Source organism: Pristiophorus japonicus, chromosome 22, assembly GCF_044704955.1.
Source record: "Pristiophorus japonicus isolate sPriJap1 chromosome 22, sPriJap1.hap1, whole genome shotgun sequence".
In the NCBI taxonomy this organism is placed as follows: Eukaryota; Metazoa; Chordata; class Chondrichthyes; family Pristiophoridae; genus Pristiophorus; species Pristiophorus japonicus.
The window spans coordinates 7,106,367-7,178,455 of NC_091998.1; the positions used below are offsets into that span (position 1 = coordinate 7,106,367).

Genomic DNA, 72,089 nt, shown 5'->3' on the forward strand with positions numbered 1-72,089 from the left:
TGAAAGACTTGCATTTATATAGCGCCTTTTGCTCAGTGGGTATCACTCTCTCGCCTCAGAGTCAGAAGGTTGTGGGTTCAAGTCCCACTCCAGGGACTTGAGCACAAAAATCCAGGCTGACACTCCAGTGCAGTGCTGAGGGAGTGCTGCACTGTCGGAGGGGCTGTCTCTCGGATGAGTCGTTAAACCGAGGCCCCGTCTGCCAATTTGCGCACAGCAAGCTCCCACAAACTACAATCAGATAATCTGTTTTAGTGATGTTGATTGAGGGATAGATATTGGCCACAGGACACCAGAGATAACTCCCCTGCTCTTCTTCGAAATAATGCCATGGGATCTTTTGCGTCCACCTGAGAGAGCAGAGAGGACCTCGGTTCAACGTCTCATCCGAAAGACAGCACCTCCGACAGTGCGGCACTCCCTCAGCACTGCACTGGAGTGTCAGACAACATTGAGCCTGGGTGCAGTCGAAACACATGCCTGGCTGGACCCATTGCTTAACTATTGGACGCCTTGCCAACCCGTAAAACGGATTCTTTTTCTCCTTCACACGCTTTGACGACAACCTGTGAGACGTTGCCAGTGAGCCTTTCTGTGTTTCACCTTTGTTGGATCATGTGGCACCCCATCCAACATTCACTCTCTCCATCACCAGTGCACCGAGGCGGAGGTGCGGCCAATGAGGGTACGGGGCCCAGAAGAGGCGAGGGCCCAGGGGCAGCACGGGCCCAGCCCACACTGCGATATGTGTGCGCACTGGGTCTGTGCAGCAGAGCTGGTCTCCAGTCGTCCTGGTTAACCCTTGCCACTGGACCAAGACCTCGCTCTGTCAAGCCCGTGTGGTGGCTGGTGTGCAATGGCCACCCCACGTTAAAAAAATCCACGCACAGGCATCTTCCACCCCTGGAGTTCAGGACCTGGAACATCGGGTCCTTCATTGAAACATCTGTGAACTCTTGTGGAAGCAAGTCATCCTCGCTCGAGGGACCGCCAATGATGATGATGATGATGATGATGTTTCACCTTCTCTCTCGCTTTTAGAGCTTGCTCACTGTGCAGCTTTATTTTACTGGCTCTGCACTGCCCGTCCCCATTTCTCAGGCTCTCGGTCTCCTGCTCCCTGTGTGTGTCACCTCATTCATTCATCGGCGGTCCCTCAACCGAGGATGACTTGCTTCCACAAGGGTTCACTGATGTTTCAATGAAGGACCTGATGTTCCAGGTCCCGAACTACATCCTGAAGGGTGGAAGATGCCTGTGCGTGGATTTGTTTTAACGTGGGGTGACCGTTGCACACCAGCCACCACACGGGCTTGACAGAGCGAGGTCTTGGTCCAGTGGCAAGGGTTAACCAGGACGACTGGAGACCAGCTCTGCTGCACGGGCCTAGTGCGCACACATATCGCACAGTGTGGGCATATATATATATAATATATGTATACATATTTTACATAGTTTTCAAGCTTTTACTGAGACTTTGCCTGGGCCGCAGTATAGCCTCTTCCATTATCAGCAATGTCTTTGCTGTAGAATGTGACATTACTGCTCCTCAGACATGCTGAGCTGATTTTACAAGGTCAGTGCACCCCAACGAGGCTCCACGTTGGGAACAGAGCTGCACAAAAGCAGCCGTCTGAAGTCTACTTTTAAAAAAGATTTTTCCCCATTTCTGTGTCTCATGAAATAGAAGTACCAGTCATAGAATCATGGAATATTGCAGCACAGAAACAAACCAACCACTCAACCTCGCACGTCTGTGCAGATCCTTCTCTCCATGAGTCTAATCCCCCCCACTCCTGCTCATTCTTCACACCCTTTTATTTTCCTCTTTTGCAAGAAACTATCTGCCTCAGTTACAATTTGTGGCAGAGACTTCCATATTCTAACTGTTAAGTGTGAAGAAAGAGTCAGACGGAGCACTGTGAGCTCAAAGTAAAGTGTGACAGTCTTTTATTGCAGGTCTCCAGAGTGCCTCTCCAACCTGTGAGGCCTCCTTAAATACCTGTGCTCCTAAGGGATTATGGGATCCCTTGGGAATCCAGGGGATGAGCCCTCTGGTGGCTGTACAGAGTAAATACAAGTTTACATATATAACACTAACCATCATCTGTGTAAAGGATTTTTTTTCTGAGCTCCCCTTTAATTCTTTTTGTGACTATCTTCATTTTTTGACCTCTTGTTACTATCTTGCTGACAAATGAAAACGATGGCCCTGAAATCCCGGCCTCCCTGGGTCCGTACAGACTTCTTACGGACCCGGGAAAGCATCGGAAATGTTGGTTTCCAGCACGCAATGCGCATGCGCTGAAAACCGGCTTTTCCGATCTGCCAAGTTTCTGGCTTGACAGATGGCTGCATCTCGGGAGCGAGGACATTTGCATGTGGAAATTTCCGATATTTACGCTTACAAATGTCTTCAAACATCTTGCAGCTGCATAGCCAACTTTTACAGGCGCAAGCGTTTTTTTAAAAAAAACACAAAAACATCTAAAAATAAAGTTATTAAAACATATATTATCATTAAAAACCCTCCCCACAAACGGTAAAAAACTTTTTTAAAAATCGGGAAATTATTTTTTTAAGGCATTAATAACTTTAATTTAAATGAACGTCGTGTAATTATTTTCTATTTTTTAATTAGTGTTTTGCGGGTTTGGGGCGGTGTTTTGGGTGTTTCGGGCTCTATCACAATCATAGTAATAGGAGTTTAGGACTCTGCGGTACTCCGTAGGACCCTGCGGAACTCCTATTACTATGATACCTTACCTGATTGGCTGCCCAGAGCCATGTGAGTCCAGTTCGAGGCCTGCGCACGTGCCGATGTGCACGTGCTGCGAATCGCAGTCGAAGGAGGCCACAGATTCGGAAGGTCCAACGTGGGCACCAGCTTAAAGTAGGTGCGTATTTTTTCTCTAAAATGCCCACGGGAGGATCAAACCGGAATTTCAGGGCCATGATCAATACTTACCCGATCATAACGTTTTATAATTTTGAACACCTCTATCATGTCACTCCTCCATCTTCTCAATTCCATTAAAAAAGCCCCAAGTTCTCAAGTCTCTCTTCATAACTATAATTCGTCCTCTCTCATAACATATTATCTTTCTAAAATGTTGGAAACCCTTTAATAAATAATGTTATATTCTTTACTTAGTGCTTTTTCTAATTTTAAAAAAAATGTTATAACCTAGAAATATTGCAAGAAGGGAAAAGTGCACTTGGACGACTATTGGAACATGCAGAAAGATGTCAAAAGATTTATCAGAGGAGCAAAGAGAGAACCAGCAAAACAACATCGCTGCCGAGGCAAAACATAACAAGAATTATTTCAGTGTTACAATCAGAGAAGCGATGAGGATATTACAAGATGCAAACGGACTTTAAACTGAGGAGTAGTTAATATAATAGTTAATGCTCTGAATGATTAATTCTTCACAGTACTCACAAGGGAACGTAGAAGAAACACGTCCTCCTCCCCCACCCCCCCTAAAAGAAGAGTACTGAAGCAAAACTCAGGACTTTGGTTTAAATAAAATGGAAGTTCTGGACAAGCTGAAAGGGCTGAAACAAATAAATCGACAGGATGAGATTGTGGTGTATGCAGATTATGGATGACTTCTCTGTGCAGTCACTGTATATTTGCACAAGATGGGGACTTGTTTACCTGATGTACTATCAATAAGGTTTACACTGTGTATGTACATGCTGGCACCACTAGAGGGTGCAACTGGTGGAGACCGGGGGTTTCCTGCCCTGGTGGCAGGGGCTGTATAAAAGGCTGCCCACCGTGCTTGTGCCTCACTCTGGAGTTACAAATAAAGGACCAAGGTCACTGCAGTTTGAGTACAACACACTGCCTCGTGGAGTTGATCAGAAGTACATTACAGACAGATGATATTTATCCCTGGGTGTTGAGAGAGACTGGGAAGAAATTTGAGACATTGACGATTATTAGGAAGTCGCTGGATAAAGGGCAGGTACAAAAAAACAACATGTTTTACATAGTTCCTTTAACACAGTAAAACGCTTCACCGACGTGAGATCAGATAAAATTTGACACCGAGGTATATAGGAGATAAGAACATAAGAAATAGGAGGAAGAGGAGGCCATATGGGCCCTCGAGCCTGCTCCGCCATTCAATAAGATCATGGCTGATCCGATCATGGACTCAGCTCCATGATACTAGGCCAGAAGACAAAAAGAGGTAGGTTTTAAGGAGCGTCTTAATGGAGGCAAGAGAGAGATAGAGATGTGGAGAGGTTTAGGGAGGAAATTTCAGGGCTTGGGGCCTAGGCAGCTGAAGCCATGGTCACACAAGCTCTGGAATGCACAAAAGGCCAGAATTGGAGGAATGCAGAGATTTTGGAGGGCTGTGGAAGGATACGGAGACAGGAAGGGTGAGGCCGTGGAGAGATTTGAATGGTCTTAAACAGAGTGCCTCGAAACAGAATGTTTAAGTTGAGAATTTGGAGAGAGTGGAAGTTTCTGCTAAGTACTGGGTGAGTACTAGCTGTAAAAAGTGAAATTTAGTTTAACAATTTGGACTAAACTTAGGACTTTATAAACTGTAGTTAATAGAAACTGCCTGTTGGTGGCAGTTAACTGTCAGCTAACTGTAAGTGTTTGCCTTGAATAGGTTCTAATTACTGTCAGCAGGGAGCCGAGTCAGTAACTTGTAACTTCCCTCGGGAGCCGGCGTCTCACAACGTGAGCCATCTCCGGGAAATCCCTTCTGTGCCTTTTCATTCTGCACACAGAGAATTCCTGTACGGGCTGCTCTTGCACACCCTCCATTTTTGTCATCCCCATCCGGACACGCCATGGCGCGCCATCTTGCTGTCCGGAGGAGGCGGGGGTCCCCAATGGAGTGCACTCGACGCGAGAGTCCTCCCTTTATCTATTGGGGACTTGGCCTGGAGGCTGTTGCACGGGGCAGTAAGGTTTTAAGTCAGTTCACGGACTCCCATGAAAACCACATGTGTCAAATGTGAAAAGTTGCAGCCCCTCTTGCATTATTTGAAGGGGCTGCTCCTCAATTTCTGGCTGCACTTCAGTCCCACACCTCCTGATCTTTGGGCACCCTGTGCGGAGGGGAGCGGGCAGGTCGGAAGAACCTACTCGTGGGACTGCTCCTGGGCCTGGCCAAGGTGGCCATTAACAGGCCCAGGCAGTCGAAGGGGTCGCTCGGCCCGACTGCCTGCCTTTCTTCCGCGGCCCGGATGTTCCTGGAGCTGGAGCAGCGGTGTCCACCGGCACACTCGAGTTCCTGCCGCGACTGGTGGGCACCGGAGGGACGGGAGTGCATCATCACAACCGGGAACACAGTTTAAGTTGGATTTATTAAGGCTCCTTTCAATTTGGTTTCAATGTACAGTCTTTACTTGTTGTGCCCCTTTAAAAATGTGGCACACGGTTAACTTTTTTAAATCGTCAATTAGCCTAAAATGAAACGGTCAGCACTTGACACTTGATGTAGCAGCAGCGGGTTGTGTTTCTGCTGCCTGTACAGAGGAGAGAGTCTCTCTCTCTCTCTCTGTGAGAGGAGCAGGAAGAGGTCTCGCTACTGCTTTTGCTTCTACGTTTAGAGGCCAGAGTCTCCCTGAGAGAGAGGAGGAAGAGGTCTCGCTACTGCTTTTGCTTCTACGTTTAGAGGTCAGAGTCTCCCTGAGAGAGAGGAGGAAGAGGTCTCGCTACTGCTACTGTTGTGTTGAGGTGCCGGGCAAGAGGAGAGCTCAAGAAACACCAGAAGGGGAGCAATTCAACCACTGCCTCCCTGAATTGCTCTCCGTTTTGGGAGAGGGGAGAAGGAACTACAACACAATAGAAACAACATCATCTGTGTGGAAGGAGGGAGAGCCAAAATCTACAACGACAGGAGGGTGCTTTGGTGCATTCCAACAAGAGAGCGTTACTTGTCGGTGGGGAGAGGAAAGACCATCGTGGTGTGTGTGTGTGTGTGTGTGTAACAGTGACAATGTATGGGGGAGTGAGCGTGGATTAAAACCAAAATGTCCCAATTCTCCGAGTGCTGTTGCTCCTGATTGCGGTGGGGCGGGAGGGGGGTGCATGAGGCTTATGCCGGGATCACAGATTGTTTTTAAGGTTTTTTTTTTAATCTGCTGATAAGTAGGAGATGTCTCTGTTCGCGCTGAGGATGAATATTATATTTAACACACTGGGCTGGATTTTAGGCGCTTCTGTTTTGGGGGCGAAAACGGAGGCGGGGCGGGAAAGTTCGCGGCCGGGAATAGTTTGCGCTTTGGGAAGGAAGTTTGGGCATCTGGGCTCTCGTGGTGTGAGGATGGGAAACTCCCGAACTAAAGTGCCAGGCCGTGTGCGCTCCGAGAGAGAGGGGGCGGGGGGCCTTAAAAATAACCCACACACAAACATTCCCACACTGCCCACGCCCCCACAACACAAATCGCTGAAAAATTAAAAGAACAAAGACTCGCGCTTACCTGCGGGGTGCTATACCTCCCTCCCTGCCGCCGGCGATGCCGGACTGCTCCGGTTTCTCGGGCGGGTGATCGCGGGCGCACTTCCGGGCGGACAGGTTGGGTTCGAGTCCGAACTCCCGCCGGTGTCGCGGCCAGAGGCGTTGCACCCCCGGCGCAGCTCTTCCCGCCGGTGGTGCTCCGCGCCGCGGCAAAACTCGAGCCGAGGATCGCGGCGGGACGCAGGAGACCACACCGCCGCCTTTCACACCGCTCCGGGGCGCGACCCGCGGCACAAAGCACCGGGAAATCCAGCCCACTGAATTTGGAAATAGTAAATGAGATCCCGAAAGCAATTGTTCGAAGGCATTCTATGTATATTTTCAAATCGGTAAAGTTGAAATACAAACACTTGGCCATAACCTTCTGTGTGCTATCTTAGTCGGGCATTAACCTGTTTTAAAAGGACCAGTGCCACAGCAAAATACTGCGGATGGCAGTTCACCGACCTGAAACGTTAATCCTGTTTCCCCCTCCACAAATGCTGCCTGACCTGCTGAGTATTTCCAGCACTTTCTGTCTTTGTATTAAAGGGGTTAACATTTGCTGATACACAGCGAAAGCATTTGTGCCTTCACTCCAGCGACTGGAAAACATGCCCCTTTTAAGACGTCAGCTGCACACCTTTCCACTTCACTCACCATCTTCTTGTGTTTCCTGCCTCCAGTTCTGATGAATTCCTACGTTAAGGAGTGGCGCAGCAAAGTCGATCTGCTCAGTTTGAGGTCTACCCTAACAATTTTCAGTTTGGAGCTGCGATATTGCACCGAACCTCCGGTGTGGATTTGTAGCCCCAGTCACTATTGAACAGCTGAGCACCGAATCAATGAATACCTTGGGGAACCGGTGTCGTCACAGGTCACGGGTTGCTTTAATAGCAGTCTGTTCAGCTGAGCAAAGAGCTGTGACCTTTCCATTTATATCTCCAGCTGGGGTATAATGAGTTTACACTGTTTGATGAATGGCGAGGCACAACTTGAAGGCTTGGAATAACGAAGGACTTTTGAGTTGGTATAATCAGAATTCATCAATTATCAGTGCCAGCTATTTTTGATCTGTCACAGCGACCTAACTTCTTTCCTGCTGCAAATTGGTCTTTTTCAATCATAGTACTCCAACGGAAATGTAGTCAGAATAAGAACATAAGGATTCGGAGCAGAAGCAGGCCATATGGCCCCCTGCTCCGCCGTTCAATTAGACCATGGGCTGGATTTATCCGGTGATGTCTGCCTCGGTTTTCACCCCGGACGGGAGGCAATGGCGGTGGTGAGCTGTTCCGGGCGGGCGGACAGCTTCCAGCGCCTCGCGGGGGTTTTCGGGGCCGGTAACGACGGGGCGTGGAGCATTTTCGCCCGGGAGAAGCGATCCTGTGTGCAACGCCCCCCCGCTGGTTGCGACACCGGCTCAATTTTTGACTCCCGCCCGACCCGTAGCGCCCCGCAGCGCCCCCTGCTGGGACCGCCTGGGAAAGCGGGCAGTCCGACCTGTAGCGGCTGCAGTGAGGTCAGTATTGTCGCCCGCGGGTAAGTGTGATTCTTTTTTGCTCCTTTTGCAGTTTATGATGTGGTGGCGTGGGCCACGTGGTGGGAATTTTTTTTGGTGAGGTTTTTATTCAGGTTTTTTTCTCCCCCCCAGGCCTCTCTCGGAGCGCTCCGAGGCCGACTGTTTAGCTCGGGATTTTCCCGTGCTCAGCCAGCCTAGCGCCCTGAGAGAGGTGTGTAACATCTCCCTTAGCGCTCTGCCCCACACTCGGGGCCCAGCTGCCCAATTTTGCGACTGAGGCGCAAACTGTTCCCGGCCGCAAACTTTACCGCCCCGCCGCCATTGCCGTCCCGAAATCAGCAACGCCGAAAATCCTGCCCGATCGGCGGATCTTCAACCTCACCTCCACCAATCCCCATATCCCTTGATTCCCCCTCGAGTCCAAAAATCTATCGATCTCAGCGTTGAATATATTCAGAGACTCAGCATCCACAGCCCTCTGGGGCAGAGAATTGTAAAAAACTACAACAGTTCTCAGCATTTCTCTAGGAAATACTCTCACCAATTTAAAATTTAATTAAAATGACTTAAAATAGATGTGGGAGATGGCACAGAAATTCAATGTGAAATAAATCGCAGAATATCCAGGAGCAACCTCATCTCCAAATACTATCGCACTGTAAGTAATAATAAGCCGCAACTATCATCACGTTGCTAATTGGTTGACTTGAAAATAGACTATTTCCCCAGGTTCTGGATTGACTCTGCTCAACGGTATAGAATGCATCTCAAGATGTTATTAGCATCAGAGTGTTCAATGATCCAGTAATACAAGTAGAATACTGACTAGCAAAATGTCACATATGCTTTTTATCCCACATTTGAAGACGGATCTACATAATACGCTCAGTGTTACCAATAGGTCCTATCAATAGTGTCAGCTGTGGCTCAGTGAGCAGCACTCTCGCTTCGAAAGGTTACAGTGGGTTCAAGTCCCACTCCAGGGACTGAAGCACACACATCCAGGCTGACACTCCCCGTGCAGTGCTGAGGGAGCGCCGCACTGTCGGAGGTGCCGTCTTTCAGATGAGACGTTAAACCGAGGCCCCGTCTGCTCTCTCGGGTGGACGTAAAAGATCCCGTGCCACTATTTCGAAGAAGAGCAGGGGAGTTATCCCCGGTGTCCTGGGGCCAATATTTATCCCTCAATCAACATCACAAAAACAGATTATCTGGGTCATTATCATATTGCTGTTTGTGGGAGCTTGCTTTGCACAAATTGGCTGCCGCGTTTCCCACATTACAACAGTGACCACACTCCAAAGGTACTTCATTGGCTGTAAAGCGCTTTGAGACCTTCGGTGGTTGTGAAAGGCGCTATATAAATCCAAGTATTTCTTCTTTTTATCAGAGTCAAATCATTGACATTAACACCATTTCTCTACTTTTAATGAATAGATTTTTCCAGTCTTTGTTTTTTTGCAATTGTAGGTAGTTAGGGTAAATGCAAATGGGAAATGTTCCCCAACTATGTCTGGGTTGGCTTTCTATGAAATTACTTTGCTCTGTGGCAGAGTAGTGGGGCCGAAATTCAGGGTGCGTTTAAGGCCTGTTACCACGGCGAAGTCGAGTGGCTGCCATGTTGCAGTACATTGGCCGCCCCGACCCAAATTCAGCTCGGGGACTTTTCGGCCTGTCCGCACTTCCACCCCGCTACTACCGACCACCGCAAGCACGCCATCAAAGCACGCACCGCCGATCTCCCGCAGCTCCATTGAAATCCACCTCAAATTTACTTTAAAAATCCACGAGCTGCTGGAAGGTGCCCCAGACAGCTTTCTCTGTCGGTGCAACTTGTCTGCTCTCCCTCTGCCCTGGCGGTGCGGCGTCCATTAAAGGCGAGGGCCGAATGCCGCGGCCGGCATCTTTTTTTTTTTGCCGGCCGAGTTCCATGTCCGCCGGATTACAGTTTTCGGCCGGGGCCTGGCACCCCCCCCCTTGGCCCGGCCGAAACCCTCCCTGGCGGCTCAGTGGACCGATGTTGCTGAACGCCAAAGGCCCGCCCCTTTAAGTGAAGCGGAGAGGCGCGGTGACGCGCACGCGTTGTGATGTCTCCGCCGCTGAGTGACAACGACGGAGAATCGACCCCGCCTCACCCTCCGCCCCTCACCCGGACTTTTGCCGCACTTCCGCCTCCGTTCTGACCGACTTCCGGTCCGACGCGGAAAAAGGTTTTAAAGTGGAGGAAAACGCTCGGGAGACTGCCACATCACACCCGGCGGTAAAAACAGGGGACAAATTGTGAGGTGCACCAGCTTTCTGGTGTGCCTGAATTTCGGCTCCAGTGTGTAGATAGCCAACACGTGGCTCGTTGCATTGTCATTAATTTTTGTCCCGCTCACGATTAAGGAGCTCTCCTCAATCTGATGGCGTTTGGAACCTTGTATCCTTCCTGAGGTACTGGTGGAGACGAAATGCACCAAGTGTCAAGAATAGTACGATGGAGAGAATGTGAACGGCACTGGGAAAAGCTCTGTCTCCTGTATCATCGACCCATTGTTTGCTGTGATATGTATCTGTTGGATATTGCTTGCTAAGGACAATCTTCAATGCGATTGCTTTTTCACCAAGCAAAGACCCAGCTAATGCTCTACAGTCTTCTCTTCACCGAGCCTTTGAGTAGCACAGAATACAAGCTCCACAACCATTTGAGACTGTGCTCGCCGACCTACATTGGCTCCCGGTCCGGCAACGCCTCCATTTTTAAATTCTCTTCCTGTTTTCAAATCCCTCCATGGCCTCGTCCCTCCCTATCTCTGTAACCTCCAACAGCCCCACAACCCTCTGAGATCTCTGCGCTCCTCCAATTCTGGCCTCTTGCGTATACCCGATTTTAATCGCTCAACCATTGGTGGCCGTGCCTTCAGCTGCCGAGGCCCCAAGCTCTGGAATTCTCTCCCTAAACCTCTCCGCCTCTCTCTCCTTTAAGACGCTCCTTAAAACCTACCTCTTTGACCAAGCATTTGGTCACCTGTCCTAATTTCTCCATACATGGCTCGGTGTCAAATGTTTTATCACGCTCCTGTGAAGCACTTTGGAACATTTTACTACACTAAAGGCCCGATATAAATTGGCTAAAATGTTTGCAAGAATTTTGTATTGTTTTTGTTTTGGTTTATATAGCCATTCCATTTATATAGAAGCAGGATTTGTTATCATATTGTTGCTATATCTTTTCACTTGCATGTATACGCAACTTACGGTTAATTCAGGGGTAATTGTTAAAGCTGGCAACACTAAACCATATACAGCAGAGATTAAGGTTCATGAGAGACTCTATCTTGTGAAAACAGCCTGGTCGGGAATTTGAGAGAAGATTTGCGGGAGTGGGGGTGTACCTTAAACTCCTGTCACCACTTTCCATATCTCTTCTTCTTGGGCAGTCCCTCGGAGTCGAGGATGACTTGCTTCGACATTAACGCGAGTTCTCAGGTGACTGATGAGTCCAATGGGGGACCTCCAGTCTCTGTCACAGGTGGGGCAGACGGTGGTTGGAGGGACGGGTGGGTGGGGGGCTTGGGTTGCCGTGCGCTCCTTCCGCTGTTTGCGCTTGGTCTCCATGTGCTCCCGGCAAAGAGGCTCGATGCTCCTCCTCCACTGTGAGCGGTCTTGGGCCAGGGACTCCCAGGTGTTGGTGGGGATGTTACATTTTTTTCAAGGAGGCTTTGAGGGTGTCCTTGTAACGTTTCCTCTGCCCACCTGGGGCTCATTTGCCGTATCGGAGCTCCGAGTAGAGCGCTTGCTTTGGGAGTCTTGTGTCGGGCATGCGGATTTTGTGGCCCGTCCAGCGGAGCTGATCGAGCGTGGTCAGTGCTTCGATGCTGGGGATGTTGGCCTGAGCGAGAACACTGACGTTGATGCGTCTATCCTGCCAATGGATTTGCAGGATCTTGCGGAGGCAGCGATGGTGGTGCTTCTCCAGTGTTTTGAGATGCCTGCTGTACATAGTCCATGTCTCTGAAGCATATAGGAGGGCGGGTATCACTACTACTCTGTAGACCATGAGCTTGGTGCCGGGTTTGAGGTCCTGGTCTTCAAACACTCTCTTCCTCAGGTGCCACTCAAAGAAGAGCAGGGAGTTTTCCAGGTGCCTTGGCCAACATCCATCCTGCAACCAACAACGCAACAAGCAGTATAACTAGGCCTTCATCTCATTACTGTAAGTGAGATTTTTAAAGTGGTGAAATGGATCTTGCATTTAATCTGAAACAATCACACCACTTCAGAACAATTTAATTGCATGTGAAGTGCATTGAATTGTTTTTGAGGCAGAAAATTACTTGCCTGCCTTCCAAGTCTTTGTTGAGCATGTAACAATCACTGATCCGTGATCTGCAGTTTATCCAAAGACCAAGAACTGAAGCTGAACTTTGGGCTAATTCACTGGGACAATCTGACCATTGCAAGCCACCTTTCTCGCCCTCCTCTGTGAAGCTCCAGTTTGAAGTGGTGCAAGCAGTAATAGAATTCGGTTGTGTATGATGACTGCAGGTCATCACAGCTTCTGACAAGTTTCTGACATTTAATAATTGGATTCTTTTATGACTCTTTTATAAAGCGCTGCTGGCAAAAGCAATTTGCTTTCCATCAATTTTATTCATAGTTTAAATAAAAGCAGAAGCTCTTTATCTAAAAGCATTCTGTCAGCTTTTATTATATTGGTTATGCCACTGTGGCCTTACACGGGCGTGCGATAATGAATAGTTGTCTCCGTTTTCAGTGATCCAGAAGTCGTCCTCCCATGTTTGGGTTAAAAGGGAAAAGGAGGCGTGTGTCCGCTGGTAGGCAAGTCCTTGCACGAGGCGTTATCTTATCGCAATCTTGTCCGAGGTGATAGACTAACAGCTCGGTCTTCAATTGATGATGACAGTGGCTGGAGGTAATTGCGCACAAATTGGAGGAGACATTGTAGTGGGGGCTGTGCAGCGTTTCCCACGCAAAATTGTGCAGAGGTAATGGAGTGCCAAGGGACAGGCAGGCAGTGCGTTATCCTTTCAATTCGGGGACGGCACTTCCTTCAGATTCAGCGTTCGTTTTCCTCAGAGCCCATCTCTGCATAAACCTCCAAATGTCCGTACATTCGCGCAAAAGACACGTCGTAAGTTGCGACCGTCACAGACTGAGACACGATGGGGTAAGTGTTAGTCTCGGGCGGTATCACGCCGTTGCCCGTTGCGCCGCCCCGCCTGACCGGCATTGGTGGAATTCAGTATCTGACGCGGTGTGTAACAGTCGGCTGAACCGATGGCGGTTTGCGCTGTCGCCCAAGACAGGTCTCCACCCTGCTGTCCTGCTACAACTGTACAGGGTATTGGTGAGGCCACACCTGGAGTACTGCGTACAGTTTTGGTCTCTGTATTTAAGGAGGGATATGCTTGCATTGGAGGCAGTTCAGAGAAGGTTCACTCGGTTGATTCCTGAGATGAGGGGGTTGTCTTGAAAGGTTGAGCAAGTTGGGCCTCTACTCATTGGAGTTCAGAAGAATGAAACATATAATATTCTGAGGGGGCTTGACAGGGTAGATGCAGAGAGGATGTTTCCCCTTGTGGGGGAATCTTGAACTAGGGGGGTAGTTTCAGAGTAAGGGGTTGCCCATTTAAGACAGAGATGAATTTCTTCTTTTAGAAGGTCGTGAATTTTTAGAATTCTCCACCCCAGAGAGCTGTGAAAGGGCAATAGTGTTTGTGGGAAGTCCTCAGGAGTGTATCAGTGTTTGCGGGGAGTCCCCGGGAGTGTGTCAGTGTTTGCGGGGAATCCCCAGCCGTGTATCAGTGTTTGTGGGGAATACCCGAGAGTGTATCAGTATTTGCGGGGAGTCCCCACATTTGTTTTTCTTGGCCTATATGATAAATGTCCAGTCTCTTCCCCCAACACCAATTGGCGAGAGATTGACGATCCGATGGGCTCAATCTTCTCATTCAGCTCTCTGCTCTTCCGTAGCTTGTGATGCATGAGGAATGAGCATAGAAAGAACTTGTCTCGTTTAGTGCCTTTAATGAGCTCAGACAGTTCCAGCACTTCACAGCCAATGAAGTATGTTTTTGAAGTGTAGTGACAACGTAGGAAAATGTGGCAGAAAACTTACCACAAATGACCAGATAATAAGAACATAAGAAATAGGAGCAGGAGTCGGTCATTCGGCCCCTCAAGCTTGACAGTCAATAAGATCACAGTTGATCTGATCTTGGACTCAGCTCCACTTCCCTGCCCGCTCCCCATAATCCTTCACTCCCTTATCGTTCAAAAATCTGTCCATCTCCACCTTAAATATATTCAGTGACCCAGCCTCCACAGCTCTCTGGGGCTGAGAATTCCATAGATTTACAACCCACTCTCGTGAAGTTGATTGAGGGATAAATATTGGCCAGGACACCGGGGATAACTCCCCCGCTCTTCTTCGCAATAGTGCCGTGGGATCTTACATGTCACCCTGAGAGGGCAGACGGGGCCTCGGTTTAACGTCTCACCCAAAAGACAGCACCTCCGACAGTGCGGCACTCCCTCAGCACTGCACTGGGAGTGTCGGCCCAGATTATGCGCTCAAGTGATGAACCCAGTTAGATCCAAGGGACAAACATCGCAATTCTTGAGTGTGAGCAAAACGCGAGGGAAATCTGGACCCAATAAAGCAAATGACACTCCGTTTTTTTTTTAAACAGTATAATTAAAGTGTATTACTAAAGAATTGAGAATTCGTCTTTTCACATGATTCCTTGAGGCTAATCATTAGTAAAATATATGTTCAGACATCCTGGTTCCAAACTTTCTCAAAATCTGTGGTGCCTGACAAAATACTTGTGTCATTCGGAGAATTTCTCACAAAAGTTCCTCCGGTCTTGTCTCGTCGAACTGGAAATAACTCTCTGTGGATCTGGGGAATCCCAGCTGTATTCATCTCATAGGCAGTCCCTCAAAATGAGGATGACTTGCTTCCATGCCAAAAAGGGATGAGTTCACAGGTGTTTCTATGAAGGACCTGAACTACATCCTGAAGGGTGGAAGATGCCTGTGGGTGGTTTTTTTTAACGTGGGGTGGCCGTTGCACACCAGCCACCACACAGGCTCGACAGAGCTAGGTCTTGGTCCAGTGGCAAGGGTTAACCAGGACGACTGGAGACCTGCTCTGCTGCACGGACCCAGTGCGCACACATATCGCACAGTGTGGGCTGGGCCCGTGCTGCCCCTGGGCCCCTGGCCCCGAACTCACACCTCCCCTGGGCCCCGATCACGTCCCGCCATAGTCACTCGCCACTCCTGCTGTACCTACCCACGCTCCAATCACCGATCGATAGCATTTAAGGGGAGGCTGGATAAACATATGAGGGAGAAGGGAATATGCTGATAGATTTAGATGAGGAAAGACGGGAGGAGGCTCGAGTGAAGCATAAACACCGGCATGGACTGGTTGGGCCGAATGGCCTGTTTCTGTGCCGTATGTCCTACGCAAATGCTGTCAAAGCTACTGTCTTGCAATTTAAATCTTTCTAAATCACTGATTGGACCTCAGTTAGAGAATTGTGTCCAATTCTGGGCACCACACTTTTGATTGGACAGCATGGCCTTGGAGAGGGTGCAGAGGGGATTCACTGGAATGGTAGCAGTGAAGAGGGGTTTCAGTTATCTGGCGAAGCTGGGCTGTTCTCCTTCGAGCAACGAAGGTTGAAGGGAAATTTGATCAAGGTGTTCAAAATTATACAGGATTTTGATATAGGTCGGGAGGACCTGTTTCCAGTGGCAGGAGGGTTGGTAACCAGAGGGACACAGATTTAAAATAATCGGCAGAAAGGCCAGGGTGAGATGAGAATTTGTTTTTACGCAGCGAGTTATGATGATCGGGAACGTACTGCCTGAAAGGGCGGTGGAAGCAGATTCAGTCGTAACTTTTAAAAGGGAATTGGATACATACTTGAAAAAGAAAAAATTGCAGATGAGACGTTAAACCAAGGCCCCGTCTGCTCTCTCAGGTGGCCGTAAAAGATCCCGTGGCACTATTTCGAAGAAGAGCAGGGGAGTTATCCTGGGGCCAATATTTATCCCTCAATCAACATAGCAAAGAAACAGATTTTCTGGTCATTGTCACATTTGTGGGAGCTTGCTGTGTGCATATTGGCTGCTACGTTTGCCACATTACAACAGTGACTACACTCCAAAAGTACTTCATTGGCTGTAAAGCGCTTTGAGACATCCGATGGTTGTGAAAAATGCTATATACATGTACGTCTGTCTATCTATCTAGTATGGTCTCCTAATCTGAGGAAGGACGTTCTTGCTATTGAGGGAGTGCAGACTGATTCCTGGGATGGCTGGACTGACATATGAGGAGAGACTGGATCAACTGGGCCTTTATACACTGGAGTTTAGAAGGATGAGAGGGGATCTCATAGAAATATATAAGACCGAGATGAGGAGAAACTTCTTCACTCAGAGTTGTTAACCTGTGGAATTCCCTGCCGCAGAGAGTTGTTGATGCCAGTCCATTGGATGTATTCAAGAGGGAGTTAGATATGGCCCTTACGGCTAAAGGGATCAAGGGGTATGGAGAGAAAGCAGGAAAGGGGTACTGAGGGAATGATCAGCCATGATCTTATTGAATGGTGGTGCAGGCTCGAAGGACCGAATGGCCTACTCCTGCACCTATTTTCTATGTTTCTATGTGTGGGAATTTTAAACCAAAGGATTTAAGTTGCCCTAATTTTTAGCCACAGCCACATCACCATTGCAGGAGTACATTACGTACAGAGTAACAGTCAAGTTGGGCAGGTAGAAGAATTTCATGTAATTCGGGAGCGCAGAAATTGCAAGATCAGTCTTGGGTGAGAATCTGACCTATTCTGACGGGATGAAAGGATTACCTCTCTGCTGGCTTTAAGAGTCTTAAGTGAAATGAATTTGAACAGTCATCTCTGCTCTGGAGAAATAATGTCAACACCTTAAATCTGCCCAGAATTCGGCAATAATTGGAATTAAATTGATGGTCTCAATCTAAAAGCCCGGCTGTAGGAAATGGAGGTGTCACACTGGTTTAATATTAAACGTTCCACTAAGATTTGGGGTTAAGATACATTCTTAAGATAGAATAGTTGGAGTTTCTTTCTGCATCTAACGCGTGCTGCTTTACTTAACCTTGGGATTGTTTACTGCAACAGTAAGAAGAAAGACTTGCATTTATATAGCGCCTTCCACGACCACCGGACGACTCTGCACTTTACAGCCAATGAAGTACTTTTGGAGTGTAGTCACTGTTGTAATGTGGGAAACGCAGCAGCCAATTTGTGCACAGCAAGCTCCCACAAACAGCAATGTGATAATGACCAGATAATCTGTTTTTGTGATGCTGGTCGAGGGATAACTATTGGCCCCAGGACACCGGGGAGAACTCGAAATAGTGCCGCGGGATCTTTTACGACCACCTGTGGGGCCTCAGTTTAACGTTTCATCCGAAAGACGGCACCTCCGACAGTGCGGCACTCCCTCGGCACTGCACTGGAGTGTCGGCCTGGATTTTTGTGCTCAGATCTCTGGAGTGGGACTTGAACCCACAACCCTCTAACTCACTGAGCCACAGCTGACACTCCAAGTGCGTGTGAAAAGAGAGCATGATAATAAACTTGTCCTGCAGTGACCCTGTAAATGGACACGAGAATTCAGCTCTCAGGGGACAGTGGTCAGTGACAGTGTTCCTGATTCAGGAATGTACCAGTGCCACTTGCCAAAGAATGTGACAACTTGATGGGGAGTTGGAGTGGCCAGCCAGAGAGAGGTGCACAACTAGTGCATCTTTCAAATCCCTCCATGGCCTCGCCCCTCCCTATCTCTGTAATCTCCTCCAGCCCCACAACCCCCCCGAGATGTCTGCGCTCCCCTAATTCTGCCCTCTTGATCATCGCTGATTATAATCGCTCAACCATCGGTGGCCGTGCCTTCTGTTGCCTGGGCCCCAAGCTCTGGAGCTCCCTCCCTAAACCTCTCCGCCTCTCTTACCTCTCTGTCCTCCTTCAAGACGCCCCTTAAAACCTACCTCTTTGACCAAGCTGTGCTAATTTCTACTTGTGTGGCTCGGTGTCAAATTTTTAGCGCGTAATACTCCTGTGAAGCGCCTTGAGACGTTTCACTACGTTAAAGGTGCTATCATCATCAGAGGCAGTCCCTCGGAATCGAGGAAGACTTGCTTCCACTCTTAAAATGAGTCCTCAGGTGACTGAACAGTCCAATACGAGAGCCACAGTCCCTGTCACAGGTGGGACAGATAGTTATTGAGGGAAGGGGTGGGTGGGACTGGTTTGCCGCACGCTCTTTCCGCTGCCTGCGCTGGATTTCTGCACGCTCTCGGCAATGTTGTTGTAGTGGTGTGGAGGGGAACTGAAGATTCATAGCTGGAGTTGATGGTTACAGACGGGAAAAGGAGAGAGTATAAACAATGTGGGGGAGGGGGGAGGAAAGCCGTGCATGGGATTGGTCACATGTGAGCACATTACGCTTGTCCAGCTTGCTTAAGCATCTGACTGTACAATGAAATTGGATTTTCCTCCCCAGTTGATCCTGAAGTGGTTACCAGCACTGCACAAATCAGGGAATTCTTTTGGCGTAGAACTGAGACAAAAATGTTCCTTCTTTCCTGGGGATAAGCTGTGTTTTCCCCATCAGAAATCCAAAAATTTTGACTTACAATAAGCAGAATCCCAGATATCCGTTGGCATGAGCATTGGGAGCGGCTCCTTGTGTTTTCAAGAGGGGTCTCTCTTCTCGTTTGCTGCAAGCTTCTATCCACAGACTATTCGACCATGGGGAAGATCACAACCAAAAGCTCTGCGCTGCCCTCACTTAACATCTGCACACAAGATCCAGGACAGTACCTAATGATTGGGGACCTTGAAACGTGGCTGATTTTCCCCTCTCTTGCTTGGGCATGTGAGAGCAGTAATACCACACCTACCCACCGACTCAATACAGTCGAGGGATTGATCCTGAAACATTCCGCACCTCAGTGCTGTACTGGGCACTGGACTCCTACTGTTAATGTAAGGTGTATGATTGGCGGTGGGAGCAGAAATACTCGCACCTTAGGTATAGGTGGAAAGGGGCCTTTGGTTCTCAGTTTCTCGTCAAATATCAGAGATATTCGCACACGTTCGACATTTCCTTCAATGGAGTTGCCTGAATCCAGGATGGGATCAGATAGTGTTCTGTAATTGTTGCTCAATTTCTCGAGGCACTTAGCTCCTGGATCAGACTCTTGAACCATTGCTCAGATCGTAACGTCAGAACTTAGTGTGGAGTAGATGGAGCCTTCTGCATCCAGAGTCGATGTGTAACTAGGAACAGGAGGAGGCCATTAGCCCCTCGAGCTTGTTCCGCCATTCAATGAGATCATGGCTGATCTGCGACCTAACTCCATATAGCTGCCTTTGGCCCATATCCCTTAATACCTTTGGTCCAATCTCCAATTTAAAATGTTAATAATTGATCCGGCTTCAATTGCCGTTTGTGGAAGAGTTCCAAACTGCTACCACCCTTTGTGTGTAGAAGTGTTTCCTAATTTCACTCCTGAAAGGTCTGGCTCTAATTTTTAAACTATGCCCCCTAGTCCCAGACTCCCCCAACCAGCAGGAATGGTTTCACCCTATCTTGCCTGAACCTGCCTCCTCCTTCCACTTCCCTCAGTTGTTGAGTCCGTGCTCTAAGGAATGTCCAGTTCCTTGAGAAAGACATGAATCCGTATTATTAATATCTGCAGTACCCTCGATCCCCTTTCCCTACCGAAGGTGTCCATTGACCCCGAATCAACGACCGTTTCTGGGAATCTGTTCCATCGTCTGGATCAGTTCCTATGGAGTGGAGGGTAGCCAATGTAACCCCACTTTTTAAAAAAGGAGGGAGAGAGAAAACAGGGAATTATAGACCGGTCAGCCTGACATCGGTAGTGGGTAAAATGATGGAATCAATTATTAAGGATGTCATAGCAGTGCATTTGGAAAGAGGTAATATGATAGGTCCAAGTCAGCATGGATTTGTGAAAGGGAAATCATGCTTGACAAATCTTCTGGAATTTTTTGAGGATGTTTCCAGTAGAGTGGACAAGGGAGAACCAGTTGATGTGGTATATTTGGACTTTCAGAAGGCTTTCGACAAGGTCCCACACAAGAGATTAATGTGCAAAGTTAAAGCACATGGGATTGGGGGTAGTGTGCTGATATGGATTGAGAACTGGTTGTCAGACAGGAAGCAAAGAGTAGGAGTAAATGGGGACTTTTCAGAATGGCAGGCAGTGACTAGTGGGGTACCGCAAGGTTCTGTGCTGGGGCCCCAGCTGTTTACACTGTACATTAATGATTTAGACGAGGGGATTAAATGTAGTATCTCCAAATTTGCGAATGACACTAAGTTGGGTGGCAGTGTGAGCTGCAAGGAGGATTCTATGAGGCTGCAGAGCGACTTGGATAGGTTAGGTGAGTGGGCAAATGCATGGCAGATGAAGTATAATGTGGATAAATGTGAGGTTATCCACTTTGGTGGTAAAAACAGAGAGACAGACTATTATCTGAATGGTGACAGATTAGGAAAAGGGGAGGTGCAAAGAGACCTGGGTGTCATGGTACATCAGTCATTGAAGGTTGGCATGCAGGTACAGCAGGCGGTTAAGAAAGCAAATGGCTTGTTGGCCTTCGTAGCGAGGGGATTTGAGTACAGGGGCAGGGAGGTGTTGCTACAATTGTACAGGGCCTTGGTGAGGCCACACCTGGAGTATTGTGTACAGTTTTGGTCTCCTAACCTGAGGAAGGACATTCTTGCTATTGAGGGAGTGCAGCGAAGGTTCACCAGACTGATTCCCGGGATGGCGGGACTGACCTATCAAGAAAGACTGGATCAACTGGGCTTGTATTCACTGGAGTTCAGAAGAATGAGAGGGGACCTCATAGAAACGTTTAAAAGTCTGACGGGGTTAGACAGGTTAGATGCAGGAAGAATGTTCCCAATGTTGGGGAAGTCCAGAACCAGGGGACACAGTCTAAGGATAAGGGGGAAGCCATTTAGGACCGAGATGAGGAGGAATTTCTTCACCCAGAGAGTGGTGAACCTGTGGAATTCTCTACCACAGAAAGTTGTTGAGGCCAATTCACTAAATATATTCAAAAAGGAATTAGATGAAGTCCTTACTACTAGGGGAATCAAGGGGTATGGTGAGAAAGCAGGAATGGGGTACTGAAGTTGCATGTTCAGCCATGAACTCATTGAATGGCGGTGCAGGCTAGAAGGGCCGAATGGCCTACTCCTGCACCTATTTTCTATGTTTCTATCGTCCTGTGAGGGGGCGGTGATGGAACACAAAGATTCTTTCTAACTTTGCTTGAAATTTCTCCTTGTGTCTCTGTTTCTTCCCCTCATTGTCCGATTAACTAGTTTGCTTACTTCATACTTATCAAGAATTTTGACAGCATCCAGGACAAAGCAGCCCACTTGATCGGCTCCCCATCCACCACCTTCAACACTCACTCCCTCCACCACCGGCGCACCATGGCTGCAGTGTGTACCATCTACAAGATGCACTGCAGAAACTCACCAAGGCTTCTTCGGCAGCACCTCCCAAACCCGCGACCTCTACCACCTAGAAGGACAAGGGCAGCAGGCGCATGGGAACACCACCACCTCCACGTTCCCCTCCCAGTCACACACCATCCTGACTTGGAAATATATCGGCCGTTCCTTCATCGTCGCTGGGTTACAATCCTGGAACTCCCTCCCTAACAGCACTGTGGGAGCACCTTCACCACACGGACTGCAGCGGTTCAAGAAGGCGGCTCACCACCACCTTCTCGAGGGCAATTAGGGATGGGCAATAAATGCCGGCCTTGCCAGCGACGCCCACATCCCAGGAACAAATAAAAAAAATATAATCTGTGCCGTTCATTCCCTGTTCTGTGTCTTTAATCCAGCAAAAATAAGTTTAGTCACTTGATGCTTTCTTAACATGAAGACTGTCCAAAATGGGAACATCAAACAGTGAAGTAAATATGTGTGGCTCTGAGTTTTATTGGTACATGATAGCAAAAAATGAGAGATGCGAGCTAAAATTCCATGAACGTGTATGTCTATAATCCGATGGTGCCTCGTGTACTCTGTGTTCTGCCGATATTAACTTTGTGTTTCATTGTTCTTCAGGCAACAGATAATGACATCGGAAGCTATGGAACTGTCAGTTATTTTTTCAGTGATGAATCTGACAGGTAGGAACTGGCTCTGGATGTTGGGCGTTTCAGAATCTGCGCGTGTGTGGTCTGTCGGTCAGTATTGCAAACCGTAAAATTGATAATGTCTCACAATCAATTGCAGACTCTGTGATGAGTTACCTCTCCGATTCAGTTCCCGTTTGTGCCACTAACACGTTTGCTAAACTAAGGAACAGTATGGACTTATCCTGGCTTCCTTCCTGTCTATCAGCATGGCCGGACCCAGTGTCATCATCATAGGCGGCCCTTCGCATCGAGGATGACTTGCTTCCACGCCGAAAAGGGATGAGTTCACAGGTGTTGCAATGATATTCCGGATCCCAAACTACATCCTGAAGGGTGGAAGATGCCTGTGCGTGGATTTTTTTAACGTGGGGTGGCCGTTGCACACCAGCCACCACACGGGCTCGACAGAGCGAGGTCTTGGTCCAGTGGCAAGGGTTAACCAGGACGACTGGAGACCAGCTCTGCTGCACGGACCCAGTGCGCTCACACATCGCACAGTGTGGACTGGGCCCGTACTGCCCCTGGGCCCTCGGCTCTTCTGGGCCCCGAACGCTCGCCGCTCCTGGGCCCCGATCACAACCCTCTACGAACTCTCGCCGCTCCTTCGCCCCGGCCTCGCCGCTCCTGCCCACACTGCAGTCAGCCGTCGCCCTCCTGCAGCAGCAAGCGCTGCTCCCTGCAGTGGTATGCCGTTGCACGCTGCTCCCTCCAATGGCCCCGGCCTGCTGATGGTCTTGAAGGCCGGGACTGTGCCGATTTCCGGGCCGGGCCGCTGCACGCCACTCCCTCTGATGGCGTAACTTACAACTTAACCTGTGTGGGGCTTGGTTGTTCGCCACCCCCACCTCCCGAGGGCAAGCCAGCATTTCCTCCTCGACATCTTCTGGGATTGAGATGGGCCAGCAGCCTACTCACTGCTCCCACTCTTGCCTCGGAGTCAGAGGTCAGAATTCCACATCCCACTCTGGCGTAACCTAGGCTGATGTTTCAGTCCAATTTTCAGCAGGCACTGCATCGCCGGAGGTTGTGGCCGCAAAATTCAGGGGGCGGTCACAGCCGTGAGGCAGGGGCTCCTGCACCGGGCGCGGGAGTCCCGCCCCGCGACCTTATTATTCAGGTTACCGCCCCCCCCCCCCGAGAGGAAGCTAAACTATCGCGCTGCACTTCCTCTTGGGGGCGGGGCGGAGAGACTCGGCAAAGCGCGAGGCGGGACTCGTGGCACTGCCGCGTAGACCGGGCCAAGCTGCGGACTCTGCTGGCGGTAACCGAGGGCCATTGCCGGACCACCAGGGTGCCACGGCAGCAACCCGCCACATAAGCGGAGCGCCGGGCTGCAATAAACCTCGCGATCTATTGTCAAGTCGGCCATTTTCTATTCCCCCCCCCCCCCCCCCCCACTTCACCGCCTCCCCTTTAATTGCCACCCCGCTGGCAGCCGACAGCCCGGCACTCGCCCCATGAAACTGTCACGGGCTTCGCCCACGGCGGCTTCAGGTGGCGCTTCCAAATATTCGTTCCGGGGGCAAAAACAGGTCGCTGTGCACGATGGCGATCGCCGGCTGAGCGAGGCGCGGAGTCCGTAGCGGCACCACGCCCGGGCGAGAAGTCGTTTGCACCACAAACGCGCCACATTTTTCCCCTTTATCTTTTGGATGCATTATTGGACCAATGAGCTGCCTCTTCAGGTGGCTGTCGACGGTCCCATGTGACTGTTTTTGGAGTACCTCCGCTGGGCGGGGCCACATTGTCCGCATGCCAGACACGAGACTCGCAAAGCAAGCGCGCTACTCGGAACTCCTTCACGGCAAACGAGCCAAAGGTGGGCAGCGGAAACTTTACAAGGACACCCTCAAAGCCTCCCTGATAAAGTGCAACATCCCCACCGACACCTGGGAGTCCCTGGCCAAAGACCGCCCAAAGTGGAGGAAGTGCATCCGGGAGGGCGCTGAGCACCTCGAGTCTCATCGCCGAGAGCGTGCAGAAACCAAGTGCAGGCAGCGGAAGGAGCGTGCGGCAAACCAGTCCCACCCTCCCTTTCCCTCAACCACTATCTGTCCCACCTGTGACAGGGACTGTGGCTCTCGTATTGGACTGTTCAGCCACCTAAGGACTCATTTTTGGAGTGGAAGCAAGTCTTCCTCGATTCCGAGGGGCTGCCTTGATGATGATGATGAGATGATGATGGTGACTGTCTTTGAAGAAGAACAGGGAATTCTCCCAATGCCCCGGCCAACAATCATTCCTGAAACAACACTGCCTAGATCGGTTATCTGTCACTGAGTTCCTGCTCCGAGCAGATTAGCTGTCAGGTTTGGCTACGTAAACAACAGTGACTACACTTCAAATGTAATTCACTGTCTGTGAAACGTCTTGGGAGGGGGAGGGTGGTGAGTGAAAGGCCCTATATAAATGCATGTCTTGCCTCTAATGAATGAAGAGCATTGATTAAAGCAATGTCTTGAGGGTGATTTTCTCTGACTCAGCCTCGTGTCCTATTTTCACTTTACACGGGCTCGCTCAGTACTGATGTTTTTGTGGGAAACTCCTGCTTAAACTCAGACACAAATCTGAAATGACTTAACAGCAGGCAGCACAAGAAACCACTACCTGCTACCTGCTCAAATGCAACCAAGTGCTCATTTCCTTCCACTTTGAGATAAGTGGACAATTTTACTTGAGAAGCGGAACAGACATGTGAACGTTTCTCTCTCGGTTTTCCTTGGAGATACAAAGATGGCTATTGACTTCAGCTGATGGAGTAGATTGGGCGATATCGATTCTGCTGTCCGTTACCTGTCTCTTCTGAGTTTCATTTCTACTGAAGTCGATCGGGAGAGATGTATAACGGACGGGCAGATCGATACTGCCCGTTAGACACCGTCGGCCAAATTACCCACGAAGAGTTTTAAAATCGTTCCAATTTCTCCCTCTCAGTGTCTCCTCAATCTGCCTGAAAAGCTTTGCTGTAAAAATATGTTCCTGCACAGTCTGTCTGTTGTTTCACTTGCGGCAAACACGGCCACCGATTTGCAGTTTTTGTAGAAAAACAGATGGGACTGTGCAAAACCGGTAGAAATACCACCACTCTCGCGTCTGCTGCAATCACATCATGCCTGGAGAAGCAGTTTGGGTGTTGTTTGACTGCTGTATGCTGTGGGAGGGGAAAAGGAGTGGGGCGGAATAAGTTCCAATGTGCAGCACAATACCTACCGATAGATTTCGCAAAATGATTAAAGACGACACTAGAAATGTGAGGTTATACATATCAGGAAAGAAATGAACAGGCTGGGTCTCTTTTTTTTTCTTGAAAAAAGTGATGACCTAATCGAGGTCTTTAAAATTATGAAAGGTTTTGATAGAGTAGATGCAGAGAGAGAACATAAGAATTAGGAGCAGGAGTAGGCCATTCGGCCCCTCATTCAGTGAGATCATGGTTGATCTTCGACCTCAAACCCACTTTCCTGCACTATCCCCAAATCGTTGATTCCCTTAATATCCAAAAATCTATCGATCTCTGTCTTGAATATACTGAAAGACTGAGCATCCACAGCCCTATGGGGCAGAGAATTCCAAAGATTCACCACCCTCTGAGTGAAGAAGTTTCTCCTCATCTCAGTCCTAAATGGCCAAGCCCTTATTCTGAGACTGTGACCCCTGGTTCTAGGATCGCCAGCCCGGGGGAAACATCCTCCCTGCATCTTGTGGGGAAGAACATAACTGGAGGCCATTAATGTAAGATAGTCACCAAGAAATCCAATGGTGAATTCAGAAGAAACTGCTTTATCCAGAGAGTGGTGAGAATGTGGAACTCGCTGCCACAGGAAATGGTTGAGGCGAATAGTATCGATGCATTTAAGGGGAGGCTGGACAAGTATATGAGGGAGAAGGAAATAGAGGGTTATGGTGATAGAGTTAGATGAGGAAAGACGGGAGGAGGCTCGAGTGGAGCATAAACGCCGGCATGGACTGGTTGGGCCGAATGTGCCGTCTATCCGATGTAATCCTGTGTAAATTAAAAAGGAACTTGATTTACTCAGCTTCCATAAACCAGGGTCATTAGCTGCAGTATATCAGAAACACGTCTTGTTAATTCAGTGACCTTGCTTTTCACATGGTAACTGGAACATTTGTAACAAAAGGTGAAGAATAATGTAGTTATAAATCTAACGCTTGGGCATTAGCCGCGGGATGTGTGACATTACCAACATCAGCCTCTGAAACCTATGTTTCATTCACCATCGGATTTTACACCTGGAGATAAATGCACAATGTTAACGAAAATAGAAAGACTTGCATTTATATAGCATCTTTCATAATTTCAGGATGTTGCAAAGAGCATTATATTTAATTCGAAGTGTGGTGAAACACGGCAGCCAATTTGCGCACAGCAAGCTCCCACAAACAGCAATGTGATAATGACCAGATAATCTGTTTTTGTTATGTTGATAGAGGGATAAATATTGGCCCCAGGGCACCGGGGATATCTCCCCTGCTCTTCAAAATAATGCCATGGGATCTTTTACGTTCATCTGAGAGAGCAGACGGGGCCTCGGTTTAACGTCTCATCCTCCGACAGTGCGGCACACCCTCAGTACTGCACTGGGGGTGTCAGCCTAGATTCACCCCTCTCCCACCCCACACCATGCCCCCTGCGCACACTCTGCCTCCAGAGATTGCACCGATGGTGTTGGGGCTGTTACTGATCGCTATCTAGTGACATCTGCTGGAGATCCTTCAGCATGGACGATGGGTGTGGATGGGACCAGGCTGTTCCATGCTTAAGTTGCCCGCTGCCACTGTCTAAGCTCACGTGTGACTGATGGGCACACGTGTGACTGATGGGCACACGTGTGAAGCCTTGAAGGCAACGACCATTCGCGGATGTCGAACCCGCCCAGGTGTTCATCACTTTCAGCGTAGACGGTGGAGGGAAAAAACTCAACGCAGGGAGAAATAAGATACAGATTTGGAGTTCCGATGAATGTTCAGTATTTTTCCAAATTAAAAAAAAAAGTTTACAGATAAAGGGGGCTTGAATAAGTACGTAAAAACTAAAAATACAAAAAGAGGAATTAGAATAGACTGTCCCCATTTAAATACTATCAAGTTGACTCACTCTGTGTTGCAAATTCTATAATGTGTGTTCATTTATACATTTCTAGCAAAAGTACTTCCAAGTTTCTTCAGTGCTTGGTATTAAATAGCTGCCAGTAATGTGATAAAATACATCAATTATTGTATAATGGGCAAATAATGAAAAAAACAATTCTATTCAGATCCACATTTGCCAGGCCACATTGCAAAATGTAAAGTTAATTTATTTTGTTGTATGAGGATATTGCACAGGCATCACATTTCATTACAGTGTTGCCCAAACATTTAAATATGTTTTGCAGTAAGCTAATGTCATCGATCATGTTTTCGTCTCGCATTTTACACGAGCTGTTGGATGCGGCAGTGGGAGAGCTCGTCAATTATTGGTATTTATTGGTGGGGCAACTGACTTGTTATTGATTGGACGCGAGTATTTTCGCTGCCCCACCAGAAGTTTTCCTGCCAAATTTCGGCACTCCGACAGCTAACTGTGGTACAGGAGAGGTGTCAGCCGGGGCTCAGTGGGCAGCACCCTCACCTCTGAGTCAGAAGGTCGTGGGTTCACAGTCCCACTCCAGAGACTTGTGCCCGTAATCCAGGCTGACACTCCCAGTGCAATGCTGAGGGAGTGCTGCACTGTCGGAAGTGCCGTCTTTCAGATGAGATGTCTGCTCTCTCAGGTGGATGTAAAAGATCCCACGGCACTATTTCGAAGAAGAGCAGGGGCAGTTATCCCCGGTGTCCTGGGGCCAATATTTATCCCTCAATCAACATAACAAAAAACAGATTATCTGGTCATTGTCAAATTGCTGTTTGTGGGAGCTTGCTGTGCGCAAATTGGCTGCCGTGTTTCTGACATTACAACAGCGGCTACACTTCAAAAGTACTTCAATGGCTGTAAAGCGTTTTGAGAAATCCTGAGGTCATGAAAGGTGCGAAAGAAATGAAATGTTTTTTTTTCTTCCAATGCAGTAATTGCAGAAATGAATCAATTTGTATGGGATTTTGCTGTACCACATCACTTGCCCCATGGTGAATGAAAATTTACACCAAGTAAATGCAGCACAGTGACCAGTTAAACTTTTTTTTAACCTTTATTGGTTTGAAATTGTGAAAGAAAGAGTTGCATTTATATAGCGCCTTTTATGACCACCGGACATTCCAAAGTGCTTTCCAACCAATGAAGTACTTTAGAAGTATAGTCAGTGTTGTAATGTGGGAAACATGGCAGCCAATTTGCGCACAGCAAGCTCCCACAAACAGCAATGTGGTAATGACCAGATAATCTGTAGTTGTTATGTTGGTTGAGGGATAAATATTGGCCCCAGCACACCGGGGATAATTCCCCTGCTCTTCCTCGAAATAGTGCCTTGAGATTTTTTACGTCCACCTGAGCGGGCAGACGGGGCCTCGGTTTAACGTCTTACCCAAAAGACGCACTTCCGATAGTGCGGCACTCCCTCAGCACTGCACTGGGAGTGTCAGCCTGGATTTTTGTGCTCAAGTCCCTTGAACCAACAGCCTTCTGACTCCGAGGCGAGAGTGCTGTCCACTGAGCCACGACTGACATTAGTTTAACAAATATGCCAAGATTGCTTAGCCAGCCAATATGTAATGTATATTATTGAAACTTACCCAAGTTAATTGTGTTTTCTCATTCGACTCCCCTTCCATGCTGTGTTGGTACAAACTCGATGATGAAATGCTAACTTGTTAATACTCTTGCATGGTGTTAATATTACCGGTGTTGCTGCAATATGTCAAAGATGTTTTAATCTTTTTCTTTGTCATTGCGATCTATTGTTTCCGTCATTACTCCCTTTGTTATCCTGCCACCGATCTTGCCTGTTACATTCCCTCCTGTTGCAATGACTATCCTTCCGTGTAAGAGTTGCGGTTTAGAAAAGGCTTTTAAATGGAGTACAATGGGAGCCTGGCAGTAAACACGAGGCAATAATTCAACCCCAGAGTCTCTGATGGCCCTAAACCGCTCGAGCTTTGCTTTTATGACTTCCTCCGAACCAGTCGACAGAATTATTGCCTTGTAATTGCTGCCAGCTATCTGTTTCGCTCTTGTTTGTTTCATCGTTAAGAGCAGCGTACAATAACTACAATTCAGATCTCGCAACAGCAAGAACCTGAAGGATTAACTTTAACAAATAAATAATGAAGGGTGATCGAGAGAGGACGTTTTTCATGAAGCATTCAGGGTTTATTTACTGGAGCTTAGCACAATACTCATAGGCCTTCTCACAGATGTTTTGTTCTGCATTATGTTCAACTCAATATTGGTTTTGTGCCAGTTAATATTTAAAGAACACAGCCCATTCATTTCCCACTTGACGGTCTTGAGAACTTTCCTCATTTTCCCTTTGTTGTCGGATTTTCCCATGTGTTGTAATTTGCATAATTTAAATATGCAAATTGCATTTTAATATCATTAATATGGTGCGATCTCATGAAAGATTAATCAGCTGTTAATCATTGGCTGCCTTTCGTGAACTATCGAAATGCAGTTTATAAACTTCCTTCATCGCCATAACCGCACACGATTATTAATTAGATCTGGATCCACATTACACCAGTGACTACACGCCAAAAGTACTTCATTGGCTGTAAAGCGCTTTGAGACGTCCGGTGATCATAAAGGCGCTATATAATTCCAAGTCTTTTTTAGAATATTAATTTTTTAACAATGGGAATCGCAAGAAAATGAATCGATTTTTTTCCTCCCTCCCCAATGGCATAGTCCAGAGGTTTACACGACATGGGTCCCAAGACCACGGGATTACACAGGATATACGGCACAGAAACAGGCCATTCGGCCCAACCAGTCCATGCCGGCGTTTATGCTCCACTCGAGCCTCCTCCCGTCTTTCCTCATCTAAATCTATCAGCATAACCCTCTATTCCCTTCTCCCCCATATGTTTGTCCAGCCTCCCCTTAAATACATCTTTGGGAACTTGGGAAATCTGTGCAAAAAGTCAGAGTGACTGGTTCTTTAAACTCGAGAGTCTTTGTATTAAATTATCATCATAGGCAGTCCCTCGACCGAGGAAGACTTGCTTCCACAAGAGTTCACAGATGTTTCAATGAAGGACCTGATGCTCCAGTCCTGAACTCCAATCAAAGGGGTGGAAGATGCCTGTGCGTGGATTTTATTAACGTGTGGTGACTGTTGCACACCAGCCACCACACGGGCTTGACAGAGCTCGGCCTTGGTCCAGTGGCAAGGGTTAACCAGGACGACTGGAGACCAGCTCTGCTGCATGGACCTAATGAGCACACATATGTGGAATTCTCTACCACAGTGAGGCCAGTTCGTTAGATATATTCAAAAGGGAGTTAGATGTGGCCTTCACGGCTAAAGGGATCAAGGGGTATGGAGAGAAAGCAGGAATGGGGAACTGAAGTTGCATGATCAGCCGTGATCATATTGAATGGTGGTGCAGGCTCGAAGGGCCGAATGGCCTGCTCCTGCACCTATTTTCTATGTTTCTATATCGCAGTGTGGGCTGGGCCCGTGCTGCCCCTGGGCCCTCGGCTCTTCTGGGCCCCGCACCCTCATTCGCCGCACCTCCGCCTCGATCACTCGCCGCACCTCCGCCACGATCACCCACCGAGTCTCAGCCACGATCCCACATCGCACCTCGGCCTCGATCACTCGCCGCACCTCCGCCTCGATCACTCGCTGCACCTCCGCCTCGATCACTCGCCGCACCTCGGCCTCGATCACTCGCCGCACCTCCGCCTCGATCACTCGCCGCACCTCCGCCTCGATCACTCGCCGCACCTCCGCCTCGATCACTCGCCGCACCTCGGCCTCGATCACTCGCCGCACCTCCGCCTCGATCACTCGCCGCACCTCCGCCTCGATCACTCGCCGCACCTCCGCCTCGATCACTCGCCGCACCTCCGCCTCGATCACTCGCCGCACCTCCGCCTCGATCACTCGCCGCACCTCCGCCTCGATCACTCGCCGCACTTCGGCCTCGATCACTCGCTGCACCTCCGCCTCGATCACTCGCTGCACCTCCGCCTCGATCACTCGCTGCACCTCCGCCACGATCACCCACCGAGTCTCAGCCACGATCCCACATCGCACCTCCGCCTCGATCACTCGCCGCACCTCCGCCTCGATCACTCGCTGCACCTCCGCCTCGATCACTCGCCACACCTCGGCCTCGATCACTTGCTGCACCTCCGCCTCGATCACTCGCCGCACCTCCGCCTCGATCACTCGCTGCACCTCCGCCTCGATCACTCGCTGCACCTCCGCCTCGATCACTCGCTGCACCTCGGCCACGACCCCGCTCCTCCGCTGTACCTGGGGCCCCGCCGATGCTCCTGCCCACACTCCAAGCGCCGAGCTGGGTCCTGATGACGTCACCCAGTCGCCCACCTCGAGGCCGCTGCACACCTGGAGCAGCTCGCGCTGGTTGTTGTAGTGGCACGCTCCAGTACTTATACTTCCCGACCTGCGGAGGCTGTTGGCATCTCTACAACCTCTTGGTTGCGTCTCCTGTTGGGTCTCGCCTCTCTAGTCCCACGTCTTGCACTCGTCCATCGCTGACTGGGAACACTGGTCAGTCATTTCCTGATGCTTCCCTCCTGGTCACCAGGACGTCCCTGAGAGCTTCGCAGTTAGCTCGCCCTGTAACCTATTCATTCCTTTCCAGCAGTTTTACCCGAGATTGTGAACCAGCACGATTGAGGCACAAGCTTCCTGGGGTTTCACGGTATTCCATGCGTTCCAAGCTGCGACACGGGATCCGCGCGCCATCTCGCGTATGGACAATAAAACTCTGTTCAACACGCCTTCCACTCATGTTAACAGGCAGAGCTGCAATAAGAGGCAATTTTAGTCCCAATCTAACCCTAGTTAATTCAGATAGTGGTTACATGTGCAAATTAGTCTTTATTTCAACTGTGTGTTTCTTCAGCAACCCAGGATAGATCCACAACAACAACTTGTATTTATATAGCGCCTTTGATGTGGTTAAACATCCCATGACCCTCCACAGGAGTGTTATAAGACAAAGATTTGACACTGAGCCGCAAAAGGAGAAATTAGGGCAAGTGACCAATAGTTTGGTCAAATAGGGAGGTTTTAAGGAGCGTCTTAAAAATGAAGAGAGAAGCGGGGAGGTTTAGGGAGGGAGTTCCAGAGCTTGGGGCCTGGGCAGCTGAAGGCACGGCCACCGATGGTGGAGCGATTATAATCAGGGATGCTCAAGAGGGCAGAATTAGAGGAGCACAGACATCCCCTTATCGAACTCTCAAAACATATCACAGAGAGAATCTGTGGAAATTCTTCATCACACATTTTTCCAGATGCAAATGCACAGACTTGGGATTTGAAATAAGGCATTGTGAATGCTTTGTGCGTTTGTATGAAACGACATTCTCCTCTATTTGAAGGCAGATGTTAAATGGCATAATATGCTATTTAACTGTTGTAAATGGCTGGCAAAATGACATAATATGCTATTTAATTTCAAGGACTTGTTTAAAATGGGCAAGGCTAAGTCTGTCTATAGATCTAAAGTTTATGTATATAAAGAAAGACTTGCATTTATATAGCACCTTTCACCACCATCGAACGTCTCAAAGCGCTTTACAGCCAATGAAGTGTAGTCACTGTTATAATGTGGGAAACGCAGCAGCCAAATTGCGCACAGCAAACTCCGACAAACAGCAATGTGATAATGACCAGATAATCTGATTTGGTGATGTTGATTGAGGGATAAATATTGGCCCCAGGACACCGGGGATAACTGCCCTGCTCTTCTTCAAAATAGTGCCATGGGATCTTTTACGTCCACTTGAGAGCAGACAGTTTAACGTCTCACCCGAAAGCCGGCACCTCCGACAGTGCGGCAGTCCCTCAGTACTGCCCCTCCGACAGTGCGGCAGTCCCTCAGTACCGCCCCTCCGACAGTGCGGCAGTCCCTCAGTACTGCCCCTCCGACAGTGCGGCGCTCCCTCAGTACTGCCCCTCCGACAGCGCAGTGTTCCCTTAGTACTGCCCCTCTGACAGTGCGGCGCTCCCTCAGTACTGCCCCTCTGACAGTGCGGCGCTCCCTCAGTACTGCCCCTCTGACAGTGCGGCGCTCCCTCAGTACTGCCCCTCTGACAGTGCGGCGCTCCCTCAGTACTGCTCCTCCGACAGTGCTGCGCTCCCTCAGTACTGCCCCTCCGACAGTGCGGCGCTCCCTCAGTACCGCCCCTCCGACAGTGCGGCAGTCCCTCAGTACTGCCCCTCCGACAGTGCGGCGCTCCCTCAGTACTGCCCCTCCGACAGCGCAGTGTTCCCTTAGTACTGCCCCTCTGACAGTGCGGCGCTCCCTCAGTACTGCCCCTCTGACAGTGCGGCGCTCCCTCAGTACTGCCCCTCTGACAGTGCGGCGCTCCCTCAGTACTGCCCCTCCGACAGTGCGGCGCTCCCTCAGTACTGCTCCTCCGACAGTGCGGCGCTCCCTCAGTACTGCCCCTCTGACAGTGCGCCACTCCCTCAGTACTGCCCCTCCGACAGTGCAGCACTCCCTCATCACTGCACTGGGAGTGTCAGCCTAGATTCATGTGCTTGAGTCTCTGGAGTGGGATTTGAACCCACAACCTTCTGATTCAGAGGCGAGAGTGCTGCCCACTGAGACACGGCTGGGACTGTGCGTAAAATACTATATATTTATTGGAAGGTCGGGTAATCTGCCTTGTTGCTGTTTTGCTCTCTCACCACATGGGCGTGTTCACACAGGTACAATGTCTCAAATCCGGCTGCCCGAAAATCGCAATTGTCCGAAAACTGGACATTTGTGAGAAAATCTCATTTGATAATCAATACAGTAAAATCCGGAATTATTGTCCAAAAACGGGCGGGGCCGACTGGTTATCGGCTTTGCCAGAATGTTTTACATGGTGATTGAGCAGCTGCAGCCTTGCAAGCCTTTTTCACACTCTGTTTACCAAATTAAACCCTTTACCTATTCGATTTCATTCTTTATGAAGACATTCCTTTTCAAATAAGCCGAAGATAGGCTACTGATTTTCTTGTCCGAAATCCGAAAATCGGCAAAGCCTCGGTCCCATCTGCCCTCCAGTCCCGCCACAGTGACACTTTGTACCTGTGTTACACATTGAACATAAGCAACAAATGCAAATGTGAAGTCAGGCTGTATTCCAGTTAGCTGCAGCCTCTTGTTCTGCAGGTATTTTATGGCTTAACACTTTCTTTGCCCCCTGGCAGGTTTGCGATTGACAAGGACACGGGCACGGTGACGTTAATCAGGAGACTAGACTTCGAGACAACTCGGCGGTACACTTTGACCCTGATAGCGAAGGACGGCGGGGGAGAGGAGACGACAGGGCGCGTGCGCATTAACGTGCTGGACGTCAATGACAACGTTCCCACCTTTCAGAAGGAAACCTACCTGGGAACACTTCGGGAGAACGAGGCTGCCCCGGTGCAAGTGGTCAGAGTGCGAGTAAGTCAGAGGGTTGGTGCCGGTGTGCTGGGGGGGGGGACAGGACAGGGGGCCACGTGGTGACGCGACACTGGTGGACCCACGCACCGCACCTTCCGATCCCGGGCTTCCTCACCACAAGCGAGGGAAATAAGACACGTGCTCATCGCGGTTGACCACCTCACTGGCACACGATCAGGAGACTCGTCAGTCGCTCCTCCTCCTCCTCCCGGTTCAGGAATGTGGCAGAACCACCCCACCCAACAAAAGAAGACAGACTTGCATTTATATAGGGCCTTTCACTCGACCTCAGGACGTCCCAAAGCGCTTTACAGCCAATGAAGTACTTTTGGAATGTAGTCACTGTTGTAATGTGGGAAACGCGGCAGCCAATTTGCGCACAGCAAGCTCCCACACACAGCAATGTGATAATGACCAGATAATCTGTTTTTTTTAATGTTAATTGAAGGATAAATAAAGGCCCCAGGACACCGGGGATAACTCCCCTGCTCGTCTTCGAAATAGTGCCATGGGATCTTTTACGTCCACCTGAGAGAGCAGACGGGGCCTCGGTTTAACGTCTTGTAGTGTCCTTACACTTCACTATAGAATCACACGAGGCATGTATTGCAGACAAGGTCACTATGTGACCTGTACCTTTATTCCCAGGACCAAGAAGTGATGACCCTGTGTGAGACCTCCCTTTATATACCTGGGTGACCAGGTGAGGAGTGTCTCCCACAAGTTCACCCCCTATGGTCAAGGTGTGCATTTCACGGTTGGTACAGTGTACAGTGTTGTTACATAAGGGTTACAGTTATGTGAAGGTTACAAACATGACATCACCTCCCCCCAATGTCTTTGGGTCAAAGATTGAGTCTTTCGGGCGGTCGACGCTCTCTCGTGGAACGCCGCAGTTGGGGTTCTGATGGTTGAGCCGTGGCATGCGTCTCTGTCGCCTGAGGTGATTCCGGCCTGTCCGGGCTGGCCGCAGGAACTGTGCATGCTGTCGAATGTCCTTGTTGCTTGTTCACTGGCAGTGGTGTGGGTAACATCTCGTGGTCTTCCTCAGGTTCCAAAGTGTCCATGCTGAACCTTTTCTTTACTTGATCCAGATGTTTGCGGCATATCTGCCCATTGTTGAGTCTGACCACTATGACCCTATTCCCCTCTTTGCCTATTACAGTGCCCTCAAGCCACTTGGGTCCCAAGGCGTGATTGATTGAGAACGAATACAGGGTCATCGGTTTCTATGTATCTACCCACTGAGTTGCGATCATGGCACTCGACTTGGGACTGGCGCTTGCCCTCAACAATGTCCGACATGGCTGGATGAATGAGGGACAGCCGCATTTTGAGCGTGCGTTTCATGAGTAATTCCGCGGGCGGGACTCCCGTGAGCGAATGCGGGCGGGACCTTTAGGCCAGCAGGAGGCGCGATAGGCGGTACTGAAGGGAGGGCCCTTGAATCCGGAGCATGCCCTGTTTTATGATTTGGACTGCACGTTCCGCCTGGCCATTGGAAGCCGGTTTGAATGGTGCTGTCCTGACATGTTTGATACCATTACCCGACATAAACTCCTGGAATTCATAGCTAGTGAAACACGGGCCATTGTCGCTAACCAGGATGTCCGGCAAGCCGTGGGTCGCAAATACCGTACGCAGACTCTCCACAGTGGTGGATGTTGTGCACGAATTCAATATGATGCACTCGATCCATTTCGAGTATGCATCAACAACAATCGGGAACATTTTTCCCATGAACAGGCCCGCGTAGTCTACATGAATACGTGACCATGGCCTGGTGGGCCAGGGCCACGGGCTGAGGGGGGCCACCCTAGGGGCATTTCCCAGCTGAGCACACGTCGTGCACCTGCGAACCCAGTGTTCCAGGTCTGAGTCAATTCCCGGCCACCATACATGTGACCGGGCAATGGCCTTCATTAGCATGATGTGGAGTTCCCTGATGAATGCTTCCCTTCCTTTCTGGGGCATGACTACCCAGCTGCCCCATAGCTGGCAGTTGGCTTGGATGGAGAGCTCGTCCATCCGTCTGTGAAACGGCCTGACCCAATTCCCAGTCATGACACATTTCTTTATCAGTGATAGGAGGGGATCTCTGTTGGTCCAGATTTTGATCTGGCTGACTGTGATGGGAGAGCCTGTGGTGTCGAAAGCCTCAACAGCCATGACCATCTCCACGCTTTGCTCCGACGCCCCCTTGGTGGTAGCCAGCGGGAGCCTGCTGAGCGCGTCAGCGCAATTTTCGATGTCTGGCCGGTGCCGTATGGTGTAGTCATACGTAGCCAGCGTGAGGACCCATCGCTGTATGCGAGCTGACGCATTGGCATTGACAGCCTTGCTGTCAGACAGCAGGGATGTTAACAGCTTGTGGTCCGTTTCTAACTCGAACCTTCTGCCGAAGAAGTATTGGTGCATCTTTTTCACCCCGTATACACATGCGAGCGCTTCCTTTTCAACTATCCCATATCCCTGCTCTGCCTGGGAGAGCGACCTGGAGGCATAAGCCACATGTTGGAGTCGGCCCTCATCATTACTCTGCTTCAACACACACCGTAGGATCACACGTTAAAACCAGTTTCTTACAAGGGTTGTACAAGGTCAACAGCTTATTGGAACAAAGCAGATTCCACGCCCGATTGAAAGCCCGTTCCTGACAGTCCCCCCCAAAACCATTCGCAACCCTTACGCAGGAGCACGTGTAGCGGCTCCAACAATGTGCTTAAGTTCGGCAGAAAGTTCCCGAAGTAGTTCAATAGTCCCAGGAAGGAACGCAACTCCGATGTGTTGCCGGGCCTGGGCGCACGACGGATCGCCTCTGTCTTGGATTCGGTAGGCTGGATCCCGTCTGCAGCAACCCTCCTGCCCAAAAACTCGACCTCTGGGGCCAAAAACACACACTTGGACTTCTTTAGTCGCAAGCCTACCCGGTCCAGTTGGCGTAGCACCTCCTCCAGGTTGTGGAGGTGTTCCTCGGTGTCACGACCAGTGATTAGGATGTCATCTTGGAATACGATGGTGCCCTGAACGGATTTAAGTAAGCTTTCCATGTTCCTCTGGAAGATGGCGGCCACTGACCGAATGCCAAACGGACACCTGTTGTAAACAAATAGCCCCTTGTGCGTAGTGATGGTGGTCAAAAGCTTGGATTCTTCAGCAGTTCCTGAATCATGTAGGCTGAGGTGAGGTCCAACTTGGTGAACAGCTTGCCACCTGCCAGTGTGGCAAAAAGGTCCTCCGCTCTCGGAAGCGGGTATTGGTCCTCTAGTGACTCTCGTTGATGGTGGCCTTGTAGTCGCCACAAATCCTGACCGAGCCATCTGCTTTAAGGACAGGAACGATGGGGCTAGCCCAGTCACTGAATTCGACAGGCGAAATTATGCCCTCTCTTAGCAGCCTGTCCAGTTCACACTCAATTTTCTCACGCATCACATACGGCACAGCTCTGGCTTTGTGGTGCACTGGTCTGGTGTCCGGGGTGATGCGTATCACTACTTTGGTGCCCTTGAAAGTCCCGACACCTGGTTGAAAAAGTGACTCGAATTTCTGTAGGACCTGTGAGCATGAACTTTGCTCCACAGATGAAATGGCGTGTACATCCCCCCCCATTTCCAGTTCATCTCGGCCAGCCAGCTCCTCCCCAAGAGCGCGGGACCATTCCCCGGGACAATCCAGAGCGGCAGCCGGTTCTCCGACCCGTTGTGTGTGGCCACCAAACTTGCACTGCCGAGCACTGGGATGATCTCTCTGGTGTACGTCCGTAACTGCGTGTCAATGCATTCCAGCTTAGGCCTGTTAGCTTTGTGTGGCCATAATTTTTCAAATTGTTGGGCACTCATGAGAGACTGGCTGGCTACTGTGTCCAGCTCCATGCGTACCGGGATGCCATTTAGAAGAACTTTCATCATCATGGGTGGCATTTTTGTATATGAGCTGTAGATGTCTGCCACATGAACCCTCTGGACTTTGGCGCCCATGGCATTAGCTCCAAGCGTCAATCTGCCTTGCAGACCCCTCGTCTGGTTCCTCTGCCTCATAAACTAGCCTTGCTACAGGCTTCCTGGTCAAATGTCCACTTAAATTGTAGTTCCCACAGACAAATTGCTGGAACCTGCAGGTTCTCGCAGCATGTCTGCCACCGCACCTCCAGCCTGACTTGAGGTTGTGGTGAACAAAAGGACTGTTATCAGGCATTGCTCTCTGATTCTCTCTTAGATTGCTCCTGAGCACTCTGTTAGTGAGTGTCAATGGTCCCATCCCAGGACGCATTGTCCCTTGTGATGGCGTGAATTACCGATCCCCCTGCCATTGTCTCCGTTGCTGGCCCACCCTAGAGTCTGTCGCTGCCTGGACGGTGTCGAATTACCCTTGTCTGGTGTCGAATTGCCCTTGCCTGCCTGCGGGGATCTGTGTCGCGTTTACGATGTTAACTCCCTGGTCCATCGCCACGTTTGAACCAGGGCTGCGTGCGTAAATTATTTTGGTCTCCTCTTCCCCTGCAATGAAGCTCTGAGCTATCAAGGCTGCCCTTTCCAAAGTCAAGTCCTTGGTCTCAATGAGCTTCCTGAAAATCCTGACATGACCAATGCCCTCAATGAAGAAATCCCTTACCATCTCCCCCCTGCAGGCATCAGTGAACCTACACAAGCTGGCCAAACGCCGAAGGTCCGCAACGAAGTCCGATATGCTTTGTCTCTCCCGACGCCGGTGTGTGTAGAACTGGTGCCGGGCCATGTGTATACTGCTCGCTGGTTTGAGGTGCTCACCGATCAGTGTGCTGAGCTCCTCAAAGGACTTGTCCACCAGCTTCTCAGGTGCGAGCAGGTCTTTCATCAGCGCATACGTCTTTGAGCCACAGCTGGTCAGTAGATGCGCCCTCCGCTTGTCAGCCACTGCCGCTCCCAGCCAGTCCTTCGTGACAAAATTCTGCTGGAGCCTCTCAACGAAATTGTCCCAGTCCTCACCTACACAGTACCGTTCCTCTGTGCTACTGGTGGCCATCCTCGCGGGTCGTTGATTCCCATTTCTCATGGCCAAATGTAGTGTCCTTACACTTCACTATAGTAACTCCCCTGCTCGTTTTCGAAATAGTGCCATGGGATCTTTTACGTCCACCTGAGAGAGCAGACGGGGCCTCGGTTTAACGTCTTGTAGTGTCCTTACACTTCACTATAGAATCACACGAGGCATGTATTGCAGACAAGGTCACTATGTGACCTGTACCTTTATTCCCAGGACCAAGAAGTGATGACCCTGTGTGGGACCTCCCTTTATATACCTGGGTGACCAGGTGAGGAGTGTCTCCCACAAGTTCACCCCTTGTGGTCAAGGTGTGCATTTCACAGTTGGTACAGTGTACAGTGTTGTTACATAAGGGTTACAGTTATGTGAAGGTTACAAACATGACACGTCTCATCTGAAAGACGGTATCTCTGACAGTGCAGCGCTCCCTCAGCACTGCACTGGGAGTGTCGGTCCGGATTTTTGTGCTCAAGTCTCTGAAGTGGGACTTGAACCCACATCCTTCTGACCCAGAGGTGAGAGTCATCATCATCATAGGCAGTCCCTCGGAATCGAGGAAGACTTGCTTCCACTCTAAAAGTGAGTTCTCAGGTGACTGTACAGTCCAATACGGGAATTACAGTCTCTGTCACAGGTGGGACAGACAGTGGTTGAGGGAAAGGGTGGGTGGGACTGGTTTGCCGCACGCTCCTTCCGCTGCCTGCGCTTGGTTTCTGCACGCTCTCGGCGACGAGACTCGAGGTGCTCAGTGCCCTCCCGGATGCACTGCCTCCACTTAGGGCGGACTTTGGCCAGGGACTCCCAGGTATCGGTGGGAATGTTGTACTTTATCAGGGAGGCTTTGAGGGTGACCTTGTAACTTTTCCTCTGCCCACCGGGGGCTCACCTGCCGTGTAGGAGTTCCCAGTGAGCCATGGCTGACAAAGAAAACCCAGACAAAATACAACAAAGCTAGAGAAAGCAAGCAAAAGCTGATCGTTAGCAGTGCGACACCTCATTGTTTCAGACGTTGTACGCACAGACTTTGTCTTGCATCTTAATTTGGGAGCCATTATCCACAAAAGGTGCACCGATACTTTCTGCTGTGGACAGAGTTCACCATGATCGGCTGAAATAGTATCTGGATTCAAACACCATGGGAACAGATTCTGACGGTGCGATAGAGATAGCGAGTCGCCAGCCCCTTTATCGCCTCTCCCCAAGTTTCCTCACGTTACGGTTACTGAGTTCGGTGGCAGGTTGACCAATCCTTGAGCTGCCTCACACCCCTCTTCGCTAAAGCCCATTTCACCCTGTCCCTTCCATAGCCTTTACTCTTGATTTCACTACATTAACTCACCATTCCACAGGTTTGTACTCAACAACAACAACCTGTATTTATATAGCGCCTTTAATGTAGTGAAACGTCCCAAGGGCGCCTCACAGGAGCAATTTTGAGAAAGAAATTTGGCACCGAGCCACATAAGAAGAAATTACGGCAAGTGACCAAAAGCTGGGTCAAAGAGGTCGGTTTTAAGGAGCGTCCTGAAGGAGGAAAGAGAGGTAGTGAGGCGGAGAGGTTTAGGGAGGGAGCTTGGGGCCCAGGCAACAGAAGGCACGGCCACCGATGGTGGAGCGATTATAATCAGGGATACCCAAGAGGGCAGAATTAGAGGGGGGGTTGTGGGGCTGGAGGAGATTACAGAGATAGGGAGGGGTGAGGGCCATGGAGGGATTTGAAAATAAGGATGAGAATTTTGAAATCGAGGCGTTGCGTAACCGGAAGCCAATGTACGTCACCGATGGGTGAGCGGGACTTGGGGTGAGTTAGGACATGGAGCACCTCTAGTTTACTTAGGGTAGAATGTGGGAGGCCAGCCAGGAGTGCATTGGAATCGTCAAGCCTCGAGGTAACAAAGATATGGATGAAGAGTTTCAGCGGTGGATGACTCGGGTGTTTCCGGATTCGTGATGTCAGAAAGACGATCGAAAGTCCGGACAAATACCAAAACCGGCTCGGCCTCGGTCACGAGGTTGCCGGATTTGGGAGGTCAAACCTGTATTCCATTCCCCCTAAAACTTATTTTTACACTTATCTAAGAGATAAAATCAGAGAACGGTTACAGCACAGAAGGAGGCCATTCGGCCCGTTGAGCCCGTGCCGGCTCTCTGCAGGAGCACCTCAGCCAGTCCCACTCCCCCGCCCTTTCCCCGTAGCCCCGCAAATTTTTGGTTTCCTTCAGGGACTTATCCAATTCCCTTTTGAAAGCCAGGATTGAGTCTGCCTCCACCACCCTCTCAGGCAGCACATTCCAGATCCTAACCACTCGCTGCGTAAAAAAGTTTCTCCTCATGTCGCTTTTGGTTCTTCTGCCAATCGCCTTAAATCCGTGCCCTCTGGTTCTCGACCCTTCCACCAATGGGGACAGTTTCTCTCTCTCTACTCCGGCCAGACCCCTCATGATTTTGAACACCTCGATCAAATCTCCTCTCGACCTTCTCTGCTCCAATGCCAGCTTAGAGAGGATGTTGCCAGTACTAGCGGTTTGAGACGTTAAGTTTCACATTCCTGTTGCCCGCTGTTTTAATATAAGGTCTTGAATCGGTTAATGCCTCAGTTAAAGTAGCGGACAGGGAAATCTTCAAATCTGTTTCAGTATCTGTCTTCTGAAGTCAGTAATAATCAATTCAAGGTCTCTCTTGAGAAGGACTGTTCCGTGAAAAGAAAAGAAAGACTTGCATTTATATAGTGCCTTTCACAAACAGCAGGCGTCTCAAAGCGCTTTACAGCCAATGAAGCACTTTTGGAGTGCAGTCACTGTGGGAAACACGGCAGCCAATTTGTGCACAGCAAGCCCCCACAAACAACAATGCGATAATGAGCAGGTAATCTGTGTTTTTTTGTTATGTTGATTGAGGGATAAATATTGTCCAGGACACCAGGGATCACTCCCCTGCTCTTCTTTGAAATAGTACCACAGGCTGTAAGCTTGACTGCTAATCTCTCGTAAAATTATTGACGTTTTGATTTTTTTTAAATCAGCAGCATTTTAAAGATGTTTAATCATCTACGAGGGAGTAGTGGTTTTTAAAACATCTCCAATAAGGTATTCTCCCAGCACAATATAATTGTAGCCATTGTGCCTTGATGCTGTCTAATTGTATCATCCTTGTCCCTTAAGAAAAATGTTAATGATTTTCAAATACATCTCGTTCACTGCGAGCGATTACGTTCATCAGCTTGCCCCGTTGGTAGCTGGGTTTGATTGACCGAGTCGCCTTGGTTTCAGTTCCCAATACTGTTCCCCTGCACGAGTTAATGCCCAGTTCCCCTGCACGAGTTAATGCCCAGTGATGGCATTACACTCTGCGCGCGATATATTGTTTCTGTCAACCGCTAACAAAGACTTGATTTGGAATTAATTCCAGACGGGAATACAGCAGAAACTAGTGAATGTGAGGGAATAGCAAGTGGTAAACATCACTGCTCCGCACTGCCCTCTGTCTGTGCAGCGGGCGAGCGAGATGTGGTTTAAAATAACATTCTGGTTGGGTCGGTTTGGTGATGACACAGCTGTGACAAGGAGCGTGGGACTTAAAGAAAGAAAGACTTGCATTTATATAGCGCCCTTCGCTACATCCCAAAGCTCATTACAGCCAATGAAGTACTTGGGGAGTGTAGTCGCTGTTGTAATGTGGGAAACGCAGCAGACAGTTTGCGCACAGCAAGCTCCCACAAACAGCAATGTGATAACGACCAGATAATCCGTTGTTTTGTTATGTTGACTGAGGGATAAATACTGGCCCCAGGACACCGGGGATAACTCCCCTGCTCCTCTTCGAAATAGTGGCCGTGGGATCTTTTACGTCCACCTGAGAGAGCAGACGGGGCCTCGGTTTAACGTCTCGTCCGAAAAACGGCACCTCCGACAGTACGGCTCTCCCTCAGCACCGCACTGGGAGTGTCAGCCTGGATTTATGTGCTGAAGTCCCTGGAGTGGGACTTGAACCCACAACCTTCTGACTCCGAGGCGAGGGTGCTGACCCCCCCGCCCTGAGTTTGGCTCATAGCTGCAAGTTTGTGAAGTTCCTGGTCTCGGCCGTGTTGCTGTGTTCCTGGTCTCGGTTGAGAGGGGAGGTTGGAGAGGGGAACCATTCCAGGTTATTGTTGGCCCTGTCTGAGCAAGGGCTTCAAGAGTGGCACTGATGGAGGTCAACAACAACAACTTACATTTATATAGTGCCGTTAACGTAGTAAAAGTCTGAAGGCGCTTCGCAGTGTTATCAAAAACAAAATTTGACACCAGCCGCATAAGGAGAAATTACGGCAGATTGGTCAAAGAGGGCGGGTTTTAAGGAGCGTCTTGAAGGAGGAACGAGAGGCGGAGAGGTTTAGGGAGGGAGTTCCAGAGCTTGGGGCTCAGGCAGCTGAAGGCACGGCCACCGATGGTTGAGCGATGAAAATGGGGATGTTCAAGAGGCCAGAAATGACAGAGTGCAGAGATCTCGGGGGTTTGTGGGGCTGGAGGAGGTTACAAGGATAGGTAGGGGCGAGGCCATGGAGGGATTTGAAATCAAGGATGAGGGGTTTAAAATCGAGGCGTTGCTTAACCGGGAGCCAATGTCAGGAAGCAAATTACCTGCTACCATATGCACCAGAGGAGCCTCTCACTCCTCCTTCAAGACGCACTTCAAAACCTTCCTCTTTGACCAAACTTTTGGTCACCTGCCTTAATGTCTCCTCCTTTGGCTCAGTGTCTATTTTTTTAATATCTGATAGTTGCTCCTGTGAAGCGCCCTGGGACGTTTCACTACGTTAAAGGCGCTATATAAATGCAAGTTGTTGCCTGGTGCGAGTCAGCCACCAGGAAAAGCATGAGAGAGAGAGAGAGTCAGAGACACAATTTTCTGTTCCTGCCATTGGCAAAGGGCGTGGCATTTAACCCGTGTCAGCATAGGCAAGATTGAGGTATAAGGGCAAACCTGCACCCTTCCCACCGCAGGGTACAGCGTATAGAAACTCCCGCTCCGAGATTTCATCCAAACGGTGCAGGTTTCTCTTGGTTTCATGATCGTTTATCTCCGGATGGATATGTGCCCGCATTTAAATATCAAAATTCCGTGGGTGCTTTATGCTTGACTGTTCAATTATACAAAAATTACTATTTTTATTCAAATTGTGAACTCTCGCTAATCATAGAAATTACAAAGTGACTATTTGTACGAATGCTTTCTGTTCCTTCTCCGCCTGCGTCCTCTGGACTCTGCCCCCCACCCCGGAACCGGACGTGGGGGCGCGCATTTGACCACGCTGTTTCTCCAGGTGGCGGGGTGGGGGGGGGGGTGGCGAGGGGAGAGAGAGCCGGGGTTGGGGGGGGGGGTGGAAAAGAGAGGCACATGGCGGGGTGGGGGGGGGGGGGCGGAGAGGGGGAACTCAGGGAAGGCGGATCACGTTCTTCCAACCCCCTTTACACCCAATTTCCGATTTCACGGAAAGTTCGCTGCACGTGCTACAAGGGACATCGTTGGAGCGGATGATAGCCAGATGAAGTCGTGACATTCACTTCATAACCCAATAAACTTGTTCACAATCTACACACAATGCCCCATCTATGGCGCTGGGGTAAGGGACTTCGGCTGGAACTTGGGAGGCTTTTTCTGGGTTGTTGGAGAGCTGTCCTCTCTGGCTTCAGAAGTCAGAATGGATCGAATTACAATTTGCAAGGTCAGTCAGAACTTGTTCTGGGCGGTTCCAGTTGCACATTCCAGAGAAACTTCAGGGTGTGGCTTATCCTCCAAGGGGACCAATCGGCAATAGGTCATGTGACAATGGAGAGCCAATCAGAGACATGGCGGCCATTTTATTCGTACAACTAATTGTGTCCTAGAAATTGACAGCACGGAAGGAGGCCATTTCGGCCTATTGTGTCCGTGCCGGTCGACAAAGAGCTATCCAGCCTAATCCCACTCTCCAGCTCTTGGTCCGTAGCCCTGTAGGTTACAGCACTTGAAGCGCACATCCAAATACTTTTTAAATGCTATGAGGGTTATCTGCCTCTACCACCCTTTCAGCCAGTGAGTTCCAGACCCCCACCACCCTCTGGGTGAAAATATTTCTCCTCAAATCCCCTCCAAACCTCCTACCACTTGCTTTAATCATGTCTCATGATTTTCGAGCTCTGGGGTTGTGAAATATTAACTGTTGTATGGTCAATCAGAATGTTATACCCTTGATATCACAATGATGAATTTCTAATGAGATTTGCCCAGCCTACATCGGTGCAGTAAATATCACGGTAACTAGCTGATCTTCTGCTGTGTTGCTCATCGATGAAAATAGAATTTAAAAATCAGATCTGTCTTTTTCTGGATCTCTCGTCTTGACTTCCATTCCTCTTTCTTTTTCTGTGTGAGGGTGTATTGTGAGGGTTTGTGTGTGTGGGTGTATGTGTGTGTACCTCTCACTTTCCCTCGTCTTTGTGTCTGTTTGTCACTAAATCTCTCTTTCTCTGTTAGTGTTAGATGCAGGAAGAATGTTCCCCAATGTTGGGGAAGTCCAGAACCAGGGGTCACAGTCTAAGGATAAGGGGGTCAGCCATTTAGGACCGAGATGAGGAGAAACTTCTTCACCCAGAGAGTGGTGAACCTGTGGAATTCTCTACCACAGAAAGTTGTTGAGGCCAATTCACTAAATATATTCAAAAAGGAGTTAGATGAAGTCCTTACTACTCGGGGGATCAAGGGGTATGGCGAGAAAGCAGGAATGGGGTACTGAAGTTGCATGTTCAGCCATGAACTCATTGAATGGCGGTGCACGCTCGAAGGGCCGAATGGCCTACTCCTGCACCTATTTTCTATGTTTCTATGTTTCTGTGTTTCTATGTAGCTCCAGCTTGTCTGTGTCCTGTGCCTCAACCCAGTCTATTCCTGTCCCTCTTTCACAGAACTTTAAATTAAGGCGGTGAAGATCCAAATAAAAGCCCCAGATTCCTTCTGCTGATAAAAGACACACAAAAAACTAACAACAATATCTGACGGAGTATGTGAACAGGTGTTATGTTCAGGAACAGAAGTGATGGAATGATAGCGCAAGATGAGATTAAATGATAGATGAAAGAGCTATTTATTGTGTCTGAAATAAAAGCAAAACTCCACGGAGGCTGGAATCTGAAATAAAAACAGAGAATGCTGGAAATCTCAGCGGGTCGGGCAGCATCTGCGGAGAGAGAAAACAGAGTTAATGTTTCGGGTCGATGATCCTTCGTCACAACAGGAAAAGTTTGAGATGTAACAGATTGTTAAGGAAGTGCAGGGGGCAGAGAAAGGGGGAGGGGAGGGAAGGACAAAAGGAGCACTATCGTAGACCCTCCCTTTTGTTCTTTCCTTGCTGCATCTCGTACTCTTTCCAGTTCTGACGAAGGGTCACTGACCCGAAACACTAACCCTGTTAGTCTCTCCACAGAATGCTGCCTGACCCGCTGAAATTTCAAAGCATTTTCTGTTTTTATTTATTGGCCCTGAAATTCCGGTTTTGACCATCCCGCGGGCATTTCAGACAAAAAGTACGACGCACCTACCTTAAGCCGGAGCCCACGTTGGACTTTCCCATGCTGAGGCCTCTCCTGACTGCCGGTCGCAGCACGTGCACATCGACGCGTGCGCAGGCCTCGAGCTGGAGTCACACGGCTCTGGGCAGCCAATCGGGTAAAGTATCATAGTAATAGGAGTTCCCCAGGGTCCTAAACTCCTATTACTGTGATTGTGATAGAGCCCGAAACACCCAAAACTCAGCCCCAAAGACTCAAAACACTAATAATAAAAAAAAAAGAAAATAATTACACTACATTCATTTAAATTAAAATAAGGCGCAAGATCTTTGAGGACATTTGCAAGCGTAGATATCAGAAATTTCCACTTAAAAGTGTCCTTGCTCCCGATCTGGCTACGATCTGACAAGCCAGAAACTTGACAGATCAGAAATGTTGGTTTTCAGCGCATGCGCATTACAGCTGCAAACCGATATTTCCAATGCCTTCCCGGGTCCGTAGGAACTCCGTACGTACTCGGGAAGGCTGGAATTTCAGGGCCATTGTTTCTGAACTAGACGAAGTCCGCACAATACAACGCCGAAATGCTTCCACTGAATTATCTGCCGAGCCTCTGTAGCGGTGCCGATGCCTTTTATTCGGCAAGGTGCAGGTGAAGGAGGACGCTTGGTGTGGCAGGGGGCAGAAGACTTGGGTGGGAAGGGTAGCGGACCACTCGAGCAGAGGAAGAATTTGCTTTGTTCATTTTGTGGGGGTTTTTTTTGCTTGGTTGCTTTTGAGTGAAAGGTGTTATTTTTGATTTAACCCAATCCTCAGGCATGGATTTCTGGCACAGGTCCAGGACTCTGTCAATCACGCTTGGAACAATCAACTCAAACCTGTGCCCCGCGGCAATGGAGGAGATTGCTGGAAAGCAGCACTAGAATTTATGTGATTATTCGGATCATTGTAACAAGAGCTGGCTGTTCAGCCCCTTGAGCCTCTTCCAGCATTCAGCCTGATTCTCATCTAATTCTGCTCTCCTAAGCATCCCTGATTATAATCGCTCCACCATCGGTGGCCGTGCCTTCTGTTGCCTGGGCCCCAAGCTCTGGAACGCCCTCCCTAAACCTCTCCACCTCTCTTTCCTCCTTCAAGATGCTCCTTAAAACCTACCTCTTTGACCAAGCTTTTGGTCACCTGCCCTAATTTCTATTTATGTGGCTCGATGTCAATCTCATAACACTCCTGTGAAGCACCTTGGGACGTTTCACTATGTTAAAGGCGCTATATAAATGCAAGTTGTTGTTGTTTATGGTTCTTCTGTATCTCGACTCCATCCCACCCGCCTTTGCCCCGGATCCCTCAATACCCTTGCCGAACAAAAAACTATCGATCCCAGTCTTAAAACTTTCAGATATCCCCCCCCCCCCACCGGAGCATCCACAGCTTTTATGAGGGAGAGAGTTCCACATTTTCCACTCCCGTTTGCGTGAAAAAAGTGATTCCTGATTTCACTCCTGAATAAGCCCGGGTCACGAGACTCCCAAAGCAAGTGCTCTACTCGGAACCCATTCACGGCAAACGAGCCCAAGGTGGGCAAAGGAAACGTTACAAGGACACCCTCAAAGCCTCCCTGAGAGAGTGCAACATCCCCACCGACACCTGGGAGTCCCTGGCCAAAGACCGCCCTAAGTGGAGGAAGTGCATCCGGGAGGGCGCTGAGCACCTCGAGTCTCATCGCCGAGAGCATGCAGAAACCAAGTGCGGAAGGAGCGTGCAGCAAACCAGACTCCCCACCCACCCTTTCCTTCAACCACTGTCTGTCCCACCTGTGACAGGGACTGTGGCTCTCGTATTGGACTGTTCAGCCACCTAAGGACTCATTTTAAGAGTGGAAGCAAGTCTTCCTCGATTCCGAGGGACTGCCTATGATGATGATGAACTTAAAGACTGTGTCCCCCCTCCCCAATCGCCCCGGTCTTGGATTCACTGATGAACGGCTGTGGTGTGAAAAGGCAACTTGTCACTTCTCTCCACCAAGGCCAGTCTGACTTGCCGAGCGTTTCCAACTTTTTCTGTTTCTCTTTCAGTTTTTTGCATGACTGGATTTTTAAGCTGTTTGCGGACACCTTGGTGAAAGGAGGCTCGGTGCAGTGTTTGTTGGTGACTGTCCCTCCATGGGCATCGACACAAAGACTGGGGAGATATTTAATTACAAGCCTCCACCTTTATCTGTGATTCCTCTCAGATAAAGCGAGACTGACTGATCCTTAATTACTTGTTTTCTTTGTTTAAAAAAAAGCTATTTACTGCACTGTCAGATTCCCCACATTCACTGTCATCTCGGTCATTGTGCCTGATTAAGACGCGATTGTGATGTTAATGAAATGGACAGTGTATTGGATTGTGGGCAGTTTAATTTATTGGCGGTAAGGGGGAAGCAGGTGGAACCATTATGTGCTGATTCAAAAGTACTTTTAACTCGACGATGTGACCTGTGAAACCGATGGGGTGTCCAGGAGAGGGAATTCCAGCTGGAAAGAGGCAATGCTTCTTCGCAACAGCGTTTGGCCAACCCTTGTCTTCCCTCGCCAAACACACAACCCAAACTCTTAAATACTGGCGGAGAGCATTGTGTGTTGGAACGCTATCCAAAAACGCTCAACGCAAGCTCGAGGAACAGCAGCACCTCATCTTTCGTTTAGGCACTTTACAGCCTTCTGGACTCAACATCCAGTTCAACAGTTTCAGACCGGAACCGCTGCCAATCAAATCTGTGCTGCCCCCTGTCCCAACTCGCACCAAGTCTCGCTCACCCATCACTCCCTGTGCTCGCTGACCTACATTGACTCCCGGTTAAGCAACGCCTCGATTTTAAAATTTTCAGCCTTGTTTTCAAATCCCTCCATGACCTCATCTCTTCCTATCTCTGTAACCTCCTCCAGCTTACAAACCTTTGCGATCTCTGCGTTCCGCCAACTCTGGCCTCTTGCACATCCCCCACTTCCTTCCCCCCGCCATTGGTGGCCGTGCCTTCTGTTGCCTGGGCCCCAAGCTCTGAAACTCCCTGCCTAAACCTCTCCGCCTCTCTACCTCTCCTTAAAGACGCTCCTTAAAACCTACCTCTTTGACCAAGCTTTTAGTCACCTGCCTGTCCCCCCAGAGGATTTGCAGGATCTTGCGGAGGCATCGTTGGTAATATATCTCCAGCGACTTGGTGTCTCCACTAATTTCTCCATATTTTATTTTAGAAATCTCCTGTGAAGCGCCTTGGGACTTTTACTACATTAAAGGGACTATGTAAATACAAGTTGTGGTTGTCCCAAATAGGCATTCTTCATGTGTGAGCCTTGATGGTGTCTTCCTCGATTTCGAGGGACTGCCTAAGACCAGGCCCTCAAATCTACCACCAAGTTCATGGTCTACAGGGCTGTAGTAATACCCGCCCTCCTGTATGGATCTGAGACATGGATGATGTACAGAAGACACCAAGATGCTGGAGATATATTACCAACGATGCCTCGGCAAGATCCTGCAAATCCTCTGGGAGGACAGGCGCACCAATATCAGTGTCCTTGCCCAGGCTAACATCCCCAGCATTGAAGCACTGACCACACTCGATCAGCTTTGCTGGGCAGGCCACACAGTTTGCATGCCAGACACGAGGCTCCCTCAGCAACTGCTCTATGCGGAGCTCCTTAGAAACATAGAAAATAGGTGCAGGAGTAAGCCATTCGGCCCTTCGAGCCTGTGCCACCTTTCAATACGATCATGGCTGATCATTCACCTCCGTACCCCTTTCCTGCTTTTTCTCCATACCCCTTGATCCCTTTAGCCGTAAGGGCCATATCTAACTCCCTCTTGAATATATCCAATGAACTGGCATCAACAACTCTCTGCGGCAGGGAATTCCACAGGTTAACAACTCTCTGAGTGAAGAAGTTTCTCCTCATCTCAGTCCTAAATGGCCTACCCCTTATCCTTAGACTGTGTCCCCTGGTTCTGGACTTCCCCAACATCGGGAACATTCTTCCCGCATCTAACCCGTCCCGTCCCGTCAGAATCTTATACGTTTCAATGAGATCCCCTCTCATCCTTCTAAACTCCAGTGTATAAAGGCCTAGTTGATCCAGTCTCTCCTCATATGTCAGTCCAGCCATCCCGGGAATCAGTCTGGTGAACCTTCGCTGCACTCCCTCAATAGCACGAACGTCCTTCCTCAGATTAGGACGTCCTTCCTCAGATTCCTTCATGGCAAACGAGCCAAAGGTGGGCAGTGGAAACGTTACAAGGACACCCTCAAAGCCTCCCTGGTAGAGTGCAACATCACCACTGACACCTGGGAGTCCCTGGCCAAAGACTCCTTAAGTGGAGAAAGTGCATCCAGCTCTTCGAATCTCAACGCCGCGAGCGTGAAGAGGTCAGGCGCAGGCAGCGGAAGGAGCGTGCGGCAAACCAGTCCCACCCAACTCTTCCCTCGGCGACTATCTGTCCCACCTGTGACAGGGTCTGTGGCTCTCGTGTTGGACTGTTCAGCCACCAAACGACTCACTTTAGGAGTGGAAGCAAGTCTTCCTCGATTCCGAGGGACTGCCTTATGATGATGATGGATTCTATCGTTGGGTTGGAGAAAACGTGGCAGTGTCAGCTGATGAGAATTTTTTTACACAGCGAGTTGTTCTCAACTGTCTGAAAGGGTGATGAAAGTAATGTAATAATTACTTTCAAAAGAGAATTAGATAAATACTAGAATTGAAAAAATATTACAGGGCTGTGGGAAAAAGGCTGGGGGAGTGGGATTAATTGGATTGCTCTTTCAAAGAGCCGGCACAGGCACGATGGGCCGAATGACCTCCTATTGTTGTATGAAGAATATGGAATAAAACTTTCCTAACCTGGCAGAAATGGAACTTTCCTGGACAATCGTCCGTATAGCGAAGAAAAGGCATGTAATTGTCAAAGGCCTTATGGAAAGGTGGAAAGATTCAGTCCCTAAAATGTCAATAAAAATCACAGCATCGCGTATTTGTAAAAGCCGAATTTAACGTCTCCAGGCACCTTAAATCAGTGACACTGATAACTGTGTGGGTAGCATATAACTACAATATGTTAAAAGTCTTGCATAAATATATTGCTACAATATATTAAGGCTTCTTCGGCAGCACCTCCCAAACCCGCGACCTCTACCACCTAGAAGGACAAGGGCAGCAGGCGCATGGGAACACCACCACCTCCACGTTCCCCTCCCAGTCACACACCATCCTGACTTGGAAATATATCGGCCGTTCCTTCATCGTCGCTGGGTCACAATCCTGGAACTCCCTCCCTAACAGCACTGTGGGAGCACCTTCACCACACGGACTGCAGCGGTTCAAGAAGGCGGCTCACCACCACCTTCTCAAGGGGCAATTAGGGATGGGCAATAAATGCCGGTCTTGCCAGCGACGCCCACATCCCAGGAATGAATTTTAAAAAGATAAAGTATACACCAACCATTTGAATTATATTTGCTTCATGTAACACATCCCCTTCACGCTTTGTTGGTAACACCCCATTGTGATAAAGCAGAATATAGAAACATAGAAACATAGAAAATAGGTGCAGGAGCAGGCCATTCAGCCCTTCTAGCCTGCACCGCCATTCAATGAGTTCATGGCTGAACATGAAACTTCAGTACCCCCTTCCTGCTTTCTCGCCATAACCCTTGATCCCCCGAGTAGTAAGGACTTCATCTAACTCCCTTTTGAATATATTTAGTGAATTGGCCTCAACTACTTTCTGTGGTAGAGAATTCCACAGGTTCACCACTCTCTGGGTGAAGAAGTTTCTCCTCATCTCGGTCCTAAATGGCTTACCCCTTATCCTCAGACTGTGACCCCTGGTTCTGGACTTCCCCAACATTGGGAACATTCTTTCTGCATCTAACCTGTCTAAACCCGTCAGAATTTTAAACGTTTCTATGAGGTCCCCTCTCATTCTTCTGAACTCCAGTGAATACAAGCCCAATTGATCCAATCTTTCTTGATAGGTCAGTCCCGCCATCCCGGGAATCAGTCTGGTGAACCTTCGCTGCACTCCCTCAATAGCAAGAATGTCCTTCCTCAACTTAGGAGACCAAAACTGTACACAATACTCCAGGTGTGGCCTCACCAAGGCCCTGTACAACTGTAGCAACACCTCCCTGCCCCTGTATTCAAATCCCCTCGCTATGAAGGCCAACATGCCATTTGCTTTCTTAACCGCCTGCTGTACCTGCATGCCAACCTTCAATGACTGATGTACCATGACACCCAGGTCTCGTTGCACCTTCCCTTTTCCTAATCTGTCACCATTCAGATAATAGTCTGTCTCTCTGTTTTTACCACCAAAGTGGATAACCTCACATTTATCCACATTATACTTCATCTGCCATGCATTTGCCCACTCACCTAACCTATCCAAGTCACTCTGCAGCCTAATAGCATCCTCCTCGCAGCTCACACTGCCACCCAACTTAGTATCATCCGCAAATTTGGAGATACTGCATTTAATCCCCTCGTCTAAATCATTAATGTACAATGTAAACAGCTGGGGCCCCAGCACAGAACCTTGCGGCACTCCACTAGTCACTGCCTGCCATTCTGAAAAGTACCCGTTTACTCCTACTCTTTGCTTCCTGTCTGACAACCAGTTCTCAATCCACGTCAGCACACTACCCCCAATCCCATGTGCTTTAACTTTGCACATTAATCTCTTGTGTGGGACCTTGTCGAAAGCCTTCTGAAAGTCCAAATATACCACATCAACTGGTTCTCCTTTGTCCACTTTACTGGAAACATCCTCAAAAAATTCCAGAAGATTTGTCAAGCATGATTTCCCTTTCACAAATCCATGCTGACTTGGACCTATCATGTCACCATTTTCCAGATGCACTGCTATGACATCCTTAATAATTGATTCCATCATTTTACCCACTACTGAGGTCAGGCTGACCGGTCTATAATTCCCTGTTTTCTCTCTCCCTCCTTTTTTAAAAAGTGGGGTTACATTGGCTACCCTCCACTCCATAGGAACTGATCCAGAGTCAATGGAATGTTGGAAAATGACTGTCAATGCATCCGCTATTTCCAAGGCCACCTCCTTAAGTACTCTAGGATGCAGGCCATCAGGCCCTGGGGATTTATCTGCCTTCAATCCCATCAATTTCCCCAACACAATTTCCCGACTAATAAAGATTTCCCTCAGTTCCTCTTCCTTACTAGACCCTCTGACCCCTTTTATATCCGGAAGGTTGTTTGTATCCTCCTTAGTGAATACCGAACCAAAGTACTTGTTCAATTGATCCGCCATTTCTTTGTTCCCCGTTATGACTTCCCCTGATTCTGACTGCAGGGGACCTACGTTTGTCTTCACCAACCTTTTTCTCTTTACATACCTATAGAAACTTTTGCAATCCGCCTTAATGTTCCCTGCAAGCTTCTTCTCGTACTCCATTTTCCCTGTCCTAATCAAACCCTTTGTCCTCCTCTGCTGAGTTCTAAATTTCTCCCAGTCCCCAGGTTCGCTGCTATTTCTGGCCAATTTGTATGCCACTTCCTTGGCTTTAATACTATCCCTGATTTCCCTAGATAGCCACGGTTGAGCCACCTTCCCCTTTTTATTTTTACGCCAGACAGGAATGTACAATTGTTGTACTTCATCCATGCGGTCTCTAAATGTCTGCCATTGCCCATCCACAGTCAACCCCCTAAGTATCATTCGCCAATCTATCCTAGCCAATTCTCGCCTCATACCTTCAAAGTTACCCTTCTTTAAGTTCTGGACCATGGTCTCTGAATTTACTGTTTCATTCTCCATCCTAATGCAGAATTCCACCATATTATGGTCACTCTTCCCCAAGGGGCCTCGCACAATGAGATTGCTAATTAATCCTCTCTCATTACACAACACCCAGTCTAAGATGGCCTCCCCCCTAGTTGGTTCCTCAACATATTGGTCTAGAAAACCATCCCTTATGCACTCCAGGAAATCCTCCTCCACCGTATTGCTTCCAGTTTGGCTAGCCCAATCTATGTGCATATACTGTGACTCACCATGGGCATTGCCACAGGAGATCTACTTGTACATGGGGGGCAGAGTTAGAAGCAGAGTTTTGAAACCTCGTTTGCCCAGGTTAGGGTCCGGCTGTAACTAGCTGATTTCCCATGGCATTGTTCCGAGGAAGTGCATAAAATTCTATTTTGTGCACAAGTATAATTGATCTCTGAGGTGGAACTGTGTTTTAAGAGGGCTTGACCCTTTAAGGTTACAGAGTCTAATTGCTGTAAATACCCCTCGGGTTATCTACAGATTATTTTCTGTAGCAGAGTAAAAGTTGCAGGACGGCAGGTGCTTATAAATTTTAGGCTCAAAGGTCAAAACTTTCTCGGCAAAATTAATTAACTTGTAATTGAGCGAAGCTTGAAATAACCCTCATCTGTCTGTTATCATTTCGGCACTTTGACGAGTGATGGGTGCTGCGAATACCTTCTGGAGCTAAATGCACAGGGAGCGCAGTTAGTTGTAAGTTTAGGGCAGAAAGTTTTGGTTGAAAGACAAATCCTGCACAGTTTTTCTGCCCTCTATTACAATCTACTTTAGGAACATCACGAGACTGGAAAAGATCTTTATAATTGGTCTGGCTAGGCTCAGGTTCAATAAGTGTTACAATCTACAAACATGAGTTGTCATACAACAATGGCATTTTGCAGGGTTGGAATGAGTTAGTCGCTGAAAGCTATTTCCAGTCATGGCTGAGGATTATAGCTCCTCATTGACAGTATGCAGTCACTTCAATGTCGATTCTGTACCATGATTGGGGAAGGCAGATGTTGGGTACAGGGAAGGGGTGATGTTTGGACCAGGGATGGGGAGATGTTTGGTACAGGGATGGGAAGATGTTTGGACAAGGGATGGAGAGATGTTTGGACCAGGGATAGGGAGATGTTTGGTACAGGGATGGGAAGATGTTTGGACGAGGGATGGGGAGATGTTTGGACCAGGGATAGGGAGATGTTTGGACCAGGGATTGAACGATGTTTGGTACAGGGATGGGGTGATGTTTGGACTAGGGATGGGGTGATGTTTGGTACAGGGATGGGGAGATGTTTGGACCAGGGATGGGGAGATGTTTGGACCAGGGATGGGGAGATGTTTGGACCAGGGATGGGGAGATGTTTGGACCAGGGATGGGGAGATGTTTGGACCAGGGATGGGGAGATGTTTGGACCAGGGATGGGGAGATGTTTGGTACAGGGATGGGGTGATGTTTGGACCAGGGATGGGGTGATGTTTGGACCAGGGATGGGGTGATGTTTGGACCAGGGATGGGGAGATGTTTGGACCAGGGATGGGGAGATGTTTGGACCAGGGATGGGGAGATGTTTGGACCAGGGATGGGGAGATGTTTGGACCAGGGATGGGATGATGTTTGGTACAGGAATGGGGTGATGTTTGGACCAGGGATAGGGAGATGTTTGGACCAGGGATGGGGTGATGTTTGGTACAGGAATGGGGTGATGTTTGGACCAGGGATGGGGAGATGTTTGGACCAGGAATGGGGAGATGTTTGGACCAGGGATGGGGAGATGTTTAGACTAGGGATGGGGAGATGTTTGGACCAGGGATGGGGAGATGTTTGGACCAGGGATGGGGAGATGTTTGGACCAGGGATGGGGAGATGTTTGTACCAGGGATGGTGAGATGTTTGGACCAGGGATGGGGTGATGTTTGGACCAGGGATGGGGAGATGTTTGGACCAGGGATGGGGAGATGTTTGGACCAGGGATGGGGAGATGTTTGATGTTGAGGAGGGGATTGTATTTGCTTCAGCAGTACAGTCTCCCCACAGTCTTGAACTCCTATTCCTTGAGTTCTGCGCTGTAATTAGGAAGGCAAATCGAATGTTGGCCTTTATTGCAAGGGGGGTGGAGTATAAAAGTAGGGAAGTCTTGCACCAACTGCAGTACTGCATACAGTTTTGGTCTCCTTATTTAAGGAGGGATATACTTGCATTGGAGGCTGTTCAGAGAAGATTCTCTAGGTTGATTGTTGAGATGAAGGGGTTGTCTTATGAAGAAAGGTTGAGTAGGTTGGGCCTATACTCTTGGAGTTTAGAAGAATGAGAGGTGATCTTATTGAAACGTATAAGATTCTGAGGGAGCTCGACAAGGTTGATGCAGAGAGGATGTTTCCCGTGGGGGAATCTAGAACTCAGGACAAAGTTTCAGAATAAGGGATTGCCCATTTATAACTGAGATGAGCAGGAATTTCTTCTCTCAGAGGGTAATGAATCTTTGGAATTCTCTACCCCAGAGCTGTGGAGGCTGGGTCATTGAACATATTTAAGGTGGAGATAGACAGATTTCTGAATGATAAGGGAGTCGAGGGTTATGGGGAGCAGGCGGGGAAGTGGAGCTGAGCCCAAGATCAGGTCAGCCATGATCTTATTGAATGGCAGAGCAGGCTCGAGGGGCCAAATGACCGACTCCTGCTCATATTTCTTATCTTCCTATGTTCTGTCGAGGATAAGATTGCATGGAGGAAGATTCCCGCTGTGAGTAATTTATTATTAAATCATAGACATGTTAATTATACACTAACAAGACATCCAAAAGGGTGCAGGGGTGATCTAGGTGACAAACACCAGGACCGTTGGAGGCACAGCTGTAAATCCCAGGAGAACAATCGGCACCTCACAGGGTCAGTGGGATGTGAGCACTGCATCTGGATTGTGGTGACCTTACTCCACCTTGGAAAGCAAGTACTTCAGGTTGAGGGAATTTAGCAACTCAGTCTTGAAAAACCTTGATAATCCCTGAGTTAGGGATCAGATGAATTAGAAGGTCGTGGGTTCAAGTGCTACTCCAGAGACTTGAGCACAAAAATCTGGGCTGACACTCCCAGTGCAGTGCTGAGGGAGCGCCGCACTGTCGGAGGTGCCGACTTTTGGATGAGACGTTAAACCCAGGCCCCTCTGAGGTGGACTCCTGAATCTGCTTCCTCAGGTGGACATAAAAGATTCCACGACCACTATCTCGAGAAAGAGCAGGTAAGTTCTACCCCGGTGTCCTGGGGCCAATATTTATCCTTCAAATCAAAATTTTAAAAAACAGATTATCTGGGTCATTATCACGTTGCTGTGTGTGGGAGCTTGCTGTGCACAAATTGGCTGCCGCGTTTCCCACATTACAACAGTGACTACACTTCAAAAGTACTTCATCGGCTGTAAAGCGAATTGAGACGTCCCCGGTCATGAAAGGCGCTATAGAAATGCAAGTCTTTCTCTGTCAATGCCCACTCAAACCTGACGAATGGCCATCGTTCACCAAACAAGCTATACCTTTTTGCCGTCTCCCATTGGCTCTATCAGTTGCTGTACCCCTCTCCCATTGGCTCTCTCAGTTGCTGTACCCCTCTCCCATTGGCTCTCTCAGTTGCTGTATCCCTCTCCCATTGGCTCTCTCAGTTGCTGTATCCCTCTCCCATTGGCTCTCTCAGTTGCTGTATCCCTCTCCCATTGGCTCTCTCAGTTGCTGTACCCCTCTCCCATTGGCTCTCTCAGTTGCTGTACCCCTCACCCCGCAAACTGCCCCCGTCAGTACCTCGGGCTTACCCCCCAGCCGCCCTCAGCAACCTTTCCTTGAACCTTATGTACCTTGCCTGCCCCCACTGCATTTCACCCCGCTGACTGCTCATTTTCCTTCTCCGTATTGTAAAGGGCTCAGGGATGTCTTTCTGCAGGTGAGGAGCACGACGGAAATTTCGGATCCAAAAAGAAAAAGCTGGGAAACGCTTCGCGGGTTAGGCCAGATCTGTGGTGAGAGAAACAGAGTTAACATTTCAGGTCGGCAACCCTTCGTCAAGACATTGGATGCTACTCAGTGTCTGCAGAACTAATGCAGCAATGCTTTCACTTCCATCTTGCATCATCAGCCACTGACATTCTATTTTCTTTTAAGACCATAAGAATTAGGAGCAGGAGTCGGCCATTCGGCCCCTCGAGCCTGCTCCGCCATTCAATAAGATCATGGTTGATCTTCGACCTCAACTCCGCTTGCCTGCACTATCCCCGCATCCCTTGATACCCTTAATATCCAAAAATCTATCGATCCTTGTCTTGAATATACTCAACGACTCAGCCTCCACAGCCCTCTGGGATACAGAATTCCAAAGATTCACCCCTCTCTGAGTGAAGAAGCTTCTCCTCATCTCAGTCCTAAATCACCGACCCCTTATTCTGAGACTGTGACCCCTGGTTCTAGACTCCCCAGCCCGGGGGAAACATCCTCCCTGCATCTACCCTGTCAAGCCCTGTCTGAATTGTGTATGTTTCAATGAGATCACCTCTAATTTTCTTTCCTTTACTGCAGGCGATTGACGATGACTCTCCCCCGAATAACCGGATCACGTACAGCATTTACAACACGTCCATCCTGGCCAACTACTTCGCGATCGGGGTGTCAGAGGGCTACGGGGGTAAGACGCTGTTTCGCCTTCGGTTCCGGGGGAACTAGGGGGGTTGTAAAGATGTTAGCTGGCTCACCCTCCCACTTTCAGACTGCCTGTAGCTCTGCTGGGTAATGCCAATACCCAAGAACACAAATATCGCACCACTTCATTGAAAGCAACTCCCTCGGAATAAGAACTTGCATTTATATAGCGCCTTTCTCAACCTCAGGACGTCCCAAAGCGCTTTACAGCCAATAAAGGACTTTTGGAGTGTAGTCACTGTTATAATGTAAGAACTCACTTTTAGAGTGGAAGCAAGTCTTCCTCGATTTCGAGGGACAGCCGATGATGATGAATGTGGGAAACGCGGCAGCCAATTTGCGCACAGCAAGCTCCTACAAACAGCGATGTGATAATGACCCAGATAATCTGTTTTTTGAGGGATAAATATTGGCCAGGACACCGGGGATAACTCCCCTGCTCTTCTTCGACATAGTGCCGCGGGATCTTTTACATCCAGCTGAGAGAGCAGACGGGGGCCTCGGTTTAACATCTCATCCGAAAGACGGCACCTCCGACAGTGCGGCACTCACTCAGCACTGCACGGGGAGTGTCGGCCTGGATTTATGTGCTCAAGTCCCTGGAGTAGGACTTGAACCCACAACCTTCTGACTCAGAGGCGAGGGTGCTGCCCACTGAGCCACGGCTGACACCTCTAATCTTACTCCCAACAGAAATTCAGCCAAGCTGTATTTTCTGGGCCTCTGAGTCTGTCTGCGCCCAGGGCCTGCGATCCTTGCTGCTGTCTGCAGCTGGTGAAGGGAGTACCAGATGTCTGCCTCCAGCTGCCCGCCTCTCATGGAAAATGGCCCAAAGAAAATAAAATATTCACTTTGAACAGTTTTCTCAAGTATTATCATAAATACGGTCACAGTGAAACAGAAGGGTCGTTATTCTTGACTTTCTGCTGCAGTATAATTCGACATACTGGTTAAACATAGCTCCCTGTTGTGTTATTTAAGCCACAAATGGTGAGCTAACAGTGTAAGGCATGGCTCGCAGTGCGGGAGCTCTGCCTGTTCAAATTCTCACCGTGCCGTAAAATATTTAAGGTGAAGTTCCGTGATCAGGGTTAGTCTAATCCCTCACCCACTCCAGGAACTTGAGCACAAAAATCTAGGCTGACACTCCCAGTGCAGTGCTGAGGGAGTGCCGCACTGTCGGAGGTGCCGCCTTTCAGATGAGACGTTAAACCAAGGCCCCGTCTGCCCTCTCAGGTGGATGTAAAAGATCCCATGGCCACTATTTTGAAGAAGAGCCGGGGAGTTATCCCCGGTGTCCTGGGGCCAATATTTATCCCTCAACCAACATAACAAAAAACAGATTATCTGGGTCATTATCACATTGCTGTTTGTGGGAGCTTGCTGTGCGCAAATTGGCTGCTGCGTTTCCCACATTACAATAGTGACTACACTCCAAAAGTACTTCATTGGCTGTAAAGCGCTTTGAGACATCCGGTGGTTGTGAAAGGCGCTATAGAAATGCAAGTCTGTCTTCTGCGCTTACTCCAAATGCGAGAATCACAGGCTCCGGAGTAAGTCGCTTCTTTGCAATCCTTCTGCAATTTCTTCCTCTACTTTTTATCTCCCTCAGGATCCTTACACCAAGTGCGATCGGTGATTGAGAGGGAGGGAACAAGGGTGTCTGAGTGACCCGCTCCTAATTCTCTGCCAATCTGCTCTGAAACCAGCCTCAAGGGGTTGTGCAATCTGGGACCCAACGTGACTCTTCCTTGTATGGAGATTTCAAAATTCCTATCCTTGTTTTCAAATCCCTCCATGGCCCTCGCACTCCCTATCTCTGTAATCTCCCCCAGTCCCACAACTCCCCGAGATGTCTGCGCTCCTCTAATTCTGCCCTCCTGAGCATCCCTGATTATAATCGCTTCACCATCGGTGGCCGTGCCTTCTGTTGCCTGGGCCCCAAGCTCTGGAACTCCCTCCCTAAACCTCTCTGCCTCTCTACCTCTCTTTCCTCCTTCAAGATGCTTCTCAAATTCCAACTTCTTTAACCAAGTCCTGCCCTAATTTCTACTTCTGCGGCTTGGTGTCAAATTTTTTGTTTCATAATACTCCTGTGAAGCGCCCTGGGACGTTTCACTATGTTAAAGGCGCTATATAAATGCAATTTGTTATTGGAGAGGCATTGCTGTTTTGATTGGAAGCTTTGTGTCAAGAGAACTACGTGCACAGATCTCGATACGCCAAAAAACGTGGGCTTTTAAAAGAGGTGCTTACTTCTTTAAGGGACCCAAAATTAAAATAAGCTCGGCGAGTACTTTCAAAGTCCGCAGTGCAGGAAATAGATCCACCAACATTCAACAGATTCAAAAATAAAAACACACAATGCTGGAAATACTCAGCGGGTCAGGCAGCATCTGTGGGGAGAGAAACAGAGTTAACGTTTCAGGTCGATGACCCTGCGTCAGAACTGGAAACGGTTAGAGGTGTGACAGGTTTTAAGCAAGTGTCGGGGGCAGGGAAAGGGGGAGAGGTGGAAAGGACAGAAGGGAAGGTCTGTGATGGGGCGGAGGGCAGGAGAGATTAGAGAGACAAAAGGGATGATGGTGCTGGGCGAAAGGAGATGGTAATGGGACAAGTTAGGAAACAAAAGATGAGTCTAGAGAGGGTGTAAATGGAACCGGCAGAATCAGCAACCACTGCTGTGTGAAAAGAGAGAAAAGATGATTCTTCATGTATTCCCTGTACCTCATACATGTAAATGCTTTTGCAAGAGGTGGCTAGTTTAAAAAAATCTTAAATCTCGTCATTTCTTTTTCTACAAACTTCAAGCTCTTAAAGATTGAATTCCAGCAGTCAACTAGCCGTTGCATCCTTCCTCCTGACAGCAACCCGTGCAAAGCACAGGGAGAGACAAAAGCAGAGACAATCCATCTGCTGTATGCTAGGTTCACGTTTCCTGTCCGGCAAGCTTCCTGAGTTGCACATCTTCTATCGCGCAAAATTCTTGCCATTGACCGACTCAAACTTTGCCTTCGTAAATCAGCTGCAAATCACAACTGCTTGTCGTTATCAAAGAGCGCCTGCTTCGACTTGATGCTCTTAATGGTCACCGAGCGACAATAGTGGGCAAATATTTAATGTGCTCTTGTGATGGCCCTCTGTCAGTGATTCCAACACACCTTTTAATGAATTAAAAATATCCCCAAAGTATTTGTTCATGTCGCTGCGGATATACTTAGTCGTGAAGAAGACTATTGATTTTCACAGTCGTGTGAAGAGATTACATTTCTGGGAATGGTAAATTAAAATTGGAAAAGCTAACCTATTATTGCGTTCGATTCCGTGGCTGGTGATGTATATGAAGTATTGACCAGCAATAATCTTCCTCGCTGTCTTTCTCTCTTCCAGTTGTTATCGTCACAAGGCCCATTGACTTTGAGCAGGTTCCGGGAGGGTTTATCTACATGACCATCATGGCAAAGGATGCTGGGTCGCCTCCTCTGTACAGCACAGTCCCCGTTACTGTTGAAGTTTTTGTAAGTACACATTATTAATCTGTGTCGTCGACTCTTCTGTAATCTGTCGCAACCCAGGTTCATTCAGGGTCAGTGTTCAAAGTTAACAGCGACCCCCTTATCTATAGTGAGACATCCTTGGGATCTCAGTCAACTCATGGAGAAAACTTATGTTATTAAAGAAAAGAAAGACTTGCATTTATATAGCACCTTTCACGACCTCAAGATGCCCCAAAGCGCTTTACAGAAAATCAAGTCCTTCTGAAGCGTAGTCGCTGTTGTAATGTGGGAAACGCCACAGCCAGCCAATTTGCGCACAGCAAGCTCCCACACACAGCAATGGGATAATCACCAGACAATCTGCTGATGTTGGTTGAGGGATAAATATTGGAAGAACTCCCTTGCTCTTCCTCAAAGTAGTGCCGTGGGACCTCGGTTTAACGTCTCATCCGAAATAATTAATGAAACAAGGCAGGGACCATTGTTGGATATCAAAGACGGCAGCGCTTTATCACACAGCAAATCGACACAAAATATACGGTGATGAATGACCGGTTAATCTATCCTTGCTGGCGTTGGGCGAGGTTAGAGTGTTGACCCGGAGATGGTGCAAACTCTCTGCTCTTCAAATAGTACCGTGGGATCTTGTAACATTCCCCCGTCGAATCAGCAGACTAGGTTTGAAAATCTCAGTTAGAGGCTGGCACTGCTGACAGTGCAACACCCACTGGACACCACACCGGGATGTTAGATTCTGAGTTGGGTATGGGAACGTTGGCACAGTGAATTGGGTACGGGAACGTTGGCACAGTGAATTGGGTACGGGAACGTTGGCACAGTGAATTGGGTACGGGAACGTTGGCACAGTGAATTGGGTATGGGAATGTTAGCACAGTGAGTTGGATATGGGAACGTTGGCACAGTGAATTGGGTATGAGAACGTTGGCACAGTGAATTGGGTATGGGAACACTGGCACAGTGAGTTGGGTATGGGAACATTGGCACAGTGACTTGGGTATGGGAACGCTGGCACAGTAAGTTGGGTATGGGAACATTGGCACAGTAAGTTGGGTATGGGAACGTTGGCACAGTGACTTGGGTATGGGAACGTTGGCACAGTGAGTTGGGTATGGGAACGCTGGTACAGTGAGTAGGGAACGTTGGCACAGTGAGTTGGGTATGGGAACGTTGGCACAGTGAGTTGGGTATGGGAACGTTGGCATAGTGCTTATGTTACTGGACGAGTAATCCAGAGGCCTAGACTAATGATCCGGAGACACAAGTTCAAACACGACAGCCGGGGAATTTAAATCTGGAATAAAAAGCTAGTATCAGTAATGGTGACTATGAAACCACCGGATTGTCGTTAAAAACCCATCTAGTTCACTGATGTCCTTTTAGGGAAGGAAATCTGCCGCCCTTACCCAGTCTGGCCTATATGTGACTCCAGACCCAGAGCAATGTGGTTGACTCTTAACTGCCCCTCTGAGATGGCCCAGCGAGACACTCGGTTGTGTTCAAGGCGGCGGCTCACCGCTACCTTCCCGAGAGAGATAAGGGACGGGCAATCAATGCCAGCCTTGCCAGCGACACCAACATCCCGTGAACGAATGAAAAAACAGTCCAAGTTTTCACTTCTAACTCTTCAGGCAAGACTGTGGGCAAATGAGCGAGCTTACACTTCCTCACATTTGCTCATTCAAAAACCAGAGGGCGGAGAAAAAACTTCAACAAGTCAGGGGCGAGGTGAATTATTCACCAGGTGGCACCTGTACAAGGACACCAACTCAACTGGGAGTGACTGCTTGTGGGAGGCTTAAATTAAAAAAATTATAACTAAAGCATGATACGAGCTTTGGAGATTTATTATTAAAGTTTAATAACGGGTTGTTGCACCATTTGTTAGAATAAAGCTCATAGCCCCTCCCTCTCTAAAATCTCCTCCAGCCCCACAACCCCCCCCCTCCCCGAGATGTCTGCACTCCTCTAATTCTGCCCTCCTGAGCATCCCTGATTATAATCGCTCCACCATTGGTGGCCGTGCCTTCTGTTGCCTGGGCCCCAAGCTCTGGAACTCCCTCCCTAAACCTCTCCGCCTCTCTACTTCTCTCTCCTCCTTCAAGACGCTCCTTAAAACCTATCTCTTCACCTGCGCTAATCTCTCTTTATGTGACTCGGTGTCAAATTTTTAATCTCATAATACTCCTGTGAAGCGCCTTGGGACATTTCACTTCGTTAAAGGCGCTATATAAATACAAGTTGTTATTTTGTTATTAAAGAAGCCCGGAAGCACTGCTCATAATGAGCTAACCTCGTCACAGACTCCAGCGTCCGCAATCCCATTCAGCCAGGTAACTGAAATCTAATCTCGAGACTGTCTGGCCATTGGTCAGAACCTGGCTGCTCGCCAAAGTGGAATTCTCACTTAGCAACTCCTACCATCAACTTATAAATCATTCCCCTTTCTGTCCGTCCCGATCTTCAACCAGCCCCCGCTACCCGCCCGCCCGCCATCTCCCTCCCCCACCCAGCCTCCCACGTCCCTCCCCGCTCCCCTGCGATGCGTTCATAATAAAGGATGAAACTGAGTACTGTGTACAATGAACGAGTGTGACCGTAGCTCCTTTAATAAGACTCCAGAGTGCAGGTACCTCATTGGGTGGCCTGCTTATATACCCTGCTCCCAAGGGATGCTGGGATCCCTTGGGACGCCAACAGGTAGGCCCTCTGGTGGTGGTGTAATACAGGTTGCCAAGGGTTACATACATAACATCCCCCGCCCACCTCCTCCCCCCTCCACTCCGCCTCCTCCCTCCCCGGTCGTGTTGCGGTTTTGTGTGGCTGACGCGGGAGGAACTAACTTTAGTTGTGGATGACACAGCTGGGTTGACATGACTACTTTGCATAATTACTCATTATGGCGACTTAACGGCTTATTGATTCTTAATTTGAAAGTCTGCTGTAAAAAAAAAAATGTCTGAGATGAGTGTGTGAGATTAAGCGGGAGTTGGCAAAATAAAACGTCGGCTCTCACTCTTACACAGTGTGGGCTGAATGAACCTTACATTGATTGGGGAATTCATTTTTTGTTTACTGTGATCGGTTCTGCTTTTATTGTTGAAGTAAATTCTTCGTTGGTTTTCCTCGGGTAGACTTTGTGACTCAATGTGTCCTTCGCACAATTGATACTCTCGTTCCTTTATTGGTCGAGGCAGAGAATACAAGAGCAGGGAAAGAGGAAGAAAGACTTGTATTTATATAGCGCCTTTCACGACCACCGGGCGTCCTAAAGCGCTTTATAGCCAATGAAGTACTTTTGGAGCGTAGTCAGTGTTGCACTGAGGTTATGCTTGAACTGTATAAATCACCAGTCAGGCCACAGCTGGAGTACTGCGTGCAGTTCTGGTCACCACATTACAGGAAAGATGTGATTGCACTCAAGAGGGTACAGAGAATGTTGCCTGGACTGGAGAATTTTAGCTATGAGGAAAGATTGGATAGGCTGGGGTTGGTTTCTTTGGAACAGAGGAGGCTGAGGGGAGACTTTATTGAGGTGCATAAAATTATGAGGGGCCTGGATGGAGTGGATAGGAAGGACCTATTTCCCTTAGCAGAGGGGTCAATAACCAGGGGACATAGATTTTAAAGTAACTGAAAGAAGGATTAGAGGGGAGTTGAGGAAACCTGGAACTGCACCCCGCAATGACCGCCTGGGAAACCGGAGCGGTCCGGCATAGCCGGCAGCAGGGAGGAAGGTGAAGCGCTCCGCAGGTAAGATCGAGTCTTAATTTTTTCAGCAATTTTCTGTTAGAATCATAGAAACATAGAAAATAGGTGCAGGAGCAGGCCATTCGGCCCTTCGAGCCTGCACCATCATTCAGCATGGCTGATCATGCAACTTCAGTACCCCATTCCTGCTTTCTCTCCATACCCCTTTATCCCTTTAGCCGTAAGGGACACATCTCACTCCCTTTTGAATATATTTAGTGAATTGGCCTCAACAACTCTCTGCGGTAGAGAATTCCACAGGTTCACCACTCTCTGGGTGAAGAAGTTTCTCCTCATCTCGGTCCTAAATGGCTTACCCCTTATCCTTAGACTGTGACCCCCGGTTCTGGACTTCCCCAACATCGGGAACATTCTTCCTGCATCTAACCCTGTCCAATCTCCTCAGAATTTTATATGTTTCTATGAGATCCCCTCTCAATTCTTCTAAATTCCAGTGAATATAAGCCGAGTCGAGATAGACAGATCTTTGAGCGATAAGGGAGTCAAGGGTTATGGGGAGCGGGCGGGGAAGTGGAGCTGAGTCCACGATTGGATCAGCCATGATCTTATTGAATGGGGGAGCAGGCTCGAGGGGCCAGGTGGCCGACTCCTGCTCCTATTTCTTGTGTTTTTTGGATGTTTTTCTACGTCAAAGGCGCTATATAAATGCAAGCTGTGGTTTTTGTAGATTTATATACCAGTTGCTTCCAATATATTAATCGTAAAATAACATTCAGGACGTAGCGTTGCTCTTAGCTGCTGAAGCCTCGACTGTTTTAATTGGAGCAAAGCAGCTCCCTGGGCCGTATATCCCGTGGTGTGCGGGCACGTAAGATGCAAATCCTTCTAACTCTGTGTCCGAAGATAGAGTCCGAAGCTTGTCAAAAACAGTATCTTGTCACAGTGGCGCCTGCGGATGATCAATCACTTCATGGTTACCCAGTCCGGCTGTCAGCTGAGGAACGATACGGATTAGCCCGACGAGTCCCGTTTGCTGTTGTTTTCTGCCTGAAAAAAAGCCTCAGAAAAATAAGCACAGGAGGAGCTCGGTGTTTTTGGAATACTGATTGGAATCTTCTGCTCGAGATGTCGGAACCGCCCCGTGTTCACAGCTCACATCGCAGGGGCCCCGGCCCGTCGGTTTACGCCTGGAACGTGGAAATGGAAAGTTTTATCCTCAAGCACCCCAGGGTCATTTCAGAAATCACAGGGAAACATAGAAAATAGGAGCAGTAGTAGGCCATTCGGCCCCTCGAGTCTGCACCGCCATTCAATATGATCATGGCTGATCCTCTATCTCGACACCATATTCACGCTTTCTCCCCGTACCCCTTGATTTCTTTTGTGTCTAGAAATCTAACTATCTCCCTCTTAAATCTATTCAGTGACTTGGCCTCTACAGCCTTCTGTGGTAGAGAATCCCACAGGTTCACCACCCTCTGAGTGAAAACATTTCTCCTCATCTCGCTCCTAAATTTCCTACCCCGTATCCTGAGACTGTGACCCCTTGTTCTCGACTTCTCAGCCCAGGGGAAACATCCTCCCCGCATCCAGTCTGTCCAACCCCGTCAGAATTTTATACGTTTCAATGAGATCCCCTCTCATCCTTCTTCACTCTAGTGAACACTAGAGTGGTTGAGGCGAATAGTATCGATGCATTTAAGGGGAGGCTGGACAAGCGTATGGGAGAGAAGGGAATAGAGGGTTCTGCTGATAGATTTAGATGAGGAAAGACGGGAGGAGGCTCGAGTGGAGCACAAACGCCGGCATGGACTGGTTGGGCCGAATGGCTTGTTTCTGTGCCGTATATCCCATGTAATTCTGGGTTATGCTATGTAAACTCGGAAGTCTCCGTACTTTAAATACGTTGAAAGTTGGGATCACTTTTACATTGAATTTAAAGAAACAGGCCATTTGGCCCAACTGGTCCAAGCCGGGAGTTTATGCTCCACACGAACCTCCTCCCACCCCATCAACATTGTAGTGTATGGAGAAAGAGTCAGACTGAACACTGTGAGCTCAAAGTAAAGTGTGACCTTAGTCTTTTATTGCAGGTCTCCAGAGCACCTCTCCAACCTGTGAGGCCTCCTTAAATACCTGTGCTCCCAAGGGATTATGGGATCCTTGGGACTCCAGGGAATGAGTCCTCCGGTGGCTGTACAGGGTATCTACAAGTCCAGATACATAACAGACATAATCTATTCCTTTCTCCCTCATGTGTTTATCTAGCTTCAATTTAAATGCATCCTTTTCTTCTCTCACAGGGTCGTGAATCTTTAGAATTCTCTGCCCCACAGAGCTGTGGTGGCTGGCTCATTGAATATATTTAAGGCGGAGACAGACTGATTTGTGAGTGATAAGGGAGTCAAGGGTTATGGGGAGCGGGCAGGGAAGTGGAGTTGAGGCCAAGATCAGATCAGCCATGATCTTATTGAATGGCGGAGCAGGCTCGAGGGACCGAATGGCTCCTATTTCTTATGTTCTTTTATCCGATGTGATCCTATGTAAAATCTTTTGATGCTGTGATGCAGGGAGTCTAGGGCTGGCTGTGCCAAGATCGACTGAATGGCTTTCCACATTCAATATCTATCTTGAGCATGAGGTTATTGTTGCTGAACTTTCTCTGATCCTTCAACAAACTTAACGACTACACGATCAAACTCGTGGGGATTTTTTGCCAGTCTATGTTTAATTACACTAAAGTCGGCTAGCCTGTCAGCTGATCTGTTTCAGCGGTTAGCAGCTCTTGTTCTGTTTCATTTGCCTTAAGCATTTAAGTTGAAGGGAATTGACTACAAAGCCTTGGAAATAAAATTCACTTGCAGTTGCTGAATATAAAAATGTACAGACTGAAGTGGTGAGCGCTGTACGGGAAATGCAACAGTACAAAACTGGCAAGATTGAAGCCTGATCATTTGTTTGGACAAGTGGTTTATCCAGGTAACGGAGGCCGCAATGTGTTGTGTACTTGTTTTATTGTCTATTTGATTTCCTGTGGTGTTGCACGTGGAAAGAAAGATATGCATTTATACAGTGCCTTTCACAACCTCAGGACGTCTCAAAGCGCTTTACAGTCGACCATTTTTTGTCCATTTTTGTTTGATAACGCTCCTGTGAGCCTCCTTGGGATGTTTTATACTTGCTATATAAATGCAAGTTGCTGTTGTCTTCAAAGTGTTGTAATGTAGGATATTTATCCTGGGCCAATATTTATCCCTCAATCAACATAACAAAAAATACAGATTATCTGGTCGTTATCACATTGCTGTGCGCAAATTGACTGCCGCGTTTCCCACATTACAACAGTGACTACACTCCAAAAGTACTTCATTGGCTGTAAAGCGCTTTGAGACGTCTGGTGGTCGTGAAAGGCGCTATATAAATGCAAGTCTTTCTTTCTTCTTTTAGGAAACGCAGCAGTTAATTTGCACACAGCAAGATGCCACAAACAGCAATGTGATAGGGACCAGACAATCTGTTTTAGTGACGTTGATTGAGGGATAAATATTGGACAGGACACTGGGGGAGAACTCCCCTGCTCTTTTGCATCCATCTGACAGAGCAATTTAAGGTCTTCTCTGAAAGACGGCACCTCCGCCAGTGCGGCACTCCCTCAGCACTGCACTGGGAGTGTCAGCCTGGATTTTTTGTGCTCAAGTCCCTGGAGTGGGTCTTGAACCCACAACATTCTGACTCAGTGGCAAGGGTGCTGCCCACTGAGCCACAGCTGACACTTATGGAGTATGTGACCTTCAGGTCAAGTGGAGTGAGGGGGATAATTGGATCAGGGCACACTGGTATAATTCCATCTCTATTTTAAAGTAATCAATTCTATCCTTGTTTTTATATTTCCATAATAGATTCCTATGTACACAGTTATAATGGAATATACCTCTCTAAACTTACACCTTTAAGTGATGGCATTGCAGAAAGTGAATGCAGACTTTTAATATATTATACAGAGAGTTGACAAGTGCTGGAGAAGAATTCCTCTGGGTTTAAAAAAAAAAAAATTGTTCCTGGTATGTGGGCGTCGCTGGCAAGGCTGGCATTTATTGCCCATCCCTAATTGCCCCTTGAGAAGGTGGTGGTGAGCCGCCTTCTTGAATCGCTGCAGTCCGTGTGGTGAAGGTGCTCCCACAGTGCTGTTAGGGAGGGAGTTCCAGGATTTTGACCCAGTGACGATGAAGGAACGGCCGATATATTTCCCAGTCAGGATGGTGTGTGACTGGGAGGGGAACGTGGAGGTGGTGGTGTTCCCATGCGCCTGCTGCCCTTGACCTTCTAGGCGGTAGAGGTCGCGGGTTTGGGAGGTGCTGCCGAAGAAGCCTTGGCGAGTTGCTGCAGTGCATCTTGTAGATGGTACACACTGCAGCCACGGTGCGCCGGTGGTGGAGGGAGTGAGTGTTGAAGGTAGTGGATGGGGAGCCGATCAAGCGGCTGCTTTGTCCTGGATGGTGTCGAGCTTCTTGAGTGTTGTTGGAGCTGCACTCATCCAGGCAAGTGGAGAGTATTCCATCACACTCCTGACTTGTGCCTTGTAGATGGTGGAATGTTTAACAACGTAATAAACTTGGTTATAAAGAAGGGGTTTATGTTTTTGTTACAGAGATGAAATCTTCCTCAACTGTGAATATATTCCAGCATAAGAATAACTCCAAAATGGTATCTGTCGAATATTTGGCAAATCAGAAACTCCTGATCATTCTATGGTGAAGTGCAGACACATCAATTTCACTCTCTAACAGCCCATGAAATAACACATTGTACAGTTAATGTACTGCCTTAATTATCAGCAACTTTCAGATCAAGTCATCTAAATCTCAAGCTGTTAATTGGGGAAGTGTATTTACAGCTGGGGCATCTCACGCTGATGAAGAAATAGAGGGTGTTTTAACAAATAATTGCAGGTTGAGCATCACTTCAACTGTTTTTTCT

The 72,089-nt window shown here is 48.7% G+C and overlaps 1 protein-coding gene across 1 annotated transcript; it reads right to left on the reverse strand.

Moving 5' to 3' along the window:
* Window positions 1-26,496: 26,496 nt before the first annotated feature.
* LOC139235166 (probable inactive protein kinase DDB_G0270444) lies at window positions 26,497-32,146 on the reverse strand. The gene is made up of 5 exons (XM_070866385.1): window positions 32,052-32,146; window positions 31,469-31,841; window positions 30,941-31,420; window positions 27,079-27,205; window positions 26,497-26,519 (listed from the first exon to the last, which is right to left on the reverse strand). The coding sequence occupies exons 1-5, from the start codon at window positions 32,144-32,146 to the stop codon at window positions 26,497-26,499; spliced, it is 1,098 nt and encodes a 365-aa protein (XP_070722486.1).
* Window positions 32,147-72,089: the final 39,943 nt, after the last annotated feature.

Excerpts from the sequence above, each read along its gene's own strand:
- LOC139235166 (XM_070866385.1), bottom strand. The coding sequence starts at position 32,146 with ATGGCGCGCGGATCCCGTGTCGCAGCTTGGAACGCATGGAATACCGTG. Across the intron at positions 31,842-32,051 it reads GTGCTGGTTCACAATCTCGG|GTCGGGAAGTATAAGTACTG; the intron begins GTAAAACTGCTG and ends CAGCCTCCGCAG. Across the intron at positions 26,520-27,078 it reads CGTGTGCCCATCAGTCACAC|GTGTAAAATCCGATGGTGAA; the intron begins GTGAGCTTAGAC and ends ATTTATCTCCAG.